The sequence below is a fragment of the Mustelus asterias genome, chromosome 16 (genome assembly GCF_964213995.1).
Source record: "Mustelus asterias chromosome 16, sMusAst1.hap1.1, whole genome shotgun sequence".
NCBI lineage: Eukaryota > Metazoa > Chordata > Chondrichthyes > Carcharhiniformes > Triakidae > Mustelus > Mustelus asterias.
The window spans coordinates 25412658-25484746 of record NC_135816.1 but is presented as its reverse complement, the minus strand read 5'-3'; positions in this window follow the sequence as shown (position 1 = coordinate 25484746).

The window sequence follows — 72089 nt, the reverse complement described above, 5'->3', positions numbered from 1 at the left end:
GACTTATTCAGTTAATGGTAGGGCGTTGGGGAGAGTTAAAGAACAAAGAGATCTAGGGGTACAGGTTCATAGCTCCTTGAAAGTGGAGTCACAGGTGGACAGGATGGTGAAGAAGGCGTCAACATGCTTGATTTCATTGGTCAGAACATTGAATACAGGAGTTGGGACGTCTTGTTGAAGTTGTGCAAGACATTGGTAAGGCCACACTTGGAATACTGTGTGCAATTCTGGTCACCCTATTATAGAAAGGATATTATTAAACTAGAAAGAGTGCAGAAAAAAATTATTAGGTACTTTTTGTCTTAGTTTTCTAATTTGAACATCTACCTGATATTGGCGCTCCCTCCTTGTTCCAGTTAGTCCTTTTCAAAACCCTGTATCATTACTTACCTGTTGCTAATGACTACTTTTTAAATCTCTGTCGATGACCTCCTGCCTCCTGAAATTCTATTCCCCCCCCCTCCCCCCCCCCCGCCCAGGTCAGCCAGCTGCCATTTCCCACACGTTTCAGGTGGACAGCTGGACACAGGCATGCAGGTGCGGACCAGGAGTTAAAATTTGCCCTGACCTCACCCTATCAAGTAGAGGGGAAGTTTAGCACCCATCTCACCAGTGTCCACTTGATTCCCTCCTGGTTAACCTCAGAATTGATGGGTCAAATTTCTGGCACTAACTACCTAACAACACTCTGGGAGCACATTTTCCACAAGAACTGGAGTTGTACCAGCAGAAGGCTGCTCAAAGGCAAGTGGGGTGGAGAATAAATTATGACTGAACCAACAAAGACTACGGCCCAAGAATGAAAGTAAAGCATTGCATGTACGTAAATGACATTAGTGGAAACACCGTGGCTTTGCACACAGTTCTTGTCATTTGAGGAGTGTTCAATGGCATAATCTATCATGATGTGACAGGCAATGGATGGCATGGTAGCACAGTAGTTAGCACTGCTGCCTCACAGCGTGATTCCCAGCTTGGATCATGGTCTGTGTGGAGTTTGCACGTTCTCCCCGGGTCTGCGTGGGTTTCCTCCGGGTGCTCTGGTTTCCTCCCACATTCTGAAAGATGTGCTGGTTAGGTGCATTGACCCGAACAGGTGCCGGACTGTGGCGACAAGGGGAATTTCACAGTAACTTCATTGTAGTGTTAATGTAAGCCTTACTTGTGACCCAATAAATAACCTTTAACTTTATTTCACAGGCTGTAGCTTTAAGAGGATGTCGTTGCTATCCCTAGTTCCAAGGGTAACCTGGGAAGTTGTTAAAATCAAAGCATAGCACAGCAAGCAGCATCGATAGATTCAGGGAAGGTAGATAAGCGCTTGAGGGAGAAAGTAAGAGAAGGATATGTTGATAGGATTAGCGGGGTGGAAGGAGGCCCGTGGAGCATAAACACTGTCATAGATCTGTTGGGTCGAATGGCATGTTTCTGTGCTGTAAATGCTCTGTGGTTTCTAGTCCTTTTCTAAAGATTTACTCTGCAAAATTATCAGGGATACAAATTTTAATGTGAAATGCAAACCACGTGCAGTAACAAAGCGGAACAGCGATTAAACACTACGGGGCGGTAAATGGTCTGAATCGGTGCAGAAAGGGTTAAGAGCATCCCGAGTAATTTTAGAGCAAATGGAGGATAAAAGAAAGGGGCATTGAATTGACAGTGGGTATCTGACAACCAGCAAATGGAGCACGATTGTGTCACAGGCACACAGGATTAGAAGGAGCAGGCACTTGGCTATATTTAGTTTGGCGTTCAGCAGGATCCGGCTTGCTAATAAACACTAATAGATAATATTGCTAATTTCAGCTCCCATATCTGTCAAAAAGAACAGTAATAAGGCAACGCTGGCCTAAAAACAAATCTGGTAAAACTACGTCAATGCTCGCAACGGTGTCAGGAGCTATATTATACAGATGAGTAGCTCAAGCAGAAAGCCGGATCTAAATTTAAACAGCTTTCTTATTTCAGCCTGTTAGTTTGCTTTTGATGATTTTAAATTTTGTAACGCTTCTAACAACAACAACTATTAATATCACTACTTACGCTTACGTAGCCCCTTGCTGTGACAAAACCTCCCTGGTATTTCACAGAGCCATTATAGAATAAAGTATCGATATACGACAATAGGTCAGATGACCAAAAGCTTGGTCAAAGAGGTAGGTTCTAAGGAACGCCTTGAAAGAGGAAATTAAGGTAGAAACGTGGAGAGGTATAGGGATGGTATTCCAGAGCTTGTTGTCAAGGCAACTGAAGGCAACGCCACCAATTGTGAAGCAATTTAATATTTGGGGATTCAAAGAAGAAGCCAGAATTAGAGGAGCAAAAACAGAAACATTCTGGAAAATCTCAGCAGGTCTGACAGCATCTGTGGGGAGAGAATAGAGCCAACGTTTCGAAGCCGGATGACCCTTTTGGAGATGAGGGTTTGGAGATGAGTTCTGGAGGAATAATGATGTTGAATGCTGAGCTGTAGTCAATAAATAGGAGTCTGACATAGGTGTCTTTGTTATCCAGACTAAATGTGACACTGTCACAGACAGAACATATTGCCTGTATTCAGAATGTTTTGTATGGAAGGAGATGTGACTTTTACACTTGAAGTGTGTATTCCAATTAAATAATTTAGCAGCAAGCTTTTGTGAATTTAAAATAAAGCGGTTTTATTTCTTGCACACTTACACCAAGTTAACACAGCATCACACACAGTCTCATGCATCCTACACACATACAAAGATTGAATACAGATAAAGATAGTGCACTTTAACAGATTACAGTTAATTCAGTACAATTTCTGGTGTCCCACATGGCAAACCTGTAGCTTCTCGAATGATTTTGATGTTAAAGGTGAAGTGAGAGTCTTGTAAGGTGGAGGATTCATAGGAGGTTGTGAGGTTTCTTGTACTCAAATATTTAGAAGGCTGTTCATACACAAGCTTTTAAAGGTAGCAGGACCAAGTTGCAAAGACTTAAAGAAAACATACAGAATGCTTTACTTTATTATTAGTCAGAGAGCAGCAAGGAGGATTCATAAAATCATCTAATCACTACCGTGCAGAAGCAGGCCATTCGGCCCATCGGGTCTGCATCAAATCTCCAACAGGCCATCACACCCAGATCCTATCCCCGTAACCTCACGTATTTACCCACACTAATAAAGTAAAGCTTATTTATTAGTCACAAGTAGGCTTACTTTAACACTGCAATGAAGTTACTGTGCAATTCCCCTAATCACCCCCAACCTACACATGCTGGAACACTAAGGGCCAATTTAGCATGGCCAATCAACCTAACCTGCACATCTTTGGAGTGTGGGAGGAAACCGGAGCACCCAGGGGAAATGTGCAGACAGTCACCAAAGGCCAGAATTGAACCCAGGTCCCTTGCACTATGAGACAGTAGTGCTAACTAGTGAGCCACCATGCCATTATGTTAAACATTTATATAACACTGGTTAAGTCCCAGATGGAGTACTGTGATTAATTAATTCTTGACACCAAAATTTAGCATGCATTGAGTGGTTTTGATCTGGAAAGGGAATGTAAGCACATTCAGTAATAACTTTCATGAGGACATTGGATAACTACTTGAAGAGGCAAATTTTGCAGGTGAGTGGGACTAAGGCTTAGCTTTTTCAAAGAGTGGCACATGCATAATGGACCAAATGGCATCCTTCTCTGCTGCATCATTCAAACATTTCCTTCATTTGAACATAATTGACACATTCTTATATACATGGGTGCCATGTCTCTCCTTTGTTCTGTGACAAGGAGAATGCAGTGATAAGGTGGATATGAAATGGATTACACCCCCAAGTTGCTATCTGCTTCTTCACACCTTTATCCCTCTGAAAAATTGAAGGGGGCAGGAATAAAGTTCATGACAACAAAATCTTGAGGCAGAAATTAACTAATGAAAATTTTGCTTACATTGCTGTTCCATCGATGCAGAACTAATCGTACACAAAAAGGTGGACAAATGCCGCATGCTCACCAATCCACCTTTCCTTGTATTTAACTACCCATGGATGTCTCTCCATTCTTCTGTCACTATTTTATTGTGCTGCATCCCAAATGAACACTTCTGAAAAAGCTATTCTTTCAATTACTATGCTCCATCTCTGCGATTCCTGGGGAAAGGACGAGTTTTGTGGTTAGGTGCTCAATGTCACTGTGTGACCATCAGGATGAAAATGCTAGATGCATGGACCACCAAAACTCTCACCTTTTATGTCCCCAGCTCCATCCAGATTACCACAGGGAACATCTGCACTGCTGGGTTTCTCGGAGCTGAGGGGATCTTCAAAAGATCTTGGGGCACAGTTTAAGCAGAAAGAGCTTCAACTCCAATGATGTGCAGTTTTAAAGATGGACATCTATACTGTTTCTTGCTGGTTGAATCCACTCCCCAAGCAATGGCCATGGTGTATTCTTTTTCAGGTAACCATCTGTGTTAGGTTCAATTGAAGGCACTGAGAAAGTGGGTCCTCGGAGAACAAGACTATTGCTTCATCTCTTGCTAATGATACCCATGGGGAGAAGCAGAGTACAGGTACAACAAGGCTCATTCATGCAGCAGTAAAGGCCATTTAAGGAAGGGCCTTGTCAGTGACTTCCATACCCAAACAATGAATGTTAAAAATCCAGCTGACCAGGTTCATTATTGAGCAATTATCACCCTGAAAATCATTGAACTCCTTACAGTAGTTCATATCCCATTGTCTCCATGTCATTGTCAACATTCCTTACAAGTTACAGATCATGTTTATTTGGCTTAGCTCACTGATAGCCTTTAAATTAAATGGCTGCAGGGAAATTTCATGTTAATTGAGGCCCATCTGTTCAAGTGGGAGTGTTTAAAAATCCCACTGATCTTGCAGAAACACAGAGAGGTTTCCCAGTGTCCTTGTCAATATTTATCCCTCAAATGACACCATCAAAACTGGTCATTTTTTTTGTTCCTGCTTGTGGAATCATGTGGTGCGTAACTGGAGTTAAAAAAGTAATAACTTTACTCTTGCACAGGATGTGGGTAGGCCCATATTCATTGCCCACCCATAATTGAGAAGGTGGTGGTGAGCTGTCTTCTTGAACTGCTTTAGTTAGTGAGATTTTGCAAGCCCAGGCAAGTCGTGGGGGTTACAGATAGTGTGACATGAACCCAAGATCCCGGTTGAGGCCGTCCTCATGTGTGCGGAACTTGGCTATCAGTTTCTGCTCAGTGATTCTGCGTTGTCGTGTGTCGTGAAGGCCACCTTGGAGAATGCTTACCCGAATATCAGAGGCTGAATGCCCGTGACTGCTGAAGTGTTCCCCAACTGGAAGGGAACAGTCCTGCCTGGTGATTGTCGAGCGGTGTTCATTCATTCGTTGTCGTAGCGTCTGCATGGTCTCCCCAATGTACCATGCCTCGGGACATCCTTTCCTGCAGCGTAACAGGTAGACAACGTTGGCCGAGTCGCAAGAGTAACTGGTGTTGTGAGACTTCTAACTGTAGTCATCCAGGCATTTGGAGAATATTCCATCACACTCCTGACTTGTGCCTTGTAGATGATGGACAGGCTTTGCCAAGTCAGGTAAGTTACTGTCTGAAGAATTCCTGGCCTCTGAATTGCTCTTATGGCGAGAAGCATTTATATGACCAGTCCAGTCCAGCTTCTGGTCAATGGTGACAACCAGGATGTTGATGGTGGAGGATTCAGTGATGGTAATGTTGTTGAATGTCAAGAGGAGATGGTTCAATTCTCTCTTACTGGTGATGGTCATTCCTGGCATTTGGGCGGCATGGTGGCACAGTGGTTAGCACTGCTGCCTCACAGCATCAGGGACCCGGGTTCGATTCCCAGCTTGGGTCACTGTCTGTGTGGAGTTTGCACATCCTCTCTGTGTGTGCGTGGGTTTCCTCCGGGTGCTCTGGTTTCCTCCTACAGTCCAAAGATGCGCAGGTTAAGTGGATTGGTCATGCTAAATTGACCCTTAGTGTCAGGGGAACTGGCTAGGATAAATGCATGGGGTTAAGGGGATAGGGCTTGGGTGGGATTGTAGTCGGTGCAGACTCGATGGGCCGAATGGCATCCTTCTGCACTGTAGGATTCTATGATTCTATGATTGTGAGGCATGAATGCTACTTGCCACTTTTCATTCTAAGCCTGAATCATGTCCAATTCTTTCTGCTTATGGACAAAGACAGCTTCGGTATCTGAGGAATCGTGAATGGTACTGAACATTGTGCAATCATCAGTGAATATCCCCACTCCCACCCTTATGATGGAAGAAAGGCTATTGAAATAACTGATGATGGTTGGTCCTTGGACACTACCCTGAGGAACTCCTGCAGCGATGTCCTGAGACCAAGAGAATTGACCTCCAACAACCACAACTATCTTCCTTCGGCTTAGGTATAACTCCAACAAGTGGAGAGTTTTCTCCCCAATTCCCATTAGCTCCAGGTTTATTAGGGCACTTTGATGCCACATTCGGTCAAATACTGCCTTGATGTCAAGGGCAGTCACTCTCACCTCACCTCTTGAGTTCAGCACTTTTGCCCATGTTTAGATTAAGGCTGTAATAATGCCAGGAATTCATGGCCTTGGCAGAACGCAAACTGAGTGCCAATCTGGGTTATTGCTGAGTAAGTGCCCTTTGATAGAATTGTCAATGACAGTCCCAACACCTTGCTAATAACCAAGAATAGATCAATAATTGATAATTATCCTGGTTGGATTTATCCTGCTTTTTATGGGCAGGTCATACCTGGGCCTTTTTCCACATTGCTGGGTAAATGTCAGTGTTGTAGCTGTGCTGGAACAGGTGGGCGAGGAGCATTGCTAGTTCTGGGACACAAGACTTTGGTGCTGTTACCGGAATGTTGTCAGGGCCCATAGCGTTTGCAGTATCCAGTGCCTTCAGGCATTTCTCGATACCACGTGGAGTAAATTAAATTAGCTGAAGACTGACATCTGTGATTGTGGGGACCTCCGGAGGAGGCAGAAATGGATCATTTAAAGTTTATTTATTAGTGTCACAAGTAGGCTTACATTAACACTGCAATGAAGTTACTGTGAAAATCCCCTAGTCGCCACACTCTGGCGCCTGTTCGGGTACACTGAGAGTGAATTTAGCATGGCCAATGCACCTAACCAGCACGTCTTTTGGACTGTGGGATGAAACCGGAGCACCTGGAGGAAATCCACTCAGACACGGGGAGAACATGCAAACTCCACACAGACAGTGACCCAAGCTGGGAATCGAACCCGGGTCTCTGGCGCTGTGAGGCGGCAGTGCGAACCACTGTGCCATCGTGCTGCCCCAGATCATCCACTTGGTACTTCTGGCAGAAGATGGTTGCAAACGCTTCAACCTTGATATGTTAGACTCCCCTATCATTGAGAATGGGGATATTTGTGGAGCTTCTCCCTCCTACAGTTAGATGTTTAATTGTCCGCCACAATTCATGTCCAGATATGACAAGACTGCAAAGCTTTGATCTGACCCATTATTCATGGGATCATTTAACTCTGTCTATCACATTCTGCTTTTGCTGTTTGGCATGCATTAGGTATACCTGGTGCTGCTCTGGCCGTTTCCTCCTGCATACTTCATTGAACAACGGTTGATCCCCTGCCTTGATTTGAATGGTAGAAGCAGATATGGCATGAGGTTACAGTTGTGGTTGAATGTTGTGATGACCTGGGAAGGTATATTATATAAATATAAGTTTTTCCTCTTTTTTTTCTTTCTGTATACCAAAAGATCTAAGCGTGGAGATGGAGGAGAAGATAAAGCTGTCAAAATAACTCATAACCAAGGCCAGAAAAGAGTGTAGATATTTATTAACAGGAAGGCAGTATAGCCAGGAAGACCACAGCGGTTTGACGCTTCCTCAGTAGCTGTTAGAATCTTTTAAGTGACCTGATCAATTAAGCTTGTGCAACTACCCCATGAGGCAGATTCTTATGCATGTGGAAGTTCACACTGAACAGGCAAAATATGCTAATTCAGAATATTAGAAATAAATGATCATGTGCCTTCAGCAACGAGGAAAAACTCACATTGATTGCATCATTTATTCCAAACAAAAGCCAAAACTGGTTTATGGAACAAATAGAGTTGATTTTAGCACATGAAACAAACAAAGCAAAGAAAGGAAAAGGTCCATCTTAGGTTCTAAACTTACTTTACAATACAGTTTGTAATCCTCTGCCTTGATTTGTAATTTACTTGCTTTGCTACATTTGCGTTGCATTCTCAGAACAGGGTCTATAAAATCAACAAAAACACAAATCCAAATCGATGAATGTCATTGTTTTAAAGTTTATTTATTTAATACAAGTAGGTTTACATTAACACTGCAATGAAGTTACTGTGAGAATCCTGTGATTGCTACACTCTGGCGCCTGTTCAGGTCCACTGAGGGAGAATTTAGCATGGCCTATGCAGCTAACCAGCACATCTTTTAGACTGTGGGAGGAAACCAGAGCATCCGAAGGAAAAGCGCACAGACATGAGGAGAAGGTGCACACTCCGCACAGACAGTCGTCCAAGCCGGGAATCGAACCTGGGTCCCTGGAGCTGTGAGGCAGCAGTGTTAACCACTGCCGACTGGATGATATTGGGCTGTCACCAAGGCAACCTCACAAAGTCATCATGACTATTAAACATTGATGGAAGAAGGAAGCGGATGAGACTGAATAGCAACATGAAAGGGAGTACGGAGCTAGAGTTGGGAGCCTGGCAGATGAGTAAGGTTATGGGACAGTACCTACAAGCAGAAAAATGGCATTGATAGAGATGATGGGAAGGAACTCTGACGTCCAATTTAATAAAATCTGATGGACATGTAACATAAGACCATAAGACATAGGAGCAGAATTGGGCCACTCAGCCCATCGAGTCTGCTCCGCCATGAATATAACATGAATATAAAATCTATACAAAGTGAACACTGACATAACTAGAATATCGTTATAGCAAATGAGCTATTTTTCGCCATTCAGTTGATTCCAGCAAATTGAATGTCTTCATCAAACTGAAAATATTCTTCCTGTCAGATGAGCAGTAAGTCCATGTTTACTTCAACTATAAACCCAGGACCCACCACTTGAGACTTCATTCACAACACCACCATATCCAATAATTTTATATGTGTAATTAACAGTAACAAATTAAGCATGTAATAACATTTGCATCTATCAAAGAAAAGCAATGTTAAAAATGTATTCAAGTAAAAATGTATTCTGTGTGGAGTCTGCACGTTCTCCCCGTGTCTGCGTGGGTTTCCTCCAAGTGATCCGGTTTCCTCCCACAGTCCAAAGATGTGCAGGTAAGGTTGATTGGCCATGCTAAATTGCCCCTTAGTGTCAGGGGGACTAGCAGGGCGGTTAATTGGGGTTATGGGGATAAGGCCTGGGTGGGATTGTGGTCCACGCAGACTGGATGGGCCAAGTGGCCTCCTTCTGTACTGTTGGGCTTCTATGATTCTATGTTTCTAAGACAGGTCGCGCTCAATAGTGGCAAGTGTAGCATTGATGTTACCGCTGATTCTGCTTGCTGATTACTCTAAAACAAAAGCAAACTACTGTTGATGCTGGAAATATGAGTGGATTCGAATGTGGGAAACAAACAGAGTTAACAAATTTTTGTCTCAAGCTTGGGTAATGCAAAAAGTTTATTTATTAGTCACAAGTAGGCTTACATTCACACTGTAATGAAGTTACTGTGAAAATCCCCTAGTCTTTTCACTCCGGCGTCTGTTCGGGTACACTGAGGGAGAATTTAACATGGCCAATGCACCTAACCTGCACATCTTTGGACTGTGGGTGGAAACCGGAGCACTCAGAGGAAACCCACGCAGGCACGGGGAGAACGTGCAAACTCCACACAGACAGTGACCCAAGCCAGGAATCGAACCCAGGTCCCTGGCACAGTGAGGCAGGAATGCTAATCACTGTCCCGCCCCAATTGAGGCCATTCCCTACTTCGAAAACCCAAGACCGCCTCCAAGGCCCATTCCCACCAAGTTTCTATATCTGGGAAATGGAGGTGGGGACGGGTAGGGTTTTGTGAGTTGTGATGCAGTGTGGGAGAAATTGAAGAGGAGGCGTGCAAGTGCAGAGACAGGCTGGTTAGCAGGTCCACTTCAGTTCGCAGGGGCAGTAAACCAGCTTCCAGCATCATTTTTATGTCCTGTAAATCTCACCTCTCACCCTCTCACTCCACAAGTTCCCCCATCCTCCCGTCCCCCACCATGCAACCTGCACCATTCCCCCCAAGATTCCACCATACCATTCGCCCAGTATCCACAATGGGCACTCCCCAGTTGTCATATCTTTGACATGGACATTGAAGAAAAATAATCCTTTAACAATGAAATCATCTGTCATTCAAACACATTCACACAGACTACTCTCCTTCATAAAAACCATGCAAAACAATTACATCCCCTCAAGTGGTCAATTTGTAGTAAAAGCCAAAAAATATCTATTAGGTAACCACTTCAAAGATAGATAATCCTCCAATAACCTCTTGAAACAATCAATGAAACTATAAACACCGCCCCCTGCTGAGATAAGTGGCTCTCTAACTTTTGGGACATCACCATCGCCAAAGCAAACATTTTGAAATTTAAATAACTGAGTTTATTGGAACTGAAAAATGCACAGCCTTTTCTTTCTAGTCTACTGATGGTGCATTTTCCTTTTCAAAGCAGATTGTCTGTCAATCAATGGAGTAGAGCAGGTGGTTAGATTATTTTTAAATTTTCAACAGGATGGTATTTATTTTCAAAGGTAAAGACCTCTGGATATTTAAATAACAGTCCAAAACATGACAGCAGAGTTTCCCAGCATAGTTGTCTTTAGTTTTTAATGAATTATGACACTTTTTCCCAATGGAAAGAGTACTCTAATACATCTCAACACTGAAACAATGTTGGTCAATGTAATGGTCAACTTTTTCAGGCCAGATTCCTATGCTGAATCACTGAATTAAAAATGTATCGACATTACAATATAGCATTTAATAGTGATATTTGAAGTTGTCGAACATAAATGTTCCCGATTTCTCAGCAGTCTTCCCCCAGTGGTCATGAACACTGAGACTATGTTTTCAAAGATTTCTAAAACCCACACCACCACATGAAAATAGTGGGAGAGAGGAAATTCAGGTTTCCTATAGGGCTCACAATGGAAACCCTGATCTCAGAAGTGGTTGCCTGTGGGTCATGACCCAAGGCTGCCCTGATCCATGAGAAGGTTGCACAAAAAAAAAGCACAGGACTGGGAAGGAACTAAAAATTTGAAATTACTACATGACCAGGAAAAACCTAGCCCTCAAGTCAATGACATTCCATCATCTTGTTGAGTCTTTCTGTTCTTACATCTGATTTGGAAAGTCTGTGTGTCGCACAATGGTAGCTGATGGCATATGCCCAGTCTTTCTTGCCAGGGATGCCATCCACAGGCACAAGCTAAGTTAATGTAAAGTCGCCATAGACCCAGCTGACCATAGGCTGACTGGTGGTGATTTAACCTGAAGATCACCACACCTCAGGCATGGGCCAAGGTTGAGAAGGCGGGGCCTTCATGAATAACCTCAGCCGGTATGGGAACTGAACCTGTGCTGTTGGCATCACTCTGCATCACAAACCAGCTGTCCAGCCACCTGAGTTAAACCTACTCCCGTGAGTTTTTTTAAAAAGTTTATTTATTAGTGTCACAAGTAGGCTTACATTAACACTGCAATGAAGTTACTGTGAAAATCTCCTAGTCACTACACTCCAGCGTCTGTTCGGGTACACTGAGGGAGAATTTGCACGGCCAATTCACCTAACCCGCACATCTTTCAGACTGTGGGAGGAAACCGGAGCACCCGGAGGAAACTCACGCCGACACGGGGTGAATGTGCAGACTCCGCACAGACATCGACCCAAGCCGGGGATCGAACCCGGATCCCCGGCGCTGCGAGGCAGCAGTGCTAACCACTGTGCTACCGTGCCACCCTGCAAGAGCTAGCTACGGGCATATTGTCCAATAACCAATGCCACCACCACGTTTACATCTGTACAGCACTTGGCATTTAATAGCGAGATCAACAAATTTACATTTCATGATCCTGAAAGAGGCGCCTAGAATGGGTAATTTTATACAGTGGTCCTGTGAGTGGTGTAATAGCTTCCAAGGGCACAAAGAATGTCAACAGCACCATAGCAACTGCATATGGCAGGGCTGTAGAGAGGAAACAACTCTTTCCTCCCATAATTGAATACCATCACTCAAACTGAAATGAAAATTGTAAACTATGATGAAAGACTCTTCAAACCAAAACAGATAACAACAAAGCTAACACTTCTTAGCTTTCTGGTTATATAAAGTTGCAGAATTTAAATGAGCTGGTCGTTTCTCTGACGAGAACTGGATCGCTGCCAGGTGCAGACACACTTTAATGGTAATGAGCTTTTATGTTTTAAAAATAAATATGTGATGAGGCAAAATGCTTCGCTATTTCACAGAGCTTTCACTCTATAAATTATGGACTCCTGCAGCTGCCAGTGGGATACCGATCAAACATAACAAGAGAGCAGCTTCCTGTGTCCCTCGTTACGCGTTCTGTTCTATTCATTTCAATATTGTAGATTAGGTCAGATGTCAGGGGATCTGTTCTATCTGAATAATCAGGGCTGTTCGGACAGAAATATGTTGGTGCATCAGCACAACTACGAAGGCACTGGAAAGATAACAGATTATAGTACATAGTAGAGTGAGGGGCAGGCATAACGAATCTTTTTTTGGTGACTGATTTAAAAACATCTCTTTTGATAAAGCATACTTCTATTTGTATAATGACCCCAACATTTACAGGGAGGGAGGCAGGGAGGGTGTTGGGAAGCTATAATAGATAAAGAACCCTTCAAGGCAGAGGTTCTGCAGGATTTCATTACCATTCTTTGATTCACTTCTTGCCCTGCAGTCAATTTGGCATGCTGGCCAGAGGCGTGGAGAGAACACCTGCAGGAGGCTGCGCTTGGTGCAGCCCTCTGAATTCAGCAGGCGGAATGGTTCACCAAGAGAGGAAGACACCACTGAGGCTGGAGGAGTGGGGAGGCTATCAGGCTGGAGGGAGAGAGATGTTTCTATGTTTCTATGAGAGGCCATCGTGCCTAGGAGGGAAGAGATCTGGTATTGTGGTGGAGAGGGTGGCCGGAAATTGTGACGCAGTGGGAGAGAGTTTCCCTTGAGGGGTCAGGGGAGACTTCCTGCTCCCCCTGGCCCACAAGAAGTGCTGGAAAAGTCATTTAACTTGGAGATCCGGCAGCTCACTTGGAGTAGTATGCACAGTTTTGGTCTCCTTATCTAAGGAGGGACATGCTTGCCTTGGAGGGGTGAACTAGACTGATACTTGGGATGAGAGGGTTGTCTTCTAAGGTGAGATTGAGTAGAATGGGCCTATGTTCTCTGGCGTTCAGAAGAATGAGTGGTGATCTCATTGAAAAATGTAAAAAATAATTATTTGGTGGTTTTATTGAGTAGATGTTGAATGGCTCTTTCCCCTGGTTTGAAGGATTGGGGTCACGGGGATGAAGTTTCTCTGCCCTATGGTGATGAACTAGGAAGCAAGAGAGTTAGCAATATGGTGGGGGAAAGTGTTGGGAGGGCAACATAATATCCTTCCGCATGCCAAAGAAGCGAATCCTGTGTTCCCCAACTGGAAACCATGGATGAACAGGAATATCCACTGCTTGCTGAAGTCCAGGTCTGAGGCGAGGCGTTCAAGTCAGGTGACACTGATCTATACAAGAAAACCGGATACTACCTAAGGAGATCCATCAAAGATGCCAAAAGACAATACCGGGCCAAGCTAGAGTCCCAGGCTAGCCACACCGACACCCGCCGACTATAGCAAGGTCTGCAAGACACAACAGGCTACAAGATGAAGGCATGTAAAATCACTGGCTCCAACGCACCTCTCCCTGATGAGCTCAATGCATTCTACACCTGTTTTGAGCACGAGGTCAGTGAGAGCATGCCCTCCACCCTGGAAGCCTTGGATAAACCTGTATCTGGGGTCACCAGTGCAGATGTCAGAGAAGCTTTCTCGAAGGTCAGCCCACAGAAAGCAACTGGTCCAGATGGGGTACCCGGGCGTGCACTCAGATCCTGCATGGATCAACTGGCGGAGGTATTCACAGATATCTTCAACCTCTCTTTACAACAATCTGAGGTCCCTATCTGCTTCAAGAAGATGATCATCATCCCGGTACCTAAGAAAAACCAAGCAGCGTGCCTTAATGACGATCGGCCGGTGGCTCTGACAGCCATCATTATGAAATGCTTCAAAAGGTTAGTCATGGCACAAATCAATTCCAGCCTCCCGGACTACCTGGGTCCACTACAGTTTGCCTAGCACCGCAATAGGTCCAAGTAGATGCCATTTCCCTGGCCCTGCACTCAACCCTGGAACACCTAGATAACAAAGACACCTATGTCAGACTCCTATTTATTGACTACAGTTCAACATTCAACACTATTATTCCCACGAAAACGCATCTCCAAACTCCGTGGCCTGGACCTCGGCACCTCCCTCTGCGACTGGATCCTGAACTTCCTGACTCACAGACCACAATCAGTAAGGATAGGCAAGAACATCTCCTCCAGGATCATCCTCAACACCGGTACCCCACAAGGCTGTGTTCTTAGCCCCTCACTATACTCCTTATACACCCTGTGTGGTCAAATTCCCCTCCAATTCAATTTTCAAGTTTGCTGACGACATCACTGTAGTGGGTCGGATCTCAAACAATGATGAGACAGAGTACAGGAATGAGATAGAGAATCTGGTGAACTGGTGCAGCAACAATAATCTCTCCCTCAATGTCAACAAAACGAAGGAGACTGTCATCGACTTCAGGAAGCCTAAAGGAGAACATGCCCCTGTCTACATCAATGGGAACGAAGTAGAAAAAGTCAAGAGTTCAAGTTTTAAATGTCCAGATCACCAACAACCTGTCCTGGTCCCCACATCCGACACTATAGTTAAGAAAGCCCATCAACACCTCTACTTTCTCAGAAGACTAAGGAAATTTGGCATGTCAGCTACGTCTCTCACCAACCTTTACAGATGCACCATAGAAAGCATTCTTTCTGGTTGTATCACAGCTTGGTATGGTTCCTCCTCTGCCCAAGACGGCAAGGAACTACAAAAGATCGTGAATGTAGCCCAATCCATCATGCAAACCAGCCTCCCATCCACTGACTCTGTCTACACTTCCCGCTGCCTCGGCAAAGCAGCCAGCATAATTAAGTACCCCATGCACCCCGGACATTCTCTTTTCCACCTTCTTCCTTCGGGAAAAAGGTAGAAAAGTCTGAACTCACCTACCAACTGACTCAAGAACAGCTTCTTCCCTGCTGCTGTCAGACTTTTGAATGGACTTACCTTGCATTAAGTTGATCTTTCTCTGCACCCTAGCTATGACTGTAACACTACATTCTGCACTCTCTCGTTTCCTTCCCTATGAACGGTATATTTTGTCTGTATAGCATGCAAGACACAATACTTTTCACTGTATGTTAATACATGTGACAATAATAAATCAAATCAAATCAAATCAAAATGTTGCCAGTGGTGGGAATCTCAGTGGCACAGCCGCACACCAAGTGGCTAATTAAACTATTTAATGGCCTAATTAAGAGCCATGTCCCAGCCTCCTAATTGGGTGCCAGTAAATTGCCCACCGGTGCAGTGTCATCTTTCACTTTCAGTCCCAACGATGGGAGTTCAAACCATGGATAGATTTTAGCCAATCAGGATAAAGAGTCAACCATGAAGAACTGAGATGAGGATAAATTGTTACACTCAGTGGGGTGTGAATCTTTGGAATTCTCTTTTACAGAAGGTTATGAATGCTCATTCAGTGAGTGTACATAAAGTCCATCAATAGGTTCTTGGACACTAATGGGGAGACAGTGGGATAGTGATGTCACTAGACTAATAATCCACAGACCCAGGCCGGAATTTAACGACCTCGCTTGGGCGAAGCTCGTAAAATCCCGCCCGAAGCCAACGGAATATTCCGTTCTGCGAGCCTCACCCGCCCCGATTCCAGGGCAGGCAAGGCGGTAAAATTCCAGCCCCAGTGCAATGCTCTGGGATCCCAGGTTCAAGTCCCGCCACTGCAGGTGGTGAAATTTGAATTCAATAAAAATCTGGAATTAAAAGTCTATTGAAACCATTGTCAATTGTAAAAACCCATCTAGTTCACTAATGTCCTTTAGGGAAGGAAATCTGCCATCCTGGTCTGGTCTACAGACCCACAGCAATGTAGTTGACTCTTAACTACCCCTTCAAGGGCAATTACGGATGGGCAATTAAGGAACTCATGGGAGGTTATGTGATAGTTCAGCTATAATCTTATCGAGTGGAGCATCTTTGAAGGAATTTGGAGCCTTCTCCTATTCTATGATTTCTATGGTCTTATGCTCCATTCTCCCTTTTAGTGCTGGGTTCCGGACCCCTGAGAAACCTGCAGTAGCTGTAAATTTTAAATTGGGCTCCTAATTGGGCTGAGTCTGATCTCCTTAGCGAAGAGAAGATTATGTGGAGATTTCATGGAGATGTTCATAATCATCAGAGGACTAGGCAGAGTAGATAAGGAGAAACTGTTCCCATTGGTGGAAGGATCAGAACCAGAGGTCACAGATTTAAGGTGATTGGTAGGAAAAAAAGCAGGGCTATGGGAAAATGTGGAGCGGAATGTTCAGAGAGCCAGCACAGACTTGACAGGCCAAATGGCCTCCTTTTGTATTCTATGATAATTGCAAATGGAAGCCTGATTTAAAGCTGTTCATGACATGTCCCATCCCTAGACTTGGACAGACTGACATCACCAGCATAAAACAGGTGGTAGTGGGTGGAGGGGAAGGGTGTTTGGCAGAGTAAGGGTTAATGTGGAACTGGAGAATAGTACTACCTACAGTACGATGTAGAAAGTCACATGAAAGCTTTGATCAAAACAAACTTTATTTAACAACACAGTTTAACTATAACAAATTAATTAGCTTAACCTTTAACAATTGAGCAATACTTAAGACTTGTATCTGTCATATTTAACTGCTAATCTATCACTATGGGTTCCAATTCGAGCAATATTCCTCTTATAGACTTAACCTCCTCTCTAAAGTTAGTTAGCAAAACACAGGCTTATTTGCCTGTCTTAGGTTAACAGTCCAGGAGCTTCCAAACCATCTCTGGAGAGAGAGAGGGAGAGACCTGTTTTCTTCTGGCAGTACAAGCAGCAACTGCTTGTATTTTAAAATGAAACTGAAACAGTATTTCTTCCCTGCAAGCTTAGCTCCTCCCATTAAGCACATGACTCTGTCCTTGTCAATCAGCATAATCAAAATTCTACACTGAAACCCCCAGGACAAACCCAAGTAAAGACAAATGCATTAGCTCTGCTTAAAACAAACACTCCCGGTCTAAAATAAGTACCTCTCCTGTGCTCCCAGCTATCAATTTAAAGGTTTTGCTAGACAAATCAGCACCCTGCAAAACAGATCTGAATTCAAAACATACCCCTTACAAGAAATATGATATACATATATTTCTTAAAGGCACAGTATCATCACATAATAAAGGGTTTATGTTCAACCATATAAGAACAAAGAACAAAAAAAATTACAGCACAGGATCAGGCCCTTTGGCCCTCCAATCCTGCACCAACCACGCTGCCCAACTAAACTAAAACCCCCTACCCTAACAGGGATCATATCCCTCTATTCCAATCCTATTCATGTATTTTTCCAGACGCCCCTTAAAAGTCACTATCATATCTGCTTCCACCACTTCCCCCAGCAGTGAATTCCAGGCACCCACCACACTCTGTGTAAAAAACTTGCCTCGTACACCTCCTTTAAACCTTGTCCCTTGCACCTTAAACCTATACCCCCTAGTAATTGACTCTTCCACCTTGGGAGAAAGCTTCTGACTATCCACTCTGTCCATACCCTCATAATCTTGTAGACTTCTATCAGGTCACCCCTCAACCTCCATCGTTCCAGTGAGAACAAACCAAGTTTCTCCAACCTCTCCTCATAGCTAATGCCCTCCATACCAGGCAACATCCTGGTAAATAAGTCTCCAGAACTCTCCTTAGGACACCAAACAACTACTACAGTAGACAGGTGTTGCAGTTATGACCCCTGTGTTAAGTGTTTAACCCCACAACCTCCCCCCCCCCCCCCACCCCCACCCCACAGCACCACCTGCCCACCATGGGTTTAATATCAGGAATCATATCAGGAAGGAGCAGCGCTCCGAAAGCTAATGGTATTTGCTACCAAATAAACCTGTTGGACTTTAACCTGGTGTTGTTAAAACTCTTACTGTGTTCACCCCAGTCCAACGCCGGCACCTCCACATCTTTAATATCAGGACCAATTTTAGAAACCTGCGATATATTTTCTACATTTTCCCTTCTAAATATAATTTTGCTGGTAAATTGTCCCCTCTATTTTTCCTCACCCTTCAATACTTGAAGATTTTTAGCAAGTTGGCATGTTATGTTTCGGAAGGCTCCAGTCTCAATATGATCGAAGCTGCCTCAGGAAAAATAGGCAACACTTAGCTCAAACAGAAATAACAGTGTCAGAAATGCTCAGCAAGTGTGGCACCATCTGTGGGGAGAGAAGGCGAGTTAATATTTCAGGTTGTTGACCATTCATTAGGAAAGTTCTGTTGAAAGGTCATCTATCTAAAACATAAACTCTGTTCCTCTCCCCACTGAAGCTGTCAGACTTGCTGAGTATTTCCACCATTTCCTGCTTTTATTCCAGATTGCCACAGCATTTTGCCTTTGGATGAACTTAACCCGTTACCCTCAAGGGAAGTCCATTTCCGATTTCGTTCCTGGTTTGTGCTGAGTCAGATAGTGTCAGTCACGACATAATTATAGACACCGCCATTGTCGTCAATCCTCCTGAGCGAAAGATGGGAAATTCCAACAGGGTTCACATTTCCTCTTGCCATCTGATGCCTCCTTTTAGGAGCCTGCAAACATAAATATCAGACAGGGATAGTCACCAAACTGAACTCTAATGTCCATTTTCCATACCATCGGCAGCCTACAAAACCCACTATTTACACTCCTAGGAAGAAAAGCGGCTCTTTCCAACCTCAGGAGCTATTGGCAATCTGTGGGAATGTGCTCCAACATAACTTACTGATTGAGGAGTGAGAGGAAATGGAATAATGTCAGGGAAACAGCCTTTCTAGGAGGGCACAAAACAGTCGGCAGCAGATCAATCCATGAAGAAGGTGGATGGATCCCGAACCAGGGTAAGTTCTGAGTTTTTCAGGCACAGAGGGAGAGGGGGTAAGAGAAGGTGGAGGGGCAGGTTTTGGAGGCCATGTGCGAAGCACAAAAGAGGGATACATGACCTTAGTGGGGACACACCCAATGCACACTGAGCAACATCTAAAGGCTGTACCTGTCTCTCCCTTTCCTTCCCATGCTTTGGTGAAAAAAGTGGCTTTACCACTTTTGCCCCCCCCCCCCCCCCCCATCTCCCAACATATTATGGCAGAGGAGGTGGATTGAGATCCTTAAGTGGCAATTACACATCCCTCTCCCGCCTTCACCCATATTATCATAGGTAGAATCGACAGTGCAGAAGGAGGCCATTTGGTCATCGAGCCTGCACCGACAACAATCCCACCCAGGTCCTGTCCTATCCCCGTAACCCCACATATTTACCCTCCAAATCCCCCTGACGTTAAGGGGCAATTTATCATGGCCAATCAATCTAACCCGCACATATTTGGATTGTGGGAAGAAATCGGAGCACCCGGAGGAAACCCACGCAGACACGGGGGGGAACGTGCAAACTCCACAGTCACCCGAGGCTGGAATTGAACCCCAGTCCCTGGCGCTGTGAAGCAGCAGTGCTAACCACTGTGCCACCCCATTTATGGCTATAATCATGCCTAATAAGGCATGATTTGGCACAGAAGATATGATGGGTAGGTAGTCCACTGCCTCTTATTAGAGGCCATACAATCCAACCCTGTGATCAGAACAGTGCAAAGACCTTAATGCCCTTAAGTACACATACCAACAAACTAAGACGGGGAAGGAAGATTATTACACGTGTAAACTCCAATAACGATAGTTTTTTTTCCTTTTAAGATTTATGACTGCTGACTGTACTCTTGTCCTACATCACAGACACTCCAGTGTTTGTTTTTAAAGATGATTAACTCGATGAATTTTGTTAGCATTTGCGACTAGCAGTATGACCTCAGCTTGTCGATCCTCAGCTGGTGTTTAATGAATGGCAGCAATCAGTGTTAGAATCTACATAGAAAAAGACGACATCTCTCACTGAAATATCTTTTCATTACCTCCGCACAGTAACAGAATAGCTCACTGTAATCTGCTGCTATCTCTCACATCGGAGCTTGTTTAGCTTGTGTATAAGCTGTTCCTCATCATAGTTAAAGTAAATGAAATCACATCAAATGGAGATAATTTTGGTAAATGTCAAACATTTGGTCCACCAGCCCTGCTCAAAAATCAGAACAGACAACCTCGCTAAATGTGTGGGATGAGGTGAACTATATGAATTGGAGGGTTGGGTACCGATCGAGGTTATTGGTGAGTGGGTGATGGAGATAAAGTGAATGAGGCCAGTTGGTGCAGTGTTATGTACTTGTATTTATTCCTACTGACTCACTGGAACTCGGCTGTATTAGTGTATGCACTAGAAATGATGTAATAGACCTTAATGTGGGAAACAGAAAGAGAAGAAGCAGCCATGAAAAAAATACAGATTACAAATAGAGCTCCGTTCATTTTTACCCAAACTCTATCCCGTGTATCACATCTCCAATACGCCACAGATAGGAAATAATCATTTGAAGATTGAACTCACCTTCACAACTTGTATCAGAACATTAAATGTCTTTCTGCGCAGCAACCATACTCTCAGAGCTATACTCCTGGAATTCACCATCCCACTGTCTCTTGAGCGATGTGCTCCCCTGTGGATACAGGATGCCTCTAATTCTCTACATATAAGACCATAAGATATAGGAGCAGAATTAGGCTATTCGGCCCATTAAGTCTGCTTCGCAATTCGATCATGGCTGATATGTTTCTCAACCACTCTCCCTCCTTTTCCTCATAACCTTTGATCCCCTTACCAACCAATAATCTATCTATCCCTGCGCAAAATACACTCAATGAGTTGTCCTCCACAGCCTTCTATGGCAATGAATTCCACAGATTCACCACCCTCTGGCTGAAGAAATTCTTTCTCATCTCGGTTCTAAAGGATCATCCCTTTACTCTGAGGCTGTGCCCTCAGACCCTCGTCTCTCCTACGAATAGAAAATCTTCTCCATGTCTACTTTATCCAGGCCTTTCAGTATTCTGTAAGTTTCAATGCAATCCCCCCCTCATCCTTCTAAACTCCATTGAGTACAGACCCAGAGTCCTCAAACACTCCTCATACATCTTGTACCAAGGCCTCCAATGCATTATTAGAAAACCATGATGCGCACTCTCTCAGATTGAGCCATCTTGAAAACAACCTCAAAAGCATTAACTTCCTAACACGATTTCCAGCAGCCACAATGTACCTCCCCTTTAAAATGCACCTTTAACTAATGTTTGCTGCTCACAATATTGTTGATAAATACAGCCAATGAATGGCATGGGCAGTGCTTTCTGCACACAGCAATCGTGGAATCAGCACTCAACACTGAGTCTGCAGCATAATGTACAGGCAAAGGTTAATCACTCGCTGCGACCCCCATGTCTGTTTTCGGGTCTTGCCCAATTTGCCCCCTCTAAATGAATCTTACGCGCATGGCCCCGCGCAATGTAACCTCAAAACTAAAGTTTCAGATCAAACTCCCTGCAGATGGGTGACATAAGGCATTTATACAAGAGTTGGAAAATGTGTCAAAGCTCCAACATTTAGCTATAGTGCTTGTGAAGTAATGAAATATGTGGAGGAATTCACAGCGAGCTATTGATAAAACAAAAACACCACGTAGAATGATAGCTGAGATTTCACTTCCCCTGAAGTGTCGGTCACACCTGTCAAAGTACATCAGCGCATCAACAAATTATCGGCAGCCCCCACCCAAGAATGGTTAAACATCAATATTTCTTGAACATGTTTTACCAGGATTCAGATTTCCATCACTTGTGTGAGGTTACACCATCAGTGATAGGCAGTGAGGCTGCATGCTGAAGTTGATAAAATATTAAGAGTATTGTAATTCTGATTATAATGTTAGTGTAAATAAGCTTCAGAGCTCAACACCTGAATTAGCATCAAGAAAAGTAATTAAAGGAACTAATGATTTATCCCTCCCTGAGCAGAAATTCTCAGTTTTCTCCCAATGTGAGGCAGCTTGCTGTGCACATCTTGGTTGCCACATGATCTACAGTACACCAGTGACTACTTCGTTAACTGTAAAGTGCTTTAGGATGTCCTGAGGTCATTGACGCTATATAAATGCAAATCTATCTTTCTTAATCCTACAAATTAGATTTTGTTTTGACACTGCAATGATCTCCTGAAGGGATAAACGTTACTGTACTGAAAATTAGGAGCAATGTAAGCTTCACTGAATCACAATGTCTTTACAGTACAAAAAGAGGCCATCGGCCCATCAAGTCTATACTGGCTCTCTGAAAGAGCATTCTATCTAGTCCCATTCCCCTGCCTCATTCCTGTAACCTTGCACAATCTTCATTTTCAGATAGCAATCCAATTCCGTTTTGAATATCTCAATTGAACCCACCTCCACCACTACCACTCTCTCAGGAAGTTTGTTCCAGACTCCAATCACCCACTGAATGAAAAGATTTTTCCTCACATCACTTCTCCTCCTATTGCCCATTCATTTGCATCTGTGCCCTCTAGTTGAAGTACTCCTGAGAGGTAACAGTTTCTCGCTATTTCACCTGTTCTGTACCCTTCAGGATCTTGAATACTTTTATCAAGTCTCCTCTTAACCTTCTCCTCTCCATTTACAATAGAAAACATTAGTCAGGAATGTGGTGGAATACTCCCCACTTGCCTGGATGGGTGCAATTCCAACAACATTCAAGAAGCTTGACTCCATCCAGGATAAAGCAGCCCACTTGATTGGCACCACATCTACAAATATCCACTCCCTCCGCCACCGACGCTCAGTAGCAGCAGTGTGTGCTATCTACAAGATGCACTGCAGCAATTCACCAAAGATCCTTATACAGCACCTTCCAAACCCACGACCACTTCCATCTAGAAGGACAAGGGCAGCAGTTAAATGGGAACACCACCACCTGCAAGTTCCCCTCAAGCCACTCACCATCCTGACTTGGAAATATATCGCCGTTCCTTCGCAGTCGCTGGGTCAAAATCTTGGAATTCCCTCCCTAACAGCATTGTGGGTCAACCCACAGGACATAGACCGCAGCGATTCAAGAAGGCAGCTCACCATCACCTCCTCAAGGGCAACTTGCAATGGGCAATAAATGCTGGCCAGCCAGCGACGTCCATGTTCCACGAATGAATTTTTAAAAATCTCTACCATAATATTTTATGATAATCTCCAGGTGTAAAATTAACATTTGAGGCCCATTTATTGAAGACTGACCCTTGGTTAATGAATCAAAGAACACATAAGGCTGGGATTTTCCAGTTCCATTGCGGTGGGATCCAGTGGCAGAGATCCGGCGATCTAGGTCAACAGTCCATTGATTTTCAGCAAGACTGGATGATCCCAGCGGCGAGTGGGGTTGGAGAATCCTCCCCATAGTGTGCATGGAATTCTGAGCACTCCCTTACGAGCTGTACCTGACCAGAAAAGAACAGAGTAGGGTTCATATATCATAAATGTCCCAATTCAAACAAATCTGATAGACAGCAAAAGCCAAGTAGGAATTTTAACATCCTCAAATCTTGCAATCATGTAATAAACTAGCCAGGTTGGATATTTAAAGGGCTCTTGGCCTACATTCCTGCAGGAACCCATTGCTTTTGTGTTGTTTTCATCCTTCCAGGGTGAAATAGGCAGAAAAGAGGCAGTGACTTCCTCCAAATATGAGTTAACACAATTTTATTTTTCTCAATTTGTAATCTTTTGGCCACATCCGTAACTAACGTACCATAGATACTGGCTAATAAGCCAAATTCTCCAACCTCGCTGCAGTGGGAGCTTGGTGTGAACAGCCAGTAAGATCGTGTCCCATGACGACCAATGCAGCAATAGTTCATGGCAGCCATGTCCCAACCATAGGTAGAAGCAGAGGAAGTGTAAAAGAACCCAGGCTGCAAACAGAATTGTGAGATATACTGTGATATCTTGCAACTTTACCTCACACATTTGAACCAACTGACTTTGGCAACCATAATGTGCATAAGGTCACATTTCCTCATCCCACCCTTTTGTCCCCACCCCAATATAATTTTCATCCCAATAGGTCCAATCGCCAAACAAACGCCCATACCTGGTCATAATTGGAAACACATCAACAAGTTTACTATTGCTCAGTGTTGGTAAGTTCATGGTTTTAGTTCATTGAATTCTAACCCTTTGGGGGCCAACATTCTCTTGGTTTCGGCAAATTGATTATATCTAACTGGCTGAAATGTTGTTCAGCCGACACGGGGAGAGTGGAGTTTGTGCCTACCAGTCAGAGAACCAGCAGGGAACCCCTGTCAGATCCAAAGCAGAGGTCGCCCAATGGAATCTGGTGCCCTTCAGGAATTTAAGTGGTGACCATCGGGCCTCCCCCATGACCAAAATTCCCAACGGTGAAATTCCTCATGGCTTTGATAGCAATGCACTAACCACACATCCAGGATTAATGTGGAACTCCAGACAACAGGTGAGTGAAGGTATGGTAGGGGGTCACAAAAAAGAGCGGTGGGCGAGGTCGGAGGCAAGGACGGAGGATGGCTTCACTTCCCAATGGCAGTTCCCTCGATCAGACACAAGGTGCCCGACTAAATGTTCCCCACCCCTCCAACAAAACTAACCCAGGAGACAGCAGGCAAACCCAATAGGGTTTGTGGGCGGCCTTCTAAGGAGGTGGGAGAGCCATGAAGACTCCATTTAATCCCTGAGCCACCATTAAATTGCGGTGGGTTCAGGGATAGTGGGTGTCAACTAATTCATTGACATCCTGCCATCGGGCGACAGTCCAACATAAGCCCCTTCCTCCCTCCCACTTAATCGGTGGGGGGTGGGAGGGGGGCGGGGGGTTTGCCTCCAGTGAACAGGCCCGGCAGCCTCTATGGAGATACACATTTCCTGTCAGGCCAAAAGAAAACACTTAAGGCAATGGAACCAATAAAAGCCATTTTGCACTATCAGAGTCAGGATCTACCTTAAGTCATATGTTAAGATCAGAATCTAAAACCGCACTGAAAGTTTCCACATTAATCTCAATAAGGATTAGAGTTAAAACAGAGTAAGTGAATAGATGGGAATCTCAGCTGCTTCTGAATACCTGGAAGCAAGGGAGTTGATGACCTGTAACAGGTTAGAGTTCTGTTCCAGTTCCCTAATGAATAGAATTATTTCCCATTTACTGTACAAGCATCCATTTGTGATGTTCTGCATGAACAAGTTTCCAATGCACTAACCCAATTATTAAGTCATTATATACTGTTTGTCTTTGCTAGGGAAATCTGAGCTTTGCTCCAGTACATAATGCTTCCTGTATGTGAAGGTATAATTCTCCAATTAATTTTTAAAGGAGTTGGGAGGGAGGGAGCAGCTATGTGCAGCCAAAGTAGACATTGCAGAAGAAGTTACTCCCAATAAAATGTTTTGGATTTTATAACTAATCTATTCTCGGTAAGAATCTGGTTTGGATGTTATTATAATGGCATTTTTATGATCTACAGTTTGATTAGGGGATAAAAATGGAAAATGCTGGGAGCACTCAGGTGGTACGGGAGTATTTGTGATGAGAGGAAAGTAGGATTCCTGTATCAAGTCATTAGTCTTCAGTCAGAACGGCAAACCAGCAAGAGGTACTTGGAAATATATTGCTGTTTCTCCACTAACACTGGGTCAAAATACTGGAATTCCCTCCTTAACAGCACTGTGGGTGTACCTATACCTCAGGGACTGCAGCGGTTCAAGAAGGCAGCTCACCACCACCTTCTGAAGGGATGGGCAATAAATGCTGTTCATCCTCCGAGGAGTTCTCAGCCTCCTCCTTGTTTCCCTCTGGCAAGAAATCCCCCCCCCCCTTTGAATGACCAGGTTGATGATGTGGGATAGCGTGGTCCACCTGAGTGATCCAAACTTCTTCAGGATACCAATGGTCTGCACGATCATGGATCGTGTTGACCCATCTCTCCTCCGAGGCATTCTGAAGAAGACGCACAGATGTCTTGAGCCGTCCTTTGAGCAGCTATCCCCAAGTAACCGGCCCTGTAATCGCTGAGGCCCTTTAAATGTCTAAGGGACCTGGGAAAGACTCGGGATGTATCAGTTAGAGAAATTCCCAGGGTACCTGGCACAAATGTACACGATGTGCTTCTGATGGTCATTTACCAGTTCAATATTCAGGGAGCGGAACCCTTTCCTGGTAAATAACATCAGGGACTGCCAGCATGGAGTTCTCAAAGACAAATGTGTGCAATTGATTACACACTGAATTCCAGGGAATCTGAGATAGCTGCAAACCCCAGTAAACTAGCAGCCTGGCTAGCATCATCGAGTGTGAAGTTCACACAATAATGAACCTTACTGTAGAGGGCATCCACCACCTCCTTGACACGTTTATGTTGAGGACTGTGAGATGCTGCATAGGTCCCCTGTGGATCCCGAGAACTAAAGGCAGCATTGCCTTTAATCTCTCACCCTGACTTTGTGGCCTCAGGCCAGCGATTATGACTATCTTTCAGTGAATTCTCCTGTTCTTTTGCGATGATCACAACACATTTTCCCTCCTCCCCATCCCACCTCTCAAGAGTCTCTGTGTAACCCATCCCTCTTGTGCCACATTAACACAACTACTGCCCCCTCCCATTCCAGAGTTGGAATGCATTCCCTCGTTTGATTCCCATCCACCCCTTCTGTGTCTGCGTTCTAGTCTTCCATGTTGGGCTCCAATATCCTCAGTCTCCCCTCTGCCATTGTCCCTCCCCCTCCAACCCTATCATGGCCCTTTGTCTCCCAAACCTCCTCCACAACCCCCAATCTCCATCCCCACCAACAGTCCGCCATGAAAGTCATAGGGCTGAATTTTCCATTCTGCCTGCCACAGGAATCGTAGCGGGCGGAATACGGACCATGCAAAGGTCCGTTGATCTCGGGCAGGATTTTCCGGTTTCAGGGCAAGCGCAGCCAGAAAATCCCACCCATAGTGTCAGACAGTAGAGAAGAGGCCCTTCAGCCCATTGAGTCTGCGCCAACAAAACAACTCTAAATCTACACTAAGCCCACTTTCCAGCACTTGGCTCTTAGCCGTGAACATTAAGACATTTCAAGGGCTCACCCACGAACATTTCGACTACAAAGACTTCCGTTCCATCAGTGTGCAGTTGGTGTGTGATCATCGAAGGCACATCCTGCACATTTGTGCATGGTTGCCTGGGAGTTGCCATGACTCTTACATCTTCAGTCACTCCCAGGTGCCTGGAATCTTCAAGGGGCCAGATAGTCTGCAGGGATGGTTGCTGGGTGATAAAGGCCACCCACTTACACAGTGGCTCAGGACCCCGGTGCATTGCCCTCAGACTCCAGCTGAGGAAAGGTACAATGTCAATCGTGCCTCTGTACACTCACTCATGGAGCAGACCATAGGACAGCTGAAGATGCGATTCAGATGTGTGGACCACTCAGGTGGCTTTCTGCAATATACACCGGAGAAGGTTTGCTGCACCATTGCAGTTTGCTATGCTCTTCACAGTCTGGCTATGCAGTGGGGTGAGGCCCTGCCACAGAGTGAACTAGAGGAGGAGGAGGTCTCCTCGAAAGATGAGGAGGTGCAGGAAGCCCAGGAAGCAGTGAGGGGCACCATGTGTCCCACGACGTTATGGAGGTGGAGAGATGTGGGAGGCAAGCCTGTGATACTCTTACAGCTGAAAGGTTTCAAGAGGTGTAAAACTAAGTTCGATCATCAGGCGACATCTCCTCTAGCCCTCAGAGCCATTTTGTGACTTCTGAGAGAATGGCTGAACCATTGCTGAGAGGACGCGTCCTGTATTCACACTGGGGTCTTAGTTGCTCACGACTCGCTAGGATCAGTGCTAAGCTGTGTTAATCGATGTGCTGGTAATGTGCTCACTCTGTCAACGGGAAGAGCTTCCTGCGCCATGTAAGGATGCAAACACTGCCGCGAAGGAAGTGCGGATTAGTATAGGTGTGATGTCTGGCCCTTTAAGGGGTGACCTTCTGAAAGGGTCACATGACCAGACTTACTAATTGGGAACCAAGTTGGGGCTTCACTTTAACTTGTCTGGGCTTATCTCAGCAGTTAGATCCTGATGGCATGACTGTAAGCACTGAATCTGCACTGCTCTGTATATCGTTGTTACTATTCATAAATGTTCTTTGCTCATTAATAACTGGTGGAGTTAGAACTCTCATCCTAAAGTGTATGTCTTGGTTTGAGACACTATTAGTTAGGAAACCCAGATGGACAGAGAGTCACATATTTGGTGAGTGTGCACCTGGAGGGAGGTCAAGGTGCTTCGTTCCCATGTAACCGACATCCTGATGGTGCCCACCAGAGTGTACGGCCAAGGAGTGCAATGGCTGAGTGCCAGGACCTGCTGGACCAAGGTCTCCAGGGTAGTTGCTAACCTTCCCATGGTGGCCTCAATGTGTGCGCATGCCAGAGCCATGACATCACACACGGAATGCACTGGGACTCCTCCATCATGCACTCTACTCTGACAAGTGGCTGTTGGAGCTCTGCCCAATGTCCCGTTGCCTCCCTTTGCTTCTCCCCGATTGAGCTGGCAGTCGCTTCCAGAGGCTCATCTAACTGGGGGACTGAGGTTGTTGGTCTCCAGCAGCCCTCCGAGTGCCAGAGAGCTGGGCTGTCCCTGCCTCCAATTGCTGTGGGGACGTGACTGTGAGGTGTTCTCCCTAAAGTGACCCAAGTCTAACCTACGCCCCACCGGGGTGTGTGTCCCTGTGCTGGTGGAGGGTACAGGTGAGCACTGCGATGGCTCTTCCTGAGCCCCCTCATCCTCACACATGCTTCGGGGACTCAGAGCGCTGCTGGACTGGCTATCTGTCCATGCTCTGTTTGTTCTTGCAAAAGACAAAAGGACAATTTCAGTGGATGAAGTGAAGCTAATTCAGAGGAAATTGCACTGACTGAGAATTGCAGGATAGGGTGAAGTGATGGGAGCTGAGATCCATCAGAGGCTGCTGCAGGAGGCCAAGCTCTGTGTCACTATTAGAGCATTCCCAGTCCTCACCAGTGAGCTCTCCAGCTGCCTTCTTGAACTCAGTAAGGCCGATGATCTCTGCTGTCCCAAGAAAGATGTGATCAGAGGGGATGGAGCAGAGGTTCGGTGAGATGCACATCCCCTGTGTGTGGTGAGCCCTCCCCAGAAGGGACAGAGATTGGAGTTGGAGCAGCAAGACAGATGGGGTGGTGGTGCTGTGAAAGTCTTTCCGAGAGAGATAGAGTGAATACTGATGTTTGTCTCCTGTTAATAGGCTTCTGCAGAAAATGCAGATGTATGGGATTGGGGGTGATCTAGGAAATTGGATCAGGAATTGGCTAGCGGATAGGAAACAGAGGGTGGTGGTTGATAGTAAATATTCATCATGGAGTGCGGTTACAAGTGGTGTACCTCAGGGATCTGTTTTGGGGCCACTGCTGTTTGTAATATTTATTAATGATCTGGATGAGGGTATAGTTGGGTGGATTAGCAAATTTGCTGATGACACCAAAGTCGGTGGTGTGGTAGACAGTGAGGAAGGGTGTCGTAGTTTGCAGGAAGACTTAGACAGGTTGCAAAGTTGGGCCGAGAGGTGGCGGATGGAGTTTAATGCGGAGAAGTGTGAGGTAATTCACTTTGGTAGGAATAACAGATGTGTTGAGTATAGGGCTAACGGGAGGACTTTGAATAGTGTGGAGGAGCAGAGGGATCTAGGTGTATGTGTGCATAGATCCCTGAAAGTTGGGAATCAAGTAGATAAGGTTGTTAAGAAGGCATATGGTGTCTTGGCGTTTATTGGTAGGGGGATTGAATTTAGGAGTCGTAGCGTTATGTTGCAACTGTACACAACTCTGGTGCGGCCGCACTTGGAGTACTGTGTGCAGTTCTGGTCCCCACATTACAGGAAGGATGTGGAGGCTTTGGAGAGGGTGCAGAGGAGGTTTACCAGGATGTTGCCTGGTATGGAGGGGAGATCCTATGAGGAGAGGCTGAGGGATTTGGGATTGTTTTCGCTGGAAAGGCGGCGGCTAAGAGGGGATCTTATTGAAACATATAAGATGATTAGAGGTTTAGATAGGGTGGATAGTGATAGCCTTTTTCCTCTGATGGAGAAATCCAGCACGAGGGGGCATGGCTTTAAATTGAGGGGGGGTAGTTATAGAACCGATGTCAGGGGTAGGTTCTTTACCCAGAGGGTGGTGAGGGATTGGAATGCCCTGCCAGCATCAGTAGTAAATGCGCCTAGTTTGGGGGCGTTTAAGAGATCCGTAGATAGGTTCATGGACGAAAAGAAATTGGTTTAGGTTGGAGGGTCACAGTTTTTTTTTTTAACTGGTCGGTGCAACATCGTGGGCCGAAGGGCCTGTTCTGCGCTGTAATGTTCTATGTTCTATGTTCTATGTTAATGGATGTGTGAGATCTGTGAAGAGAGATATTTGAGTACATGATACCTCGCTGAGAGTTTGATAAAGAACAAAGAACAAAGAACAGTACAGCACAGGAAACAGGCCCTTCGGCCCTCCAAGCCTGTGCCGCTCAAACATAGTGGAGGGAGCTGAGAGAGGAAATACCCTGGTGGTGCGGATGAGATTGTTTGTCCACTTCCTGCACTGACAGCCACACTGGCTTCTTGGGAAACGGCCTCCCAGGCCAGAGAGGTAAGGTTAGTATGCTTCTTCAAGCCGTCCTGCAGGTTAAGGACAGGCCAGTGGGCCCGCACTCTACAGCAGTTAGCACTGCTGCCTCACAACGCCAGGGACCCGGGTCCACTGTCCGTGTAGAGTTTGCACATTCTCCCCGTGTCTGCGTGGGTTTCCTCTGGGTGCTCCGGTTTCCTCCCACATTCTGAAAGATGTGCTGGTTAGGTGCATTGACCCAAATAGGTGCCGGACTGTGGCGACTAAGGGAATTTCATGGTAACTTCATCTGTAAACTTTGTGACTAATAAATAAACTTTACTTTAATAATGGCCTCAAGGACCCTGGCATTTAAAGCTGGTGCTGTCTTCTTCTTGAGACTGCTTGCCTTTTGCTTCTGGGTTCCAGAAAAGGGTCTGGTCAAGACAGGTGGGCTAGAGAGAGTGATGTGGGTGTGTTGGACTGGTATCTAAACATGGCCATGATGTGGAGGTACCGGCATTGAACTGGGGTAAGCACAGTAAGAAGTCTCACCACACCAGGTTAAAGTCCAACAGGTTTATTTGGTAGCACAAGCTTTCGGAGTGTCGTTCCTTCTTCAGGTGAAGAAGGAGCAACACTCCGAAAGCTCGACCTACCAAATAAACCTGTTGGACTTTAACCTGGTGTTGTGAGATTTAAACATGGCGCCAGGATCTTTGAACCCGCCACTGAGGGTGGATAGGCAGATGAATCAGCTGTCAGCCCACCAGGAGATTTGAAAGGGCAGCACGATGGCACAGTGGTTAGCACTGCTGCCTCACAGCGCCAGGGACCCGGGTTCAATTCCCGGCTTGGGTCACTGTCTGTATGGAGTTTGCACGTTCTCCCCATGCCTGTGTGAGTTTCCTCCGGGTGCTCCCGTTTCTTCTCACAGTCCAAAGATGTGTGGGTTAGGTGGATTGGCCATGGTAAATTGCCCCTTAGTGTCCCAAGATGTGTAGGTTAGGGGGATTAGCCATGGTGAATGTACAGGCTTACAGGAATAGGGTGGGGGTGTGGTCCTGGGTCAGATTCTTTGTCAGAGAGTCGGTACAGATTTGGTGGGCTGAATGGCCTCCTTCTGCACTGTAGGGATTCTATGATTCTAAGGGAACTCACCTGTGCATAATTAAGGAAGTTCCAAATGCTGAATCTGGGATGTGATCCCACCGTTCTGGTTGGCGGGAAAGACACCGCTCGAGCTACCCACCACCGCACTTAGCCTCAATAAAGTAGAATTCAACCCCAGGGCTGTGTGACCAGAGGAAAACCAAATCATTGTAAGACCATTTTAAAAATGCAATATTTAAAGAAATTTGACTAAAAATACCGCTAAACAAAGCTAGACTTGAGACAATAAGGGGGAGGGGGTGAATTAGAAAAAATACGAGTGACCAAACGAAACTCAAGGCAATTGATAAGTGTGGAAAAAGCTGCCTGTATAGCAAGGAAAGACTTGAATGTCACAGACCAAAGGCTACTGCCTATCAACAGGTTTACAATGCCGAATGACAGTTTAACCTTGTGTGGGGCAGAGGTAATTGGCCATAGCTCAAGACTCCAATGAAACAGGCAGTAATTAGTATGTTCTTTTGACAGTGTTATATCACACTGAGCTGTAATGACAGATCTCCGTGTGTGTGAGTCAGTTCAGCTGAAACAAGAACAGGAGCTAAAAATAGCCCGGGGGGTCAGGTGAGGAGCAGAACGCATTCACTGAAATATTGAAAGTTTCCTCATTCCCACAGCGTCCTTCACACACATAAAGAACAGATATCATTTGCATGCTTTCCGAGGACAAGCTGTGGACCTTTTGAGGTTATGCTGCACATCCTCTGTGCTTCCAATCAGTCAGAGGAGGGTTGAGTTTCCCGGGCAGTAAGTATGTCACATAGACTCCCTCGTGAATTGCTAATTGAACTCTTGGAGGACTATTTTCAGCTATAACCTGCGAAAGGGAAATGTGTTTAACACTAGATCCTCAATCAGAGTAGTGTGCACATGAGGACGTTTTCTCTTTCCTGGACTGTAATTTATAATAGGCTTCGGAAAGCTGATCCTCAGAAACCTCTTGCCTCACAGAGGTCAGTATGTGGAAAAAGACTATCCACTTTGGGAGTAAACATGAATGCTCGGAGCAAAATTGTTTGCCATCTTGATGCGTATGTGCGTCGCAGCACTTTCCCATAGTTATACAGAATGTAAGAGGGAATTTAGAATAACTTGGGATTAAAAGGCTAACAGATCTGGGGAGATTAGATCAGAGCGAACTGAGTATAGTGAAGTTACAAAGTGCCCAAAAACTACTGTTTGCATAGGGGCACCTATAACGACTATTAGAGAATTTAGACATGCATTTCTTAAAACATATTCTGTATGAACAGTATATATCTTGGCTAACAACACAATGCTCATAAGGCATGATGGGACGTAGTTAAGTAAAAAGAACCACGTTCCTCGGAACAATGTAGCTACTGAGCAAAGGGAAGAGCAACTCTTATCAAGGGCCAGACAGTCCTAATGAATAGAGTGGGCAAATAAGCTTACAAAAATTGTATAATTGTAGTACTGAAAGTGATGTAATCTCAGAGTTGACTTGGAACTGCCCCAAACCTCTCTCCCTCATATGCTGACCAAGCTTGGAAAATAAAGAAACGCCTTTTACCAGAATACTGTCTCCATGAGTCTTTGTGTTAGCTGAGCCGTAATTAAGAAGGGGAATCCCTCACGTGAAAGCCAGCTTAATACATACTCTCAGAAAACACTCCAACACGGAGGAAAAGTTGTTCAATATGATCATGTTGTCCTTGTTTATTTTAAAGGTGAATGTTGCTGCATGGCGAAGTGAGGAATCTCAGTTTTCCGCTCTGTACAAAACAGAGGAGCTTTGTAACATAATCTATGTAGTCAGGAACAATTCCTTATGATTAATAGCCCGTATCTTAGGTGAGAGCAACAACTTTTTTTATTCATTCGTGGGACATGGGCGTCGCTGGCTGGGCCCAGCATTTATTGCCCATCCCTGGTTGCCATTGGAGGGCTGTTGAAATCAACCACATTGATGTGGCTCTGGAATCACATGTAGGCCAGACCAGGGTAAGGACGGCAGATTTCCTTCCCTAAAGGACATTAGTGAACCAGATGGGGTTTTCCCCACAATCGACAATGGTTTCACGATCACCAGTAGATTCTTAATTCCAGATATTTTTTTTTTATTGAGTTCAAATTCCATCATCTGCCGTGGCGGGATTCGAACCCGGTTCCCCAGAACATTAGCTGAGTTTCTGGATTAATAGTGTAGAGATAATACCACAAAGACATCACCTACCCTAATGTAAATTTTAAAAATTTAACAAAATGTAAAAATGTTAGATGAAAATGCAGTTGAGGTAAATGAACACTGCTTCTGGAATGATACAAAATGGCAGGTGCCAACACTGAGAAACCTCAGGTGGTTTACAGATTCCAGCACCACAATACACAGTTGGTTACTTTTCTGATCACCAGGGCAACAAAACAAGATTATAATGAGAGAGAAAAAAACATACCTCCTTTTCTATGTTGTTTAGGTCCATGCACGGAATACATTCAAACCAATATCCTCTGCCTCCTCAGCTTGGGCTCCAAGTCTATTTCCTGTATTCTGTAAAATGATTAACCTCTGCTAAAAAAAAAAAGTTGGCACAATTGGAATCCTTGATAAGAGGGGCTCTCACCATTGCACGATGGCACAACGGTTAGCAGTGCTGCCTCACAGCGCCAGCAACCTGGGTTCAATTCCTGGCTTGGGGTCACTGTCTGTGCAGAGTCTGCACGTTCTCACCGCATCTGTGTGGGTTTCCTCCGGTTGCTCCGGTTTCCTCCCACAGTCCGAACGACGTGCTGGCTGGATGCATTGGCCGTGCTAAAGTTCTCCCTCAGTGTACCCGAACAGGCGCTGGAGTGTGGCGACTAGGGGATTTTTCACAGTAACTTCATTGCAGTGTTAATGTAAGCCTACTCGTGACACTAATAAATAAACTTTCAAACCACCAGAATTGGTTTTAGCAAAGGTTCTCCCCAGCCTCACCTTAGCTTTTAAACCCAAGTCCTTATCAAACGGAATAATAATTTATCCTTACTGAGGGAGAACCGTGGTTTGTTCGTGAGACTAAAAGTACAGGTGGGGATTCTTACATTTCTGGACACTTCAATTTAATACCCCACATTGGGTGCTAATTTTAACTGAGGTCTCGGCGAGAAAGATAATACAAAAGGCAGCCAGCCCTACAATACTACGAGAGCCTCCTTGTAGCCAGCTCGGAACAGCACTTTCAGAAACTCTGAAACAGATCAGCTACTGATCAGTCTGGGATGGTGTGCTCTGCCGGGGGTGGAAGGGATGAATCTGAACATTAAATACACATACTCAAATTATATGGCACTGCCCAGAGATAAAATTCACAGGAGGTTGAGTGCCTCAGCTCTTGTGAGATAAATATCACGCGGGGAAAAAAAGTTCAGTCTATTGTGACCAGAAGTTTAAAGAATTTATTAATCTTAAAAAACCATCAGGATGCACAAGTTAGCTCAGGACAGTTTTGAAGGGAAAGATCTTGCTGCCACCTTGTGGCTGTGTTTGCAATTACTCATCATACACATCGTGGTCCTTCCCTCCCCACTCACTGCACCTGGCCTACAATATAGACTATAAATAAAACTGCACCAACTGAGAGCACAAGACAGCAATAAATTAGATTGTGATAAGCAGTGAAACTGGAAAACAATTTCCAGTAAGGAGCATGCATTATAGTGTTGCAGGCTGTAAGGTCTGAAAGTGGCAGAGTCAATCAACCTGGCACCTTGCAGTGAGTTGACACTAACATTTTTTCATAACACTAAAGGTTTCTGATTTGGGAAACATCACATCAAATATAGAGAGAGTGGAGACAGGTATGAAGAGAGAGAGAGAGAGAGAGAGAGAGGATTTAAATCAAATAGGGCATAACAGAGTCATGTTTCTAGTTCAACTTGCAGATAATTCTAACCACATTCCAGTTATGAGGAAACCAGCATAGAAATGAGAAAATGTCACCGTCAGAATCATAAATATATCTACTGATCTCAGAGACATCATTGTCACCAAGGAACCCCAAAGCGTGGCACAGCGGTTAGCACTGCTGCCTCACAGAGCCAGGGACCCGAGTTCGATTCCCGGCTTGGGGTCACTGTCTGTGTAGAGTTTGCACATTCTCCACGTGTCTGCGTGGGTTTCTTCCGCATGCTCCGGTTTCCTCCCACAGTCCAAAGATGTACGTGTTAGGTGGTTTGGCCATGTTAAATTGACATTTAATATCGGGGGACTAGCAGAGTAAATATGTGGGGTTATGGGGATAGGGGCTGGGAGGGATTGTGATCAGTGCAGACTTGATGGGCCAAGTGGCCTCTTTCTGCACTGTAGGGATTCTATGATTGAGGAAAGGACATTCTGAGTCATTCAGGACTGAAAGCTGGGTGAGCACAAGAAATGCTCCTTCTTCTCTGTCCCAGCGATGTGTTTTAACCAAAACCTCAGAAGAGAAACTCCCTGCAATAGGGATGGCCGAGACATGATCCATCAACCAGATCGGCCATACCGGCTTCCATTATCCCACTCACAAAGAATCTGGCAGCTGTTTTGATCTGTGAGCTTCTGTTTCATCTGCTAGTGACTTGCTCTCTGAGTTTCTTGGACCTGGACGCTTTGAAATGAAGGCTCCCTGATCAGTAGGTTTAGAGGTAGCAGCTTCCCTACCATCAAGATGCAGCAGGCATCAGCAATTCTCAGGGCCCAACAAGCCTGAAGCAATGCAGCCAAGTGTTAAAGAAAGCAATGAGTAAAAAGTCTGCAATTAAGAAACAATTGCCTGACAACCTGACAGCCTCACAATGTCAGCGAGTTGGTGGTGGGGAAGATAATGAAGGTTGAAAAATCTGTGGAGCCAGAGATCACAGCAACCGAGAGGAGCAGCCACAGAGCAAACCAGACAAAAGGCAACTGATGATAATGATGATGGGGAGGCAGCGGTATTGTCACTGGACTAGTAATCCAGAGGCCCAGGGCAAGATCAAATCCCGCAACGGCAGATGGTGACATTTGAATTCACTAAAATAATCTGGAATTAAGTCTAATGTTGACTTTGAAACCGTTGAATAAAGGTTGTCATAAAAACCCATCTGGTTCACTAATGTCCTTCAGGGAAGGAAATCTGCCGTCCTGACCCAGTCTGGCCTACAGATCCAAAGCAATGTGGTTGACTCTTAAATGCTCTCTGAAATGGATGGGCAATAAATGCTGGCCCAGCCACACCCATACCCATGTCCCGTCAATGAATAATTAAAAAATGTATAAAATGCGGCAGCAGAGAGTAGTAGATGACGGTGGGCAGGTGACGTGGCAGGGAAGTAGCCGATGAGGTTGGGATTGAGTAAGGAACCCCAATCGGTCCAAAGGATAAGTAAATAGGGAGCATCCAGCCCCTTATATATGTGCAAGTATTTGAAATTTTAACTCTGGGTGTTAGATATTATTGCGCAGTGTTTTTTTGTTGTTTATATATGAATGTCAGATTATGTCATATTGCCAACCTCAGAAATCCTGCCAATTTTGGATATGTTGACCCAGAATTTCTACATGGGGCTGTCCTAATCTCCCAATATAACTCCAGAAAAGGATCATAAACAGCAATGTCCAGTTGTGTGTTTACATACCTGTGAGTCGCGGGAGAAATTTAAAATATTTTCATACTTATTCCAGAGAATACTGCAACACCCTCCTGCCATGGCTACCAGCCCACTTCCCCCTCGGACCCCCCCCCCCCCTCTCCCCACCAGCAAGCCAGCCCCTCTTCCAAAAGGTCAGATGTTCCTTCCCCACTGCAGCATCATTATTACACCTCTGTTCCATCAAGGGGATTATCAGTTATTACCGTGTCAGGGATAGGCTTTTGCTGATCATTAGTGTGCATCAAATCCATTTCACACTTGTTTCAGCAGAAAACAGCACATGGAATGTGGAACTCACCACCGCAGAGAGTGATTGAGGTAGTCAGTGCAGATATACTGAAGATGAAGCTGGATAAACACGAGGGGGAAAGGAAGAGAAGGTTATTAATGGGGTGAGTTGAAGGGAGGAGGCTCGCACAGAGCATAGACACTAGTACGGACCGGTTGGGCCAAAAGGCCTGTTTCTGTCCTGTACCTTCATTAACACCTTGTCTAAACTAGGAGCAGATATCTCATTTCGGAGAAAAGGTCCGAAAATATTTCACAGTTGTGTGCTAAGCTGATAAAGGTACACATTCGGAACATTAAATTATACCAGAAGCAGCATTATTCAGCTCTTGAACCAACAGCCTTTAGATTAGTTTCGCCAACTTTATATTCAAAATAATGGTGTTCAAATTTCACGTCATTTGCAAAAGTTTTATTCAGTCGTTTTATGATGACTTCATGAAGTGCTGGATGACCTGTCACCTTCACGCTGTGATAATCCCATCTCAATTTAACCTACTCCCTTCACTATCCAAATCTATCCATCCTTATTTATGATTGAAGTCATTCTGAGCTCAGAAAACCTGTTGGAATCTATCGCGTTCTATGTTTACTGACAAAGACAGAGACTTCACTTGATAACCCATCAGTCCTCATGCCTTAATCTGTCAAATCTCTGTCTAGTTAATCCGACAGAACCTTCATGTCAATCTACTGTATCGGCACGGTGGCATAGTGGTTAGCACTGCTGCCTCACAGCTCCAGAGACCTGGGTTCGATTCCCAGCTGTGTGGAGTTTGCACGTTCTCCCTTTGCCTGCATGGGTTCCCTCCGGGGCCTTTGGTTTCCTCCCACAGTCCAAAGAAATGCAGGTTAGGTGCATTGGCCACGCTAAATTGCCACTGAGTGTCCCGGGATGCATAGGTTAAAGGGATTAGCGGGGTACATATGTGGGTCACGGGGATAGGGCCAAGGTAGGATTGTTGTCGGTGCAGATTCGATGGGCCGAATGACCTCCTTCTGCAGTGTAGGGATTCTATGATTCTATTTATTTGCAAAGGTGTCACTTTGTTTCACCCAGGGCAGGTGAGGAATGAAAGAGTCAAGCACTTTCCACGCAGAAAGCTTAAATTCTTGAACCTTATACACAGTCGATCAATGATATTTGTGAGCACATCTTTTGATTTTAAAAAGTGATTATTTGAGTTCATTCTATTCTCCCACTTTGCTCTGACTGTGCAGAACACCTGAACGCTATCTTGTCCAGGATAAGATGGAGAGATATATTTTTCCTGGCTGTTCCCATTCACTGTCAAACCACCATCTGTTTTCTGTCTGCACCATGTATAAATTGACAAGGTGGGCAAGCGTGATAATCATTCAGAAACCTGGCACATCTATGTGCATAAAATTAGAGCATGATAAGAATTTATTTTGACATGTAACATTAAATTAACGACAGGACAATGCAGTGGATTAGAACTCGTAACTCCACAGGCAAGGAACTTTGCCAATGGTCATTTACAAGCTGGAATCACCATGACCGCGGCTTCCCGTGGGATCGTGAAATGATCGAGAAGGGGGATTGGTCGTCTCTCTGGCAGCTGTGAGGGGCCCAAGTGAAATGAGATTTAGGTTTGGTTTGCCTCAACCCCTGTTCCTGGTAGATATTGACCAATTTCAAATGATAATTTCACTCAAAGAGGGAATGAGGATGACTAATTAACAAATGTCACACATTAAACCATTAAGACAGGACTGTCAAATGTGTAAAATCGAGATCCTGAAGACCAGAAAACTCCTATTGGAACCACAGAGCAATACAGCACGGAAACAGGCCCTTCGTCCCAACCAGTCCATGCCGACCATGGTGCCCTCCCAGCTAGTCCCAATTGCCCGCATTTGGCCCATATCCCTCTAATCCTTTCCCATCCATGTACTTTTGAAATGTTGCTATTGAACCTGCCTCAACCCACTTTCTCTGGCAGCTCATTCCCTAAACACACCACCCTCTGCGTGAAGATTCTATGATTCTATTTATTTGCAAAGGTGTCACTTTGTTTCACCCAGGGCAGGTGAGGAATGAAAGAGTCAAGCACTTTCCACATAGAAAGCTTAAATTCTTGAAGCTTATACACAGTCGATCAATGATATTTGTAAGCACATCTTCTTTTGATTTTAAAAAGTGATTATTTGAGTTCATTCTATTCTCCCACTTTGCTCTGACTGTGCAGAACACCTGAACGCTATCTTGTCCAGGATAAGACGGAGAGATATATTTTTCCTGGCTGTTCCCATTCACTGTCAAACCACCATCTGTGGTCCCTTTTAAATCCTTCCCCTCTCACCTTAAACCTATGCCCTCTAGTTTTCAATTCCCCTACCCTGGGAAATTGTGTGTTCATCCTGTCTAGGCCCTTCGTGATTTTATACACCCCAATAAGGCCCTCCTTTCCTTCTCCGACATACCAAGGAATAAAGCCCCAGCCTGGCCAACCGCTCCCTTTAACTCAGGCCCAATATTTGCATTTAAGTTTCTTATTTACCAATTTGTGAGCCGGGAGCTTTTTGGAAAGGATGTTCTCAGCCCTCTTGCCTCAGTGGTGGATAGGCCCAAATCCAGAACAGTAATACTGTTAACATAGGGGCCAGAATTTTCCGGCCATTCATGCTGGTGGGATTCTCTGGTTCCGCTGCACTGAACGGTGGTTTGGCTGAGCGCCAAATTCTCCGTCCTCACTTGCAGGACATGAATGGCTGGAAAATTACGACCCAAAGGTTTCAGATACATGCAATTTCTTCAGAAGATATAAGCTTCATATATGTGACCCTCAGCTGTATACACGGACATGACCCAAAGTGACAAACATTCCTGCATTCAGTGGCGCTATTCCGAGATTCCTAGGAAAGTCTACAAGGAGCTTTCTTTCATATCCAAGTTGCCTAACTTGGATTGTACTTGATTTCCAAAATGGTTAAGAAAAGCAGAGCAGTGTTCAATTCTCCAGCACGGCCAACCTTCACACTTATCTGTGCAAGAAAATCATTTTCGTTAACTTAAGACTTAAAAGACTCAAAATCATCCATTTGATAATAAAGAAACATTCAATTCCCAAGCGTCCCTTTTTGCTATAGAGATTTGAAGATCCAACAGTTTTAAAAATATACATTTTTTTTCCTGAACGCAGCAGGATCAGTAACAAAACAGAACACAAAATGGTCGTTGGTTTAGTTTCAATATTGAGCATCACTTCCGTGTTCTATAATGCACATGATGCACACGCTATCTCATCGAAAATAATTTCCTGCAGACACAACCGCTGAGGGATCTCTTACAAGACCTTTCAAAGTGGGATACTTGATGGACTTCTTCCCCACAATAAGTTTTCTACAATCTCTGCTGCAGCAGTACAACAAATAAAGGATGGAACCGCAAGTGAGGTGCTGCTTGAAAGTGTTGCATATGCAGAATTTACTGGCAATAATAGCTAAAAAATGAGAGGCGTCAGCTTGACACACTGTGTGGGTGACTTGTCACATCTAATGGATTGGAGAGGTTTTTTTTTCAAAACTCTGTAAATCTGTTTGCATTTTATTCCAAGAATTTAGCATTTATTCCATTTTATAGTTCACCAGTAGTTATAACATACCTGAACAACCTGATTTTAGTTACATGGGAGTTTAACTCAATGATGGCTGCCAGGCTTTGAAAAGCATCTTTCTTTTGTGTGTAGGTTAGGACTGATTGAAGATTGCGTCAGCTGAATTTCTGAAGCTGAATATTGTAAGTAAAAATAGTGGAAACGGATTCAAATTGCTGCTAATTAAGAACGCAGCCTTTTCACCTCTGCAGAAGGATATAGAGCCCATCATTCAGCAACGTTTAGCATTAAGCCGGCAATCTCCTTCAGAAAGCGGTTATTGGATAGGCACATGGAGCACACCAGGATGATAGGGAGTGGGATAGCTTGATCTTGGTTTCAGATAAAGCTCGGCACAACATCGTGGGCCGAAGGGCCTGTTCTGTGCTGTACTGTTCTATGTTCTATGTTCTAGAAAGCAAAACATAGATAGGGTGGCATGGTGGCACAGTGGTTAGCACTGCTCCCTCACAGCACCAGGGACCTGGGTTCAATTCCGGCCTCACTGTCTGTATAGAGTTTGCACATTCTCCCCGTGTCTGCATGGGTTTCCTCTGGGTGCTCCGGTTTCCTCTCTCAGTCCAAAGATGTGCGGGTTAGGTTGATTGGCCGTGCTAAATTGACCCTCGTGTCAGGGGATTTGCAGAGTAAATGTGTGGGGTTATAGGATTAGGGTTTGGGTGGGATTGTGGTCTGTGCAGACTTGATAGGCCAAATGGCCTCCTTCTGTACTGTAGGAATTCTATGATTCTAGGGTGGAATTTTAACCGTGTCACGCTGTTCCCCACAGGATGTTCGTGCCACTTTCGCTGTCTTGCTTTGCTTTTTGCCAGTAATGTGCATGGAGACCCAGGCCATCATGCAGCAGAGAAGTTGTTCAATGGTGTAGCCACCATCAGCAGACAATGCAGCAGTTCCGGGCGGGCTGTGAAAGAGCCTCCTGTTCAAACAAGGAGGCTCTACATCATGGCATCAATTTTCCAGCCCAACTCCACTGTCATTAACATAAGACTTCGCAAGAGCACAAAGGCGGAACAGGAGGTTATCAAATTTAAATTTCGCGTGTAAATATTTCACTTTACATCGGTTTCGCTTTATTCATGTGTGCATTATCACGATTTGTTGACACAAGCTTAGTCAGAGAGCTAAGTGTACTGGCATGCCTCATGTAAAACACACATTAGTTACAGGAGAGTTAGGGATATTTCCTTTATTGTGGAAGCAATTACAATGTGTCTTTGTGTTCATTCTTTATTGGATTTTTAAAGATTTATTCAGGTGATGTGGGCATCATTGGCTAAGCCAGTATCTATTGCCCATCCCTAATTGCCCTTGAGAAGGTGGTGTTGAACTGCCTTCTTGTAGCGCTGCAGTCCAGGTGGTGCAGGTACACCCACAGTGCTGTTAGGAAGGGAGCTCCAGGATTTTCATCCAGCAACAATGAAGGAATAGTAATTTAGTCTCAAGTCATGATGGTGAATGGCTTGGATGAAAATGTCCAGACTGTGGTGTTCCCATGAGTCTGCTGCCTTCGTGCTCCAAAATGGTAATGATCATGAGTTTGGAAGATGCTGTCCAAAGAGCCTTACTGTGTTATGCAGTGTACCTTGTAGGTATTGCTGCCATTGAGCGTTGGTGGTGGGAAGAGCGAATGTTTGCAGATGGGGGACCTATCAAGTGTGTTGCTTTGCCCCAGACGATGTCAAGCTTCTTGAGTGTTGTTGGAGCATCACTCATCCAGACAAGTCCATCACACTCCTGACCTGTTCCTTGTGGATGGTGGACAGACTTTGGGGACCTGGAGGCAAATTAACTCACTGCAGGATTCCCAGCCTCTGACCTCCTCTTGTAGCCACTGTATGTATATTGTTAGTTCCCTCCACTAGGTACTTCTGGCTGAAGATTGTTGCAAATGCTTTCATCTTGTCTTTTGCTCAGATGTGCTAGGCTCCTCCATCATTGAGGATGGTAAGTAGTCTCACAACATCAGGTTAAAGTCCGACAGGTTTATTAGCACGAGCTTTCGGAGCGTCGCTCCTTCATCAGGTGAGGCACTCTTACCAATACTGTCATTGACATATGCATCTAAGACAGGCAGGTTGGTGAGAATGAAGTCATGAATGCTTTTCCCTCCTATTAGTTCACTCACTACCTGCCACAGACCCACTCGAGCAGCTATGTCCTTTAGAGCTTGACCAGCACAGTCAGTAGTGCTGCAACTGAGCCACCCCTTGTGACAAACATCAAAGTCCCCCTTCATTCTCCAGAGTACATTCTACTCCCTTGACACCCTCAGTGCTCCCTCCAGGTGGTGTTCAACACGGAGGAGTATTGATTCATCAGCGGAGGAGGTGGGGGCGATACATGTTAATCATCATGTTTGACCTGATGCCATAAGACGTCATGTGGTCTGGGGTCAATGTTGAGGATTCCCAGGGCAACTCCCTCCTGAATAAATACCAAAATCCAAAAATCCCTCTCAGCGGGGATAATTGAAATGTTGTAGGTGAACTCACAGCCTTGCAAGGACATCTGAAATGGAACCATATAAAGACCTCACTGACATCACCCTTTAGGCCCCTCACTTTCTTACCTTGACTGACTGTCCCTACAACCCAAACCATGCCCAGGATGCCAGGCCCTTCCCTTTACCACACCCCCACTCCACCCTCTGTCCTCCCAAGTTCATCTTCCACTCTACTCCACAACTCTTCCACTACGGAGTTGCCTTTGTCAGCAGTCCTGAGGGTCCATGTGAGCTGCCGTTACCCTGCTGCACCCGCCTGTCTCCACATCATGGCACCCCTTGTGCTGCAGAGTTTAACAAGGAAAACTGTTGAGCTCAGACACAACTGCACAGCGGAGCCACCTTCAAACAAAGGAAGACCAGGCGCTATGAGATTCTCGTACACTGCTGACTTCACCTTGAAGGTGAGGCCTAATTTTTAAAAGTTTTATGCGAATGAGCATTCATGTTTTGCAAGTGGGAACAGGCCACAGACTGATGCGAGGCCTGACACATTACTGCTGACTTAAATCGCTGCATCGCAACCCCCACCAACAGCAAACCAGAATATCAGCTCCCACCTAATCCAGTCACCTTTCACTCCCCATTTCCCCCTCTTGAGTGGTGGCACAGTGGTTAGTACTGCTGCCCTACAGAGCCAGGGACCTGGGTTCGATTCCCGATTTATGTCACTGTGCGGAGTCTGCACGTTCTCCCCGTTTCCGCATGGGTTTCCTCCAAATGCTCCGGTTTCTTCCCACAATCCAAAAGATGTGCTGGTTAGGTGCATGGGTCATGCTAAATTCTCTCTCGGTGTACCTGAACAGGTGCCGGAGTGTGGGATTGTCACAGTAACTTTTTGCAGTGTTTACGTAAGCCAACAATAATAAATAAACTTATAACCTAAAAACCTTTGCAGGTTCCATAAAATCACCGTCAAATGGTTGATGAAAAAGAAATGGAAATGCTACATAAGTGCAGTGGTAGGTGGTGACCTTCTGTGCGTGAGTCAAGGAAGATTGTTCGGGAACAGTAAAGAGAGCTTTCCTCCGCATCACAGCTGTGTTATTAGTCACTGAAGAACACTTGTTGCTGACATTTTCTGTGGGAATGGTGGGGGGGCGGGGGGGAGGGGGGGCGGGGTGGGGGGTGGGATGAGGGAGTGGCGGGGGCTAGTGAGGGGGGTGCTGGGATTTCTTTGCAGCACTGATATTCTTTAACTTAATGAACACAATTTCATTTGAAGTGAATGTTTGGTATCTGCATCTTAAGAAGGTTGTTCTCGAGAAAGCGCAGAATGAAGGTGAAGAGTCTCGTTTATAAATCAGGATGGTGCAAAGGCATGCTCATCCTTAATAAAAACAGAACAAATGAATGCACTGTCTTTCACACTATACAAGACACATCATCTGTCACCAAGCTACTTTGTTCCAGCTGTCAACATGAGTCATTACAGAGGAGCCTGTACCTGGCGCTCCTAAGCCAGTCTAAAAAAAGACAACCCCTCCGCTAAACTTTCCTTGAGATGGAGCAGTTCACACTGATTTATGCAGTTTCACATGTCAGCACGAACGGCTCGATTTCAAGAACCAACAAGAGATGTTATTGGGAACCCTGAAGAATCAGTTTGCTGAAGCTCTAAAGAAATGAATGTTGCTCTTTGAGGGAGGAAAAAAAAACAAATATTATTTTCCTTGTTTCATTTATTCATGGGACACGGGCGTCGCTGGCTGGCCAGCATTTATTGCCCAACCCTAGTTGCCCGAGGCAGTTGAGAGTCAACCACATTGCTGTGGTTCTGGAGTCCTCTGTAGGCCAGACCAGGTAATCACAGCAGATTTCCTTCCCCAAAGGACATTAGTGAACCAGATGGGTTTTTCCGACAATGGTTTCATGGTCATCAGTAGGTTCTTAATTCCAGACATTTTTTATTGAATTCAAATTCCACCATCTGCCGTGGTGGGATTCGAACCTGGGTTCCCAGAGCATTGGCTGAGTTCTAAATTAATAATCTAGCAATAATACCACTAGGCCATCGCCTTCCCAGAATTGCATCAGAAATTACCCTGGTATCAAATCTTTCTCGAATTTCTTTAGAGTTGAAATAATTAAGAGGACATTTTAACTCCTCCAGATTATTCCTCTGGGCCGCAAAGGGAAACTCCAGACTCCGATCCTAGCCACAAGACCCTCACAACACTAACCCCCCACCCCCACCCCCACCCCCACAATACCTATGGAACTTATCTTGTTACCTTCTCCTGTTGCGGTTCAGCTATCAAAATCTGCTGGGCTTCCTACAAAGGCTCTCACTACCCCAACTGCTCCCACTGGGAATTAAAATTGGCCCTTTGTGGATGAAAAATAGAGATCATCTGTACTTCACTGAATTTGGCACAGAAAGGAAGATCTTCAGGAATCAACGTGAAGGAACAGAATCAGGTACATTTTAGTTGCCTCGATCAGCTCCAATAAAACCCACTTGCACACTGGAACCCAGAAACAACATTCCAACAGCTATTTCTCTCTGCTCACTGATCACTTTTCTCAATTCACCAGCTGATTCCAAGCTGTGTAGCACAGTGGAAGAGTGTATCTATCAGACCGCAAGATTTTTAGAAACTTTAGAAGTATGAGTACTGCGTGTAGAAGTGCTGGCTGGTGACCAAAGTCTTGTGACAAACTATACTTTATTCACTAACTGAGGAGCCATTACATGCGTGTACTCTGCACAGGCTCCAGGGAGAACTCCCGTGCTCCTGTCACATGACCTCTTAAGTAACTGCATCATCATGTCATCATGTGGCCACTCGGTCTATATGTTCCCCATTAAAATTGGGGCAATCAGTAGTACTGACATGTAACAGTGTGCGCAGACATTAAGATAAAAGCAAAATACTGAGGATGCTGGAATCTGAAACAAAAACAGAAAATGCTGGGAAAATCTCTGCAGGTCTGACAGCATCTGTGGGTAGAGAATACAGCCAATGTTTCAAGTCCAGATGACGAAGGGTATGTATCCTCAGACTTTTGTATCTTTTTCCCGATGGAAGAAGGTGGAAGAGAGTATGTCTGTGTTGCGTGGGGTCCTTAATTATGCTGGCTCCTTTTCCGAGGCAGTGTAGACAGTGTCAATGGGTGGGAGGTTGGTTTGAGTGATGGACTGGGCTTCATTCACGACCCTTTATAGTTTCTTGCAGTCTTGGACAGAGCAGTAACCATATCAAGTTGTGATACATTGTTGCAAATCAATGTTATAGGTGGTGAAGAACTCACCCTTGTCTGTTACGGTTTCAACACTTTCATAGTGTAGAGTGTTGTTGGAGGCTTAGTGGAGTGGTTGCTCTGGCTGAGCTCCAGCTCATTCATTTTCCTGGCATTCGGAATTTTGGAGGATGGACTGGCTGTAATGTCGCTCTTGTAAAAATAAAGCTACTGTGATTTCAATCTGCAGCACTCTGCGAAGTGATTCTACTTTCCACATGAGTTGCAGTGTTTACCATATGGGATGGCGCGGCGGCACGGTGGTTAGCACTGCTGCCTCGCAGCGCCAAGGACCCGGGTTTGATTCCCAGCTTGTCTGTGTGGAGTCTGCACGTTCTCCCTGTGTCTGCGCGGGTTTCCTCCGGGTGCTCCGGTTTCCTCCCACAGTCTGAAGGACGTCCTGGTTAGGTGCATTGGCCATGCTAAATTCTCCCTCAGTGTACCCGAACAGGCGCCGGAGTGTGGCGACTAGGGGATGTTCACAGTAACTTCATTGCAGTGTTAATGTAAGCCTACTTGTGGCACTGATAAATAAATAAAACAAAATAAAATAAAAATATAGCCACTATGGTTGAGACAGATCATGCCTTGTACCGTAAAAACTTCAGTTCCCCAACTAAACTCCTTGCTGCTTTTCTCAGACTGTTTGTTGCAGATACTAATGGCTGTTTGTGGTGTTAAATCTTTTTCTCACCCCAGCTGCTTGTGGACTAGGTCGCTGAGGTAAGAGTGACAAATTAGTCAGGCCTTCTTTTATTTGTAGAGTTAAACGCGTGCCTATCGAGTATTATGTTGTTCACTGGCAGGCAAATGTTCTCAAACATATTTAGAATTATTTCGGGGTTCTCTCCCTCAAACAACAAAGAACAAAGAACAGTACAGCACAGGAAACAGGCCCTTCGGCCCTCCAAGCCTGTGCCGCTCCTTGGTCCAACTAGACCAATCGTTTGTATCCCTCCATTCCCAGGCTGCTCATGTGACTATCCAGGTAAGTCTTAAACGATGTCAGCGTGCCTGCCTCCACCACCCTACTTGGCAGCGCATTCCAGGCCCCCACCACCCTCTGTGTAAAAAACATCCCTCTAATATCTGAGTTATACTTCGCCCCTCTCACCTTGAGCCCGTGACCCCTCGTGAACGTCACTTCTGATCTGGGAAAAAGCTTCCCACCGTTCACCCTATCTATCCCCTTCATAATCTTGTACACCTCTATTAGATCTCCCCTCATTCTCCGTCTTTCCAGGGAGAACAACCCCAGTTTATCCAATCTCTCATCATAGCTAAGACCCTCCATACCAGGCAACATCCTGGTAAACCTTCTCTGCACCCTCTCTAACGCCTTCACGTCCTTCTGGTAGTGCGGCGACCAGAACTGGACGCAGTACTCCAAATGCGGCCTAACTAGCTTTCTATACAGCTGCATCATCAGACTTCAGCTTTTATACTCTATACCCCGTCCTATAAAGGCAAGCATACCATATGCCTTCTTCACCACCTTCTCCACCTGTGTTGCCACCTTCAAGGATTTGTGGACTTGCACACCTAGGTCCCTCTGTGTTTCTATACTCCTGATGACTCTGCCATTTATTGTATAACTCCTCCCTACATTATTTCTTCCAAAATGCATCACTTCGCATTTATCCGGATTAAACTCCATCTGCCACCTCTCCGCCCAATTTTCCAGCCTATCTATATCCTGCTGTATTGCCCGACAATGCTCTTCGCTATCCGCAAGTCCAGCCATCTTCGTGTCATCCACAAACTTGCTGATTACACCAGTTACACCTTCTTCCAAATCATTTATATATATCACAAATAGCAGAGGTCCCAGTACAGAGCCCTGCGGAACACCACTGGTCACAGACCTCCAGCCGGAAAAAGACCCTCCTCCTCCATTTGGACACAAAGGACTCAAACTTCTCAGTGGCCTCAGGACCGGCTAGATTTAGTAAGGTGTAAGCTCGTACCGTTTTTGATTTATCCGATCATCCTGCACTGCAATATATACACCATTCCTTTTCAAACTTCGTCCAGCTGTCCTCAATATTTTCATCAAATCGGAGCAGGTCGATGCGCAAAGTCCTTGTGCTACACTGCCGAATTCCTGACACCATGACTGCTGACCATGGGTTTATAACAAATAATACTTTATTCCTTAGCTAAGTATCTGCTCCATGATTGTACTCTGCCTGCGTTCCGGGGAAAACACCCATGCTCCCGTCATGTGACTTCTTAAGTAACCGCATTATCTATACTGTGTTTTGCTGAATAATTGAGAAGGAAAAATTCCTCAACTCCACCAATGTCTGTGTTTTTGTCAGAGGTCTTGGTCAACATTCAGTTCTAAACATGTTGAAATTAAACTTTGGCAAGGCCACTGTCTTCGTTCCCATCATAAACTGCATTCCCAAGCTGCCTCTTCCATTCTCTTCCCTGCCAATCAGATGGCTCACAGCCTTAGCATCCTGAGGTTAGACTCTGACCCTTTAAAGACCGCCTTCCTTTACCTGTGTAATATTCCCATCTCCAGCCGCACCTGAGCCCATCTGCTGCTGAAACTCTCATTCATGTTTCTGTCACCTCCACATTTAACTATTCCAATGCTCTAGCTCCTATTTTCCAATATCCATTAGTTTAAGCTCTTCCAAAATTCAGCTGCATGAATATTGACTCGAATGCCAAATCCCATTGACTCATCAGTCCTGCTTTTATTGATCCCTGATCCACCAACACCTTAACTTTAAAACTTCGATCCTCATATTCGACTTCTTCCATGGCCTGGCTCCTCCCTATCTCTCTAACCATCTTATATCCTGCAACTCAAAGGCCACACACAACCTTTCCACCATGGACTTAATTAGGGTAGAGGCAGGAAGGTAACTTCCTCACCCGCCACTCTCCCACACAATTAAATGCCCCCCAACCCCCCGCCATCAAATCCACCACTGGGAAGGACACAAGATTGAGTGCTATAATCTGGGTTACTTACAGAATGGAACAGGGTATGATTATTTTGGACTGGTATCACAAAATGGATGATAATGTTTGGCAGCTCACTTTGCTCTCTGCTCAATCTGTTTTTTCTCCCACAACGACTGGGGAAACTATTATATTCAGCTGCCCGAATTGAATCTCATTCCCATAGAGTCCCTTTTAATATATCCGGAGAAAGATTGCTCCGCATGAACGATTTAAAACTCCTCCTACACATATCTTACTATTCATAAAGTTCCCAAAGAGAGTGCGGTGGAGAGGATCAATTATTTCTCTACTTCCAGGGCTAAAAGCTTTCATGATGGACATGCCTTTGTCTAAACATATTAAAGTAGCTTCATGAAGTGTATCTCGTCTACATAATTCTGACTCTTAAAACAAAAGGTGTGTTCTATTTCTACAGCCATCAAAATTGATTGCTGGCAGATGTCCACAATTGACATTAACCATCTGCTGTTACAAAAGCTTCAGAATAATTTACATAATTGGAAAGCAGTAAAATAATTTTTGGAGCCTTGGACATCAAATAACCTTTAGGTCTATAAAAGAAGATTGTCCTTTTTTTAAAACCAATCTTCATAAACTAATGTGGGATTAGGATGTACTTTTTAACGTGACAACCTTTGACCTGGAAGCAGTGCAGGAAGGAAAATGTGTAATTTCTTTAAAATATCTGTGGAATCTGTAATTGTTCACAAGAATGCTTGGAAAGTTTATCAATGGGAATAGTAACATAACTTGCAACACTAAGTCCGGTGGATTACTCTGCTGGCAAGTTCGTTTCCCACCAACCTCGAGTAGAAGATGGCCATGATGATTTAAACCAAAGTCTTCTCACCTTTCTCACCAACATTTGCTGCCCTGTGAAAAACCACACGGCACTTGGTCTCTTACTAAGATCCATGTTGCCTAAATCCATCGTTGTCTGATTTCAAGAAGAAATTAAATATAGCTCCTGGGGCTAAAGAGATCAAGGGATATGGGAGGAAGGGGGATCATGCTATTGAATTTGATGATCAGCCATGATCAAGGAGCAGGCTCGAAGGGCCGAATGGCCTACTCCTGCTTCTAGTTTCTGTGTTTCTATGACAGGGCATGTCGCAGTAAGGAATGGGGAATTTCCAGAGTGATGAAGGTTAAACATTCCTTGTAGGGTCCAGAAGAACTATCTTATTCCTCCCAATCCCACAAAGGAAAGTACGAAAATAGACTTATGAGTAGCCTCTTCAGTTTCCAATTCTCATTCTGACAGCCTCCACTTGGCGAGGAAGCTTCCCCACTCAGGCCAAAGTTAAAATTGCAGTCGGGCTCAATAATGGCATTGGACATCATTAAAGAAGATCCCTGTCTGCTTTGGACAGCTAACTTAACTGGTGTCCAGAAGCACTAATAACAATCGGCAATGGCAGGATCGAGACAGGCTGTAGGCGGTTGGGTCAGCTGGTAAATTTAAATGATTTATGCACCCAGTTTCTGCTGGGTAGGTTAGGATTAAAATCCTCTTCTAAATTTAAACTTAATGAGCCAATATTGCCTTTCTACAAAAGAGACCATACCTGTTTAGATCAATTTCTGAATTCTGAAAGACGTGCTGATTAGGTGCATTGGCCATGCTAAATTGCCCCTACGTGTCCCAGGATGCGTAGGTTAGAGGGATTAGCAGGGTAAATATGTGGGGTTATGGGGATAGGGCCTGGGTGGGATTGTTGTCGGTGCAGACTCAATGGGCCAAATGGCCTCCTTCTGCACTATAGGGATTCTATGATTCTATGAATTTGAGTGAGTCTGTGCAGCGTCCATAGAAAGAGGATAATCACTTGCCTTCCTAATGCAGCAAAGCCTGGTCAGTTGGACAGATTTCAAATGAAATATTCTCTCTCACATTATGTGTTAAAGATATCCTTGTCTTCTCATATTTTCAGCCCATTTTGATCCATTATTTTTAAATGTTTTATGAACATAGTACATTCTCCTGATGTGCCGTGGATTGATTTGTAAATGGGCAGTCTGTCTGGCCCCAGGTCACCGGTAATACGATCATGAATCTCTATTACATTTCTGGACCATGCAAATATGTAATACGTCTAAAATTCCTGACAGAGTAGCAAACAATCGATCAATTGAATGTCATAAAGGGTGTTGTTGTACACCAGTAGAGTGTAATATGTGGCTGACAGACTTATACTCGGCACAGTGGTAGCACTGCTGCTTCACAGCACCAGGGACCCGGATTCAATTCTGGCCTCGTGTCACTGTCTGTGTGGAGTTTGCACATTCTCCCCATGTCTGCATGGGTTTCCTCCGGGTGCTTTGGTTTCCTCCCACAGTCCAAAGATGTGCAAATTATGTTGATTGGCCATGCTAAATTTCCCCTTAGTGTCTGGGGGACTAGCTAGGGTAAATACATAGGGTTATGGGGATAGAGTCTGGGTGGGAATGTGTTTAGTGCAGACTCAATGGGCCAAATGGCCTCCTTCTACACTGTAGGATTCTATGGTTCTATAATTCAAACAGAAAATGCTGGAAAAACTCAGCAGGTCAAGCAGCATTCCTGAAGAGAGAAAAACAGGGCTAACACTTTGGGTGGAGAATTCCGGCCAATATGTTTTAGTCATGAAGATTCCGATGAAGAGAGATTCAGCCTTGAAACATTGGCTCTATTCTCTCTCCACAGATGCCATCTGACCTGCTGAGACTTTCCAGCATTTTCTGTTTCTGTTTCAGATTCCTCAGTATTTTGCTTTTATCTTAATGTTTTAATGCTGTTGTTTGAGGAATCAATATTGTCCAGAATACCAGGGAGAATCTTCACCACCTTAATCTTTGTTTTGACCTTTATATCTGCTGGAAAGGACAGATGGGGCCTGGATTTAATGTCCCTTTGGAAAGTTGTTCACTCCCTCTCTAGAGTACTGCACTCAAGATGTCACTCTAGATTTTGTGCTCGAGGCTTGAGAATAGAACTTGAATCCTCTGATCCGTATGCAAAACTCAGTCACAGCTGTCACCACGTTTAACAACATTGGATGTCTTCTGACAGAATTTCCCTCACAGGGTAATAAGACAGTCAGACATTTTTAGAACAGCCATACCTAATATTAGGCAATTCCATTTTCATTTGACACCCAGGATTTCTAAGCAGCGGGGAATAATCTGGAGGCCATGGCAACATAAAAATAATTGTGAGGAACTTTATTAACAGACAAATCAGTGGGGTTGGTTTGGGTGCAGGTTCAAAGTCTTAAAACATAACGCGGCCTCCAGCTCACCAACTTCTGACCGAGGCAGGAAGGTGAGTTGGCAACCTACTCCAAGGAGACTGATTGGCATTTTAAATATGATAATAAGTTTGTGAAGCTCATCAGTTTTTCAGCTTTCGGTATGGGTTAATTGGGGAACTCAGCAGCTACATCTGGACCTACAGATCAGGAGATAGGTCCCTTTATACCTACCTGCTGGATGCAGCATGCCTCCCTGAGGAACCCTCAAACTCAGGCAACACCCCATCCCACAACCTTCACCATGAGGTTTCTGGTCCTACCATTTCCAGACTCTTCCCTTTCCCCCAGGCCTCTGACTGAGGGAGACAAGGGAGGAAATTGCTGGGGCCTGGAGAGAAATCTTTGTATCCTCACTGGCTATAGGAGAGGTCATGATGTGGAGATGCCAGCGTTGGACTGGGGTAAGCACGGTAAGAAGTCTCACAACACCAGGTTAAAGTCCAACAGGTTTATTCTTCAGGAGCGATTCTCCGGAAGCTTGTGCTACCAAATAAACCTGTTAATCTTTAACCTGGTGTTGTGAGACTTCTTACAGGGGAGGTCCCAAAGGATTGGAGAATAGCTAATGTTGTTCCTTTGTTTAAGAAGGGTAGCTAGGCTAATCCAGGTAATTACAGGCCGGTGAGCCTTACATCAGTGGCAGGGAAATTATTGGCGAGAATTCTTCAAGACAGGGTTTACTCCCACTTGGACAGGGTTTACTCCCACTTGGAAATAAGTAGATGTATTAATGAGAACAGCATGAGTTTGTGAAGGGGAAGTCGTGCCTCACTAACTAGATCGAGTTTTTTGAGGAAGTGATGAAGATGATTGATGAGGGTAGGGCAGTGGATGTTGTCTACATGGACTTCAGTAAGGCCTTTGACAAGGTTCCTCATGGCAGACTGGTGCAGAAGATGAAGTCGAACGGGATCAAAGATGAACTGGCAAGGTGGATACAAAACTGGCTCTGTCAAAGAAGACAGAGGATAGCAGTGGAAGGGTGTGTTTCTGAATGGAGGGCTGTGACAAGTGGTGTTCCTCAGGGATCAGTGCTGGGACCTTTGCTGTTTGTAATATATATATAAATGAGTTGGAGGAAAATGTAACTGGATTGATGAGTAAGTTTGCGGATGACACAAAGATTGGTGGAATTGCGGATAGCGATGAGGACCGTCAAAGGACACAGCATGATATAGATCAGTTGGCGACTTGGGTGAACAGATGGCAGATGTAATTTAATCCAGACAAATGTGAGGTAATGCATTTTGGAAGGTCTAACACAGATGGGGAATATCCAATAAATGGCAGAACCCTTAAGAGTATTGTTAGGCAGAGGGATCTGGGCGTACAGGTACACAGGTCACTGAAAATGGCAACGCAGGTGGAGAAAGTAGTCAAGAAGGCATACGGCATGCTTGCCTTCATTAGCTGGGGCATTGAGTTTAAGAATAGGCAAGTCATGTTGCAGCTTTATGGAATCTTAGTTAGGATACATTTGGAATATAGTGTTCAATTTTGATCACACTACCAGAAGGATGTGGAGGCTTTGGAGAGGGTACAGAAAAGATTTACCAGGATATTGCCTGGCATGGAGGGCATTAGCTATGAGGAGAGGTTGGAGAAACTTGGTTTGTTCTCACTGGAACAACGGAGGTTGAGGGGGCGACCTGATAGAAGTCTACAAGATTATGAGGGGCATGGACAGAGTGAATAGTCAGCTTTTTCCCAGGGTGGAAGAGTCAATTACTAGGGGGCACAGGTTTAAGGTGTGAGGGGCAAGATTTAAAGGAGATGTACGAGGCAAGTTTTTTTACAAGAGGGTGGTGGTGCCTGGAACTCGCTGCCGGGGGAAGTAGTGAAAGCAGATATGATAGTGACATTTAAGGGGTGTCTTGACAAATACATGGATAGGATGGGAACAGAGGGATATGGTCCCTGGAAGAGTAGGGGGTTTTAGTTCAGTCAGGCAGCATGGTCGGTGCAGGCTTGGAGAGCTGAAGGGCCTGTTCCTGTGCTGTAATTTTCTTTGTTCACGGTCACTTAAGGGTCCAGAATGTAGTCCCTCAATGTAATCCCATCAGGATCTTCATTTGCATGATATCTCACACATTTTCAACACGTTGAGCAGTCTATAGTTCCACATCTGTATCATCAGGCAATGCACATCATTTGTGACAGTGTTGTCTGGCCAATATGCCTGTCAGCCAATTATCACAGGTAACCATGCTTTGGCCTAGGAGAAACAGTCATCAAAAGTTACTGATTATGCTGCTGCTGTTATGCTGATGTCTGTTGCTTGTGGATGGCATGAGTAGTTGTCGCAACTAACATTAGATTTGTATATCTAATGTGTTGTTTAGAACAGTTTTACTGTGTAGAAAACTGGTTTTGAACACTCTAATACATGCCTTCAAAGTCAATGGGCTTCTATGCGAAGATGTGATGTCCATGTTTAAAGCTAAATATCATTCTTTGGTGATATCTCTCATTCTTTGCACACATGATGCTGGTCTAGCCAAGTAAGGGCCCGACAGGCACCTTAGATGTAACTGCAAGAGGTGTTAGAGCATATCATTTTACCTGTGTGTTTACCTTGATGAAGCCATTTTTTGACCTCCCACAATCTCTATGCCTGGCTCCTTAACAAGGCTTAAAATGATCCTTGGGTAAAGGCACAGCACTCAACTCAATGTAGAATCCATTGCATGACAGAGTTCTTATTGACTTAGGCCTCAATGCAAAGCAAATCCAATTCTCTTAAGGCCTCAAAAACAGAAAATGGTGAAAAATCCCAGCAGGTCTGACAGCATCTGTGGAGAGAGAATAGAGTCCAACGCCGGCATCTCCACATCAAGAGAGAATAGGGCCAATGATTCACTCCAAAAGAGCTTTTCTCAAGGAAATTGACAAAAAAAAACAATGTGCAGGATACGGGGCAAAGGCAGGAGAATGGCATTAAGTCACAGTGCTCTTCATCGTGTCTGCACTGGAGAGCCAGTGCTGACACAATGGGCCAAATGGCCTCCCTCTGTGCGATAACAGTTGTATGATTCTGATTCTGTGATGGGCATTAAGGGGATCCCATGGCAACACTATTATTTTTTGGGCATACATGGTGTTCTTAAACTGAGCTCAGCTGTGTGAGTTGCTAAGTTCATAAGTTTAGATTCAGAAAATGGCGATGTCTCTAGATTGCCATGATGCAGTGACATAGCACAAAACTCTCTGGTTTCCTTGAGTGACACATTAGTGATTAGGCTCACAATGGCAAATGGTCCCATAAGCACAGCCTTGTTCTTGATAAGGAGGTTGCGTTTATATCCTATTATTCCATTTATCACATACCTGTAATACATCTTTGAATTAATGATCAGATTATTAATTATTATTATTAATTATCAGATTATTATAAACATAATAATCTGAATTACATTTTTGAAGACTTTTCTGTGGCCCAAGGAAATTCAGGTGACGCTGTTCAGGCATTGTCACTTCCGGCTGTTTCCAGTCACGTAGTTACCATAGACCAAGGAGCAACCATCCCACCATCCAACGATAAATAAGATCAGTCACATTGAAGCCAACGTTGTCTTGACATGATCCTCATAATTATACCAGTAACCTGTCCATCAGTGCTCTCTAACGCTGATATTTCCAGAGTGGGTACAACCAGTTGGAGGGCATCTAAATTACATATGGTATGGGGGCAGGAGATGTTCCTGATGTTCATCTCTCCCACTCCTTTAACATCTCTGCCCCATGTTCTCCTCTTCCCTCTGAGCACTGGGGCTAATTTAGAAAAGGTAAAACAAAAGTGACTTTTGGACCGACACGCGATCTTGCGAATGCCAACACACCTCACTTTAATGGGCAGACTGTCTGCACCAATATCCTGGGCCCTAAATGAATCCAGTAACCAGAACTTCTTGCACTGGAGTCTCTACCACTTTAGTGAGGGGTAGACAATGTTCCCATACCTTGAGTGGCCCTTTACAATAATCTGGAAACAACATATACTGTATTCTTAGAATGGACATATATTTCTTCGAGTTCAGAATAATCAGAGATGATCTCAGTGAAAGGTTAGGTGCGAAGAGGTGCTTCCCCTAGATGGAGAGTCTAGAGCTCGAGTCATAGTCACAGGATAAGGATTAGGACTAAGATGGGGAGAAATCTCTTCATTCAGAGGGTGGTGAATCTTTGGAATTCTCCTGTCCAGGGGGTTATGAATGCTCAGTTGTGGTTGAGGTGATGGCACTTTTGCCTTTGAATCACGTTCAGGGTTTGACTCCAAAATCAAAGCTGACATTCCAATGCAGTACTGAGGAAGAGCTGCACATCCTTCAGATGAGATGTTAGATCAAGGCCCCGTCTGCCTGCTTCTGGTAAAATATAAAGGATTCCATGGCCATTATTTGGAGAGAAGGGGAGTTGCCCTGTTTTCCTGGCTAATATTTATCCTTCAATCAACCTCACATAAGGAGGACTACCTGGTCATTATCACATTGCTGTTTGTGGGAGCTTGCTGTGCGCATTTTGCCTGCAGTGTTTCCTACATTACAACAGTGACTACACTTCATTACCATACAGTGCTTTAGAATGTCCAGTGATTGTGAAAAGCACCAAATAATGAAATTTCCCTTTCATGTTCAAAACTGGGATCGATAGCTTTTTGGACACTGACAGAACCAAGGCATCTGGGGATGGAAATTAGCCATGATCTTAATGAATGATAGAGCAATCTCAAGGGACAACGTGACCTATTCCTGCTCCACATCTTATGTTCTTTAAAAAAAAAATTGATCAAAAGAAATACACAGGAATACTTTTTTTATGGCTGTTTTGGAAACCTTGATTAATTTTGAAAAATGAACTTTCTGCTTTTTGAAATCTATGATGAATTAATGAGGTAAGACACAAGTTAGAAGCAGAAAAGTTCTGTCTACTTTGCCCTAAAGAAATTTATGCTAAATTATGGACTTTATGTTGTGAATTCATGCCTGTTACAAGACTGGCCTTTTCACTTGAGATCTTCGTTATCAAAAGAGGAAAATAGAGATTCATGCTGTGAGTTTAATTTGGATTCAGATCTTTCATATATAAATTGAAAAAAGGCTGTACTCTACCAGACTCAAACAACTAGTTCCTCACTTCACTAAGTTCTACATGACTGGACAAATGCAATAACCAATCAATTATAAGTCAGAGTGGTTGCCTCACTGGAGATCCTATATGCATTTGAAAACTCTTGTCTGATGTTAGATATTCGCTCATTACAGGCATTGGATAAAGGGCAAAAAAGATTCATGAGAATGGTTCCAGGGATGAGGAGCTTCAGTTATGAAGATAGATTGGAGGAGTTAGAACCATGTTCCTTGGAGAAAAGAAGGTTGAGAGGAGATTTGATAGAGATATTCAAAATCAAGAGGGGTTGGGACAGAGTAGAAAGGGAGAAACTGTTCCCATTCGTGAAAGAATCAAGCAACGGAGGGCGCAGATTTCAGGCAATTGGCAAAAGAAGCAAAAACGATGTGAGGAAAATCTTTTTCTTACAAAGAGTGGTTGGGATCTGGAATGAACTTCCTGAGTGTCTGCTGCAGCCGGGTTCAATCAAGGCATTCAAAAGGGAATCAGGTTGTTCTTATTTTTTATTACTCATTCATTGGATGTGGGTGTCACTGGCCAGACCAACATTTACTGCCCAATGCTAATTGCCCTTGAGGCGTGATGGTGAGCTGCCTTCTTGAATGCTGCAGTCGGTACACCCACAGTGCTGTTAGGGAGGAAGTTCCAGGATTTTGATCCAGTGACAGTGAAGGAATTGCGATACATTTCCAAGTCAGGGTGGTATATAGCTTTGAGGGGAACTTGCAGGTGGTGGTGTTCCCATGTGCCTGCTACCCATGTTCTTCTAGGTGGTACAGCTCACTAAGTGGTGCTGCCGAAGGAACCTAAGTGAGTTGCTTCAGCGCATCTTGTGGATGGCACTCACTGCTAACCCTGTGCTTCGGTGGTGGAGGGAGTCAATGTTAAAAGTGTTGAATGGGATGTCAATCAAACCAGCTGCTTTGCGCTGGATGGCATCGAGCTTCTTGAGCATTGTTGGAGCTGCATTCGTTCAGGGAATTGGAGAGTATTCCATCACACTCCTGACTTAACGTTTTGCCGATAGTGAACAGGCTTTGGGGAGTCAGGAGGTGAGTTACATACTGCAGAGTTCCTAGCCACTGATCTGCTCTTGTAAGCCACTGTATTTTAATGCTGGTCCTATTCAGTTGCTGCCCACCGGGTGGGGTGATGTCAATGGGAATCCAATGGAACCAGAGAATCCCGCCACAAGCAAACCGCCAGCAGGAAACACACTGCTGAGAGGCCGAAGAATCTCACCTTATATTTCTTATTCCTGGCACGCCCTCCTACACTCTTCATTGAACCAGGAATGATAGCCTGGCTTGGTGGTAATAGTAGAGTGGGGGATATGCTGGGCAGTGAGATTACAGACTGTGGTCGAATACAAACCTGCTGTTGCTGATAACCCATAGACCCTCATGGTTGGCCAGATTTGAGCTGCTAGATCTGTTTGAAATCTATCCCATTCAGCATGGTGGTTACAGGGGGAAGACGGGAGAATGGCACTAAGTGAATTGCTCGTTCAGAGATAGTACAGACACAGTGGGCTGAATGGTTCCCCTCTGCTCTGTACCAATGCTGTGAATCTGTGGGCGGGATTTTACGACCTCGCTGGGACGAGATCGTAAAATCCTGCCCAAGGCCAACAGAGATTTCCGTTCTGCGCGCCTCACCCGCCCCGATTCCAGTGCGGGCGAGCTGGTAAAATTCCGGCCTGTGACTCTAAACCTGATGCAGTGACATTTTATTCATTTCTCAACTAACTCAACCATCGTACAAATTAGTGATATGAACCAGTATTGATTAACAAGGTGTTTGAATACAGCCATTAATTAGCATTCAGGTGCTTGTGGAAGAGAGAAGGATGAGAAATCATTAATCCCATAACATCAGCATTCCCTCCTGCAACCTCATTATAGTGTGATGATCTAACAGCCCAAATAAAGGCAGAACTTTGCAAATTGCTGATCTTATCATTGCAGCAATATTGTCAAGGTTAACTCGAGCAAGTCTCCTTTAAAGGTCTGATTGAAATTCTGCTACATGTGTTTACTCTTCCCTCAGCTACTCAACGACGGACTATCATGGAACTCATGAATAAATTTGAGCCATTGACCCTGCAGTCTGCTCCATAAAGGTTCGGAGTAATCTTTACAGAATTTTCCTTTCAAATCAGATAGCAAAGTCTCTTTGACAGCAATTTCCCTGATCATGAGGAATGAATGACTGAGTTCGCTATTAAACTTATGCGGCAACCCAGTGATCTTTCTGTAGACAATGCTCAAACGATGTTACATCTGACAATTTTATTTGAGGTTTTAAAATGTTTTATGAAGGAACATTCTTTCAATGTTATTTAAACCGCTACTTTTTTTTAATAATGCTATTAAACAGCTGAAATTTACTGGCACAATGCCACTGATAAACATCACTGAAGTGTATGCATTGAACACTACTTAATGGTGCTTCATATCTTAATACCCAGTGAATGGGAAGAATTTCAATGCTGCATTCCCTCAGGAGATGGCAGGGATCGGCAAATCTGTATTAATTTAATGCCTCAAGCATTTCAAATATTCAGCAGGGAGACATTTTGACCTAGCAGCAACAATAAGGCCATCAAAAATACTACATTGCTCACATTGTTAATGTGGCAACAGATGGCAGAAGTAATGTGCATCCCGCAATCATTTCAGTATTAATCATTTTATATATAATATAAATCCTTTAGCAGAAACCTTGAAACCCAAGAGGAGTGAATTATATGCTACAATCTGATCAAGGGATTTGAGCGGTTTACATACAGAATACTGGGCAGCTTGTGGTGAGTTACTTGTGAGCCAAGGGGTTCAGATAGCAGAAGGGACGCACAGGATCAAGTCTGAGATTTCACTTCCACACCTTTATGATGTTTCCAACTGTGAAACAAGCAGCAGACTTTCACACCAAGAAATGGGCTTCCATTGTAGATAAAGGATCTCCCATTCAGACTCTTTTAAAATAAGTTCTCAGAGGGGTCAGAAAGACACGAGTTAGAGTCTGAAATGAGGCTTTGGTGAGTTTCTCAATGATGCAGAGGTTCTTTTGCAATTTGAAAGCAATTTCAATGCAGAGGAAACTGTTGGTAGAAGACAGATGCACCTCTGCTCGAATTCACAAACTAGTACTTAGGGTGCAGACTCCTGGCAGACATGCCCGTCAGTTACATGATGAGGTTCCTATGGCTCCTGAATGAACCAAATTGTTCAATCATTTGGAGGTAAACATAATTGTAGTAATGCAGCTAAACAAAAGATTCCGGTCACCAGCGCCCTTTATTGCATGCCCTTGGGCCAGCCTCCGCTCACTCAGTAAGGCAGCTCATGCTCTATGAAGCCCACAGATATGGCCTTTGTGGCCATCATAACATCCCTCGCCCCTTAGGTCCGCATCTCTCCGAACACCCCCACTGAGAGAAGGCCCTTTCTGTGGCTTGGCATTTGGTCGAAGGTCCAGTGAAGGCAGGGCTGGATAAGGCCCAAACAGACAACCTTCTCTTTAGGAGGGAGCATTGCAGGTTCCTCCTCAGGTTCTGCTTCAGCCTAGAGGCTCACATCTTCAGCATTCATTTCCGAGTATGCACCTTTACTATCTGGAGGGGCCAACATGAAGTCAGCTTTGAGCTGTGGGCTCAAAATGGCCAGTGGCAGGCCCTGTTTAGGTAGAGTCCCTGGTTCTGAAGTGGTTCAAGTGCTTCTTTAGTGTTTTACCCTGAACTTTGACCTTGTACGATACTGGTCCCATTTTCTCCACAATGATCCCAGGGACCCATCCCCAAACATGGACCAGATCACCTATTTCAAGAGCTCTTTCTGTTCTTGCAGTATTGTAATTTATTTGTTTGGTTTTCCTGTTGGGACTGCACCCTTCCTGCCAAGTTTGGGAATAACAATCTGGTATGAATCCATCGTCCCATTAGTACAGGAGCACCAATTGCTTGTGTATTCAAATGAACACTGGGCCAGTTTAGTTTCCATGGATACCACTGGTTGTTTCTTCATAACATTTTTGAAGGTCTGAACTGCCCATTTTGCCAGTCCATTTGAGAGCGGGTACAGTCTGGACATGTCAGATACCACTGGAGAGCATGAAGTTCTGGAAATCACCGCGAGTGAAGACCATGCCATTATCAGACACCAGGACTTCTGGTATTCCAAGGGTGCTGAAGCTTTGTCATAATTTCCCAATTGTAGCCTGAGAAGTCATGGAGACAAAGGAGCACCTCCAAACCATGATTAAAAACATGGAAACCATAAAGAGGTCCCCAAGTCCACATGCTTTTTTAAATTAATGTCGCAAGTAGGTTTACATTAATTAATGAAGTTACTGTGAAAATCCCCTAGTCACCACACTCCGGCGCCTGTTTGGGTACAGGGAGAGAGAATTCAACTTGGCCAATGCACCTATCCAGCACGTCTTTCGGACTGTGGGAGGGAACCGGAGCACCCAAAGGAAACCTACGCAGACACGGGGAAAACGTGCTGATTCTGCACAGACAGTGACCCAAGCCAGGAATCGAACACGAGTCCCTGGCACTGTGAGGCAGCAGTGCTAACTACCATCCCTTAGCCTGCCAGGCCACTCCCATGGGTGTAGGGAGGCTGAGAGTGGGAATTTGTGATTTTCCTGGCACATCGTTTCACCAAGCCTGTGATGGCCACCAGACATAGCCAACATCTTCATTTCCGATACTCCAGGGTGGCCATTGTGTAGTTCTGTTGGTACTGGAGGTCATCCCGGGGCCAGAACAATTACTCGGGACCCCCAAAGAATGAACCCATCCTCAACACTAAGTTCAGCTTTCTTAATGAGGTAGGGTTTCATTTCTTCGGAGAGTCATCCTTGGAATCCATCGTATAGGATCATGTGCCTTATTTTAGATTTTTGGGTCCAGGCTTTAATCTGCCAGGCTGACACAGGCAAGTTCTCCAAAAAGTTCAGAGTCATCACAACCTCTTCCAGTGCTAGTAAAGGAGCCAGGCTTGTGGGCAGTGGGAAGCGATTCAGTGTGTCAGCCTTCGCTGTCCGGGTTTGAGGGCAGTGTACCAAAGATATTCGTAGGCCACCAGTAACAAGGCTCAGTGTTGTATCCAAGCAGAGGCAATGGTGGTAATTGCTTTGTCCTCTCTGAACAGTCCCAATAAGGGTTTATGGTCAATAACTATAAAAAAAAACACCGATCGTAGACGTTTTGATGGAACTTCTACCACAAATACGACCACCAACCCTCTTTCTCAATTTGACAATACCTTTGCTTCACGTCTGAAAGGTTACTGGAGGCTTTTCCATCCCATCTTTCCCATGATGTGATAGCACCATACCACCGCCATACAGGGAACCATCACAAGGTAATGCAAGTTCTTTCTTAGAGTCGAAATGGGCCAGTAAGTTAGATGACAGTAACTGATGTTCAACATTAGAAAAAGCCCCTCCCTGCAGAACTTCCCAGGACAATCTCTGGTATTTTCTTAGTAAGGCTTGCAAGGGGGCCAGCATGGAAGCCAAATTTGAGATAAATTTTCCATAATAATTGACCTATTCCAGAAGGATTTTAACTCTGCGGTGTTCCTTGATGTTGACACTTCCTTGATGGCATTTACCTTATCCTCTACTGGATGTAACCCCTTGCCATCTACTTGGTAGCCTAAATAGGTTACTTCAGCCACTTGGAAAACGCATTTCTCCCTCTTCAAGCGAACTCCCTGCTCTAGAGGATCTCTGCAAGATTTTGTCTAGATTGGCCAGGTGTTCCTGTTCTGAAGCCCTCATGACCAGGAGATCATCTAAGTGCACTGCTACCTTGGGTAGCCCTTGAAGGGTATTCTCCATAACTGTTTGGAAGATGGCACATGCTGACAAGGCCACAAAGGGCAAACAGGTATACTCGTATGTGTGCTAATTATCACCCAATTCAAGATAGAGATAGGTGTAGCTCATGTCCAACTTGGAGAATGTCTTGCCACCTGTTAGGTTAGTGTACAAATCTTCTATACAGGGCATTGGGTACCTATCAAATTTGGAGACCCGATTGACTGTTAGTTTTTAATCCTCACAAAGTCGAACTGATTTGCTGGTATTAAGAACAGGGACAACAGGCATGGTCCATTCTGCAAATTGCACAGGCCTTATTATACCCAAGCTTTCAAACACCCTCGTTCAGTTTCCATCCTCTCCAGCTTGGAGAGTAAGGGAATGGTCTTGCTCTTTAACTAGGTGCAGTGTTGAGGTTGATGGAGATCATGGCTTTAGCTCCTTCTACTTTTCCCAGGCCCTCCTGAAAAACTCCAGCCTATCTACCGCTAATTTCTACAGCTCCCCCCTCCCACCCCACACCCTCCACCCTCCACCACCCTCCCCCTGCCTGTCATGAAGATCTGCAGCCAATTCAGCTAAATCTGCTGGAGCCAATCACTCCCCATAAGGCTTGGTCCATTCCCCCCCATACTACAGTAAGTATATTGAGGAAGATTGAAGTCTCCCAGAGTTATTTCTGAAGACTTGGCATTCCTCTCATTTCATCTCCCACAAAACGGCATCAGGTAAGGATAGGAACAATCTTCATCAAACCTTAATCTCTATTCCGTTTAAGATTGAACATTTTTAAGTAATGTGACCATTGACTCCATTCATTACACACTTCCTCGGAAAATTCCCTGGTAGAAAGAAACAGAGGGAAACTTTACCAAGTCCCAGATCTCCTTGTATTGTAGTTTGAATGTTAAATATTTTTCACAACTGTCCTTTAATTTGATCCAATGGTACTCAGCACAACCCAATACCCGACGCGATTGTGACAACTCCCTCTCGAACAACTAATATCACCACCGCCTCTTGCCCTAGCTTCCTGGCACTTCCTAAAATACACAAAACCAAATCATTGGACTTTAAGCAGGTTTCACTCACTTGTTTGTACGATAACCATTAAAACAAAAGAAAACTTATCGGAGAAGGTACTGTTTATGATGATCAGTGACACCTGTGACAAATGTCCAGTTCATGGGTCATGTTAATATTCTTGAGATAATGTTTAGTTGTGTGAAGATTAAAGTTTAACTGTAGAAAATGTAAAAAATGCAACTACAGCAGGTTAGAGTCAATTATATTTAAAAGGTTGGGGCCATGTTGACTTAAGGAATTACCAGCTAGAAAGGTATGGGCTATAAAACAGCAGGCAGACTTTCTTAGCTGGAGAGCTAGAGACATATCTCTGTGCTTCTTGCAAAAACATGCAGTCCAGAGAGATGTTTTATTTTGGGAATTAGAGCTAAATTCGTTCAAAAACATTCAATTAACTCTGAAAGGCCACACATTATGGAAATGGGTAGACCTTAAGAAGGTTCTGTGGTTTCAATTTATCTATTTGTTTGCTGGGAGAGTGAGTATTCTGGAGAAGAGGCTCAACACCTCTTCTGTTACACAAAAGGATGATGCTATTAGCAGGCTTCAGGCAGATAGAGCTCAATGGTGCACTGGGAGATATTAAGTGCAACTGAGTATTGCATTTTGGACCTCGTATGGTTTGCAGCTCACAGAGAAGCTGTTCGATGCAGTTAGAGCTCAGCAGAAGTGCTCGGTACCTAATAAAGTGGCCGGTGGAAGGTCAGTGGTTCTGTGCTGGAAGAAATTAGGACTTAGAGAAGCCCTATTCTTGAGGTGATGTTTAGTTGTGTGAAGATTAAAGTTTAACTGTAGAAAATTAAATCCAGCAACTTTGAGTTGATTACATTTAAAAGGTTGGGGCCATGTTGACTTAAGAGTTAATAATTAGAAAGGTAAGGGCCATAAGGGTGATGCTGTTTGAAGGCTCCAGGCAGTTAGAGCTGAACAGTGCACCGGGAGATATTAAGTACAGCTGAGGATTGCATTTTGCACCTCGTATGGTTTGCAGCCCACATAGAAGCTGTCCGGTGCAGTTAGATCTCAGCAGAAGTGCTCGGGACCTAATAAGGTAGCCGGTGGAAGGCCAGTGGTTCTGTGCTGGAGGCCCTTTGAGCCATTTGTGGCTTGGTGCAGCTGGGAGACAGGAGTTCAGGGAAACTCCGGAGCAGTGCCAGCTTAGCAAAGCTACTGGTTTGCGAAAGAGTGAGAATTCTGCCTATAATTAGAGGGGCGAGTGGAGCTTTGTTAATCACGTGGCCTGCAATCTCAGGAAAAGATTTTGAACCATAAGCAGTCATTGAGGCAGTCTGAGTCAGAGTAGCTTATGAGGGAATTCACAGCTTAGTTTTTCGAAAGTGCAGAGTTAAAATCCCTCATGAGGGAGACGGAATCTTAATGGATTTTGGGACTCACAGTGGTCACTGACATCTGGCTGGGTTACTGAGAAATCTGTGGGATCTGACTTGGTCATATCTGCCATTTTATGCGTGGTGTAGTGTATTCAGCCACCATTTACCCATGTCAACATGTTAACATTTAACATGAGGCATATTTACCTCATGTTAATTCTGAACATTGGAGAATGAGATAGGGATAGTAAATTGCTGCACTTTAAGAATTTGTGTAATGAAATTTTGTTGTTCGAAACCATGGAATCTTGTGGCTTTTCGGGTGACTTGGATTTCAAATTTGTCTATTTGAAACAAAAGTTTACTGCTCCCTAACCACATTGTAACACACTGTTAAAGGGAAACTGAGGAACAGTGCCAACTCAGTGAACTTAGTGCAACAGGAGAGTACTCCCAATATCATGGTGCAGTGCTCAGCACGCAGAGTAGACAGCACAGGGACATCTGTCCTGAAGTGTGAGGGACAGGAGGGTTGCAGTTGAACCAACTCACCCATTTTGTTTCATCTCACCCATTTTGTTCCTTATAATTATGGCATTCGTGGGAGCTGAATGCAGTAGGCATTCTCCTGTAAGGAGAATTGATAGCACTTGCAATCACGACCTAAATTATGTTGTGTTGGACAAGCACAAAACACAATAACTATTTAGGGATTCTATGCCCATTAGTGTGCTGCAGATTATTACAACATTATCATATGCCTGGCAATCCACATTTCCAAACAAACTAAAATGAAATGTACTTGTTTGCTATAAAAAAAAGGATGCAATCATCATAATCTGGGCCTGTTATGTAACACATGCTAATATATGCAAATTTCTGCTGAAAAGCTGCCTTTTTGGTTTTCACATACTGTATGATAATGGAAGCTGCTGGATTCGTACAGGCAACAAGATTTAATCTACTCTGCAGATAAAGGAGAAGGTTAACACACCAGGAGCATGGTTACCCTGCAATTTTTTTTGAGGCAAGATGACAATGCCCTTTAAATAATAATGTTGACATAATGCAATATTATGTTGCAATTTTAAAGCACTTAAAATATTGAATAACTTTTGATGACATGGCAAGCAACATATTAAAGAAGTGTCATTAAAATGATGGCGGAGCAGAGAAGGCTGACAAGAGGCTAAACAGAGGCTCATAAAATTACGAAAAGCGTGAGTGTGAAAAGGGAGTGACCATGGTTCTGAATTCCCTTGGGGTTCTCCTGCTCTAACTTCAATGGAACATCAACAGATCCCCCAGAGAAACGGCGTAAAACTGATGTTTTTGAACACATTTTTTCAGGGGTAAATTTCAGGCAAATTTAAACCATCGCTTTTTTTAAGGAAAATAAATTAATATTTTCAGTAGAATAAGATGCTATTGGAGATAGAGCAACGCAAGGGAATTTTAAGTTTAAAGTTAAAGTTTATTTATTAGTGTCACAAGTTGGCTTACATTAACACTGCAATGAAGTCACTGTGAAAATCCCCTAGTTGCCACACACCGGCGCCTGTTGGAGTACATTGAGGGAGAACTTAGCCTGGCCAATGCACCTAATCTGCACGTCTTTCGGACTGTGGGAGGAAACCAGAGCACCCGGAGGAAACCCACGCAGACACGGGGAGAATGCGCTGACTCTGCACAGACAGTGACCCAAGCCAGGAATCGAACCCGGGTCCCTGGTGTTGTGAGGCACCAGTGCTAACCACTGTGAATTGCTGTAAGAAAGAGCCAGTGTGTACATAATAGACCAAAAGGCCTCCTGGTGTAAAGTTCAATAGTTCTAAAAATATATATATATCTTTTGCTCTGTGTGAATGACAACAACATTTTGCACTTACAAAGCACCTTGATCATAGAAAAAGGATCCCAAGATACTTCACAGAGACATTAACAAATTAATGGAGATTAAACCAGATAACACAAGAACAACGCACAAGAAATAGAATCAGGAGTAGGCTAGCAGGTCCTTCAAGCCTACCTTGCCATTCAATACAATCATGGCTGATCTATGCCAGCCTCAACTCCTTTTCTCCTCCATTTCCCCATAGTTCTCTATTCCTCGATCGGTCAAATATTTCTCCATCTCCACTTTAAATAGAAGGAGATGTTAGGAGAGGTGATCAAAGTTTTGATCAAAGAGGTGGGATTTAGGGAGTTTCGTAAAGAAGTAGAGGGAGGCGAAGAAGTGAAGGGGTTCAGGAAGGCAATTCCAGAGCATATGATCAAAGCAGCTGAATGGACAGCTTCTCATTTTGGAATGAAAGCAAGGGAGATGCACAAGAGATCAGAGTACAACATGGTTTGTGGGGGTGAAGTAAATTTCATTGACTTGGAAGGGGGAGACCAGTTAGGGACTTGAACATCAAAATAGGAATTAGAATTTACGGGATTTGGGTACTGGGATTTAGGTCCATTAGGATCTGGTGATCAGTGATTGATCTGGATTAGGATATGGGCAGCAGAGAAAAGCACTTCAATATTTAACGCAGGCTAGTGCATAGCACTGTTGCACAATCATTCTGTGCTGTAAAAATAGCAGTGGTTGCATGACCATGAAATGTTCTTCTACCTGTTTTTAAAATGAGTTCTGAAATCCAGCTACTGGAGCAATTTTGACTTTGGGCGAGAATGTAAAATGGCCAATATTGAATCAGTCACTCAACAGACACCTCTCTCAATTCCCATAATGGCACTGACATCAGGGGAGATGTCTAACAGGAAACCAATTCGATAGTTCTTGTTTAACACTATTGGCCATAGTTAAATTTAACCTATCCCAACATCAAAAGTATTCCATCTGGGAGAGAATAGGACTGAAGGAAGAGAGAAAGAAAGAGAGAGGGAATTCATACAAATGTTGATACAGGCCACTCTAATGTGATGCATGTTTGTCAATCACAAGGCAGTGCCAGCAGAATAGGCCTGCCGACCTCTCCATCGAGGAACTACAACTGGCGCTGTCTTGATATCACAAATGGGCGCTGGGTATCTTCAATAGAAAAGAGCTGGAAACCATGCTATTGCCAACTAATGAACATTTCTTAACCAATGACGACTTACATGATTTACAGAGACAGACTTTAGCAGGACACCATTGGAACTTTCTTCCCTTGAGATTACAGTTGTAACTGATTCAACATCATCTGACATCACTGATGGTGCATTCTCACGACTAGCACCACAGCTCTTAACCCTTAATACTGCAGGGACTAGGTCAGAGACAGCAGATAAAAGAAGCAAGCAGTATCCAAAGATTATTTACAGGGACTACTGTTTTGATTCAATGTCATTTACTGTCTAATCTTGCCTCTGTGAGGAAAGAAAAAAGTTGTTGTTGAGAATGCAAAATAAAAACCAAATAAATATATAGCTTTTTTTTTGTTTGTGCCATCTTCAAATAGAATTACCAACAAAAAAAAATCAAATGCTTATCACTTTAAGACAAGCCTCAGTGCTGCTATTTGAATCAAGTTGAATTGAGTGCTTCAGTCTCGAAGGCATAAATTATTACCCTTGTCAAAAGAGGTTCAATTTTGGATAGTATCTGTTTGCTTCCTAATGTCTTCTTTATTTCTCTGATCTACCATTAACACATGCTATCCCCTCCTAACAAAAGGGATCATATATACCTGAACTGAGATTCAGCATACCGAGAGCCTCATGTGTTAATTTGACTCTAACGATACCAAATTTAATGTGGATTAGCATTTGGTAATCCATTTTCATCCCTGGATGAGGCTTATGTCACTGGCATCAGGTGGTTCTATGGGGATAGGTTGAAAAGCTACAGATAACTCTGTTTACGTAGGCAATTGCTTAATTACCATGGTCCCAAATTAAAAGAAAATTGAAATCTAAAGTATAATCACCTAACCCTGAGAATGCAATAGATAAAGGCAATTAAAAATTGTCCAGTGTATCCAAATTACGAGCGAGTCTGCGTAAGAGCAGAAGCAGGTTCGGAAAACTGATCAACTCTGAATGCAGTAGGCATTCTCCTATCAGAATAGATAGCACTTGCCAATCAGCATTCATAGCAAACCTCTTGTGTGAAGATCATGCAACTAAGTTTTATCTTCAGTTTAAATAAAGAGACAGGTACAGTGAAAGTACACAGGATAGCATTTGATATACAGCACAGAAACAGGCCATTCGGCCCCATCAGTCCATGCCAGTGTTGATGCTTCACTCAAGCCTGCCCCCATCTTTTCTCATCTCAACCTATCATTACAAACTCATCTGTATTGAACCCAAGAGCAGAATGAAACTCTCAGGTGGGTTACAGAAACAAAAGGCAGTAAGGGGACAATTGGAAAGCAGAGAAACCAAAGGCAAAAATCGAAGAGGGCCGTATCACATCATAATTCTAAGAGGGCAGTAAATGCCAAAAAAAAACAAGCCTAAAGGTTCTGTGTCTCAATGTGAGGAACATTTGTAGTAAGGTGAATGAATTAATTGCGCAGACAGTCATTAACGAACATGATGTTATTGGGATCACGGAGATCTGGCTCCAGGGTGACCATGGGTGGAAACTCAACATCTAAGGATATTCAATATTAGGGGAAGAGTGACCATAATATGGCAGAATTCTTCATTAAGATGGAGAGTGACACATTTAAGTCTGAGACTCGGGTCCTGTACTTGAGGAAAGCTAACTTTGATGGTACGAGATGTGCATTGGCTAGGATAAGCTAACAAAGGATACTTAAGGGGTTAGATGGAAAGTTAGATGGAAAGGAAAGGTGGGTGGAGTAGCGTTGATGGTTAAAGAGGAGATTAATGCAATTGTAAGGAAGGACATTAGCCTGGACAATGTTGAATCTGTATGGGTGGAGCTGCAGAACCCCAAAGGACAAAAAAAGCAAGTGGGAGTGGTGTACAGACCACC